Raw genomic sequence first — 71915 nt, forward strand, 5'->3', positions numbered from 1 at the left:
GGCAAGTTTTGAATTCAAGTCTTTTACTTATAATTTCTCTTACCTTATCACCAAATTTAACCCTCTCCCAACTTGCTCGAGATAAATTTGGGCAAGTTAATTCTTTTCATTATCAAAAAATAACATAATAATGAAAAACGTAGTACAAAATCAATTATGGGATAGAAGAATAAAATGATAAAATCAGGTCAGAGTGGACGAATTAATTTAGAGACCACCTTCGAAAGTCCAATTTTGTCAATCTCTTAAGCCTTGAATCAGCTACACGAGGGTTTCTTTGTCCCCGAGCATCGATCAAGCATCAAATCTCTGCCAAGCACAATTCTTATTTTTGTCGACTTGATTGAATGGTCATCATCCACTGTTCTCTCCATTATACATTATTATTATTATTATTATTATTATTATTATTGTAATATCCACCTCTTCAACATGACAAAGACATGCTTTATTCGATATTTCTCTTGAATGTTGATTAATAATTAAAGTATTCTGATACGCATTTCTCTGCTATAGATCATTTTTATTGATTTCTTTGCTTTGTATTTTATAGACAAAACAAAAGATTGGTTAAATTATGTCTTTGAATTGGTAGTTTTTGCAGTTTTGGTTGGAGTTGCTAGTTGTATGACCTTTGTAAGCTCTTTCCTGCTTATCAATAAAAGTTACAGTCAAAATTTTTTTAAAAAAAAAAACAATAGAAGTTTTTGTTGGAAGTCTTTGATAGTGCCCAAACACTACCTTCATGAGTTTTGCCGCAGTCAAATTAACTAAGCCCCATGTCCATTTCGTCCGCCCAAAAGATTTGGAGTCACTAGTCAGTATTACAAACATCCAAAATGGACAAACATCAGCCAACCCAAAGAGAAGCTCAGAGTCGCACAAGTGCCTCAAGCCCCTTACCATCCAATACTTCAAAAGCTATCCATAACACACCTAACTCAGCAGTAGAAAAATTAATAATTTATTTTCTATAAACTAACATTGTACATAGTATTATTGTTAAATGCACGATAACTGATTTAAATTTAGGTTAAAATCTAAATTTTGTATATATGTATGTCATACATTTAACTATGATAATGTATATATACCGTCAATGTAAATAAAATTAATCGTAAGATTTTCTAACTTGTTGCTAAAACCCTTATCTTTTCCTTTTCCATTTGTAAAGGTTGGAATTTCCTTTCAAAAAAAAAAAGGTACAATACTTCAAGAATTAAACGTTATTTCAATGAAATAATACAATTTATTTCCTCTTTTCTTTTTCTATGCTATCATTGTCCATCTGCACTTTTTTTTTTTTTTTTGTCAAACTTCAACTGCATTATATATTGTCCATCTGCACTTGGTTTGCCTCTTTCATTTAAAGGAATATAATCAAAACGTTATTCACTCATCAGATAAATTAATGGCAATGCATCTAACTGAACTTATCATATCCTGAAATTCTATGCTAGACAACTCGCATTTGAAAAGGTGCTAATGACAAACTAGATCCAGTGTCTTACCTTCAATTTGATGACCTAAATGAAGATAGTAAGAAACACGGCACATATGCTGTGAAGCTTGTACATGATATTGAATGGGAAAATGATTTCCCAATATGGCTGACTGAATTAGCTAGGACAAGAGATGAGGGTAGTATCCCCTTTTTGTAACTAATCCTTGTAAGGTCAAGTGTTAATATCTATAACATGATATCGTTTGTTGGAAAAAAAAAAAAAAGAAACACGGCACATAAGACTCCACACCAAGAGCAAAGAAAAAGAAAAAGAAAAAGGAAGAAATCAAGATAGAGTCAAAGAATTTTAATGAAAGAACACTATCAAGAAGTTGATCAATTTGCATTTAAGGAAGTTTTTTTTTTTGTTAGGCAAGGATAGTTTTTTTTTTATAATAATCTTTTGTGATCAAGAGATTGAATTCAAAATTTCTTATTTATCATTTCTTTCATTTTACTATTCAACCAGACCCTCTTCAGAAAGGGGGTGGGGTGGGGTGGTTTGAAAGTTTGATTTCTATGAGAGGTTTTTCAACCACCATATTTTGGAGTGTCGAGCCAGTAGGCCAGATATCGTTCTAGAATGCAATCAATTACTATCCCTCAAAAGAGAATTCTTTTTGCTAGGTTACTGAATTCAAGGCAAGAGAAATGCTTGCTGAAATTAAATGTTCCTCGGTAAAGAGTGTAGGAAGTAGGGATGCAATCACTAATTACAGTCGTCCTCCATGAGTAAAAAGATTTCTTTTCACTGTTTTAAGAAACATTTATATCAAAACAAGAAGCATTAAAATATCTTTAATTTTGGACCAAAAACCAATCGCACATGTGATGCTATTGGAAAAAATATATTTTTTTTGTGTGTGTTTGTGTATATATGTGTGTGTGAGAGAGAGAGAGAGCCTTTGTGGGGAAGAAAGGGTTTTTTTTTTTTTTTAATCTTTTGGGCAGCTGGTAAATGTTATCATATCACCCTTACATGTTAATTTTAATCCAAGGCAAGTGTCATTATAAAGAGATCATTTTTCGCTTGAAATAGAAAAGGGACAAGAGAGAAAATTCATACACAATGCCTTCACAAGATTAGTCAGCTGACTAGCGCTTGATTTGATCTTTTTGACCCATTAATCGCAATTTTCAAAAAAAAAAACTGAACTATAAATTCCATTGAAAGATGGAAAAAACATTGAATATGCTCGGAGAAATTTTTTTTTTAATACCCTACCACACCCAATTGTCACAGCGAAAAAGACCCTAAGAGTTTTCACCTGATCTGACCACTGAACTGACCTAGTGATTTACACTTGAAAGATTATAGTTTGTCTAAACGTGGTGAAAATGTAACTACCAAAAGATTGTAAAGACTTAAATTTTGATAAAGATTATAGGGAAATTTGCCAAATTAGTCCCTAACATTTTCACAAAATACTTTTTTAGTCCGTAACATTTAAAATCAGCCAGAATAGTTCCTAACATATAAATTATGAGCCAGTTTGGTCCTAATGCTCGTATTTGCTCTTTTTTCCGGCTAAAAATAGAACACCGGCATAATTTCAAGGGCAAAATCGGAAAAATTCGTTAATCCATAATTTTGCAGTCCTCAGACTCTTCCACCGCTTCTTCAATTGATTCTCAACCTACTGCTACTAGGATGGAGAATTAACAGGAAAAATTGAATGAAAAGACAGAAATATCAAAGACACCAAAAAGAAATTTCAAGAAATATCAAAGCCACAAAGAAAAAGTTTCAATATCGAACAGAAGATTAATGGGAAATCTACTAGCCTGGCTAGAGGCTATGACAACAGGGTCAATCATGAGTTGTCCAGAAGGTGGAAATTTAAGCAAAAGGCTTTGTGGGTTAGAAAGCTTCAGCTTCAATTCTTTCAAACAAGACAGAGCCTGCATCTGTCACAATCAGCGGCTTCCAATGCATAATCATCTTCTTCCACAATACTCTGTACCAATATCTGCAGTTCCCTCATATTGATTGCTCAAATTTGGTAAGAAAGCTGTTGAAGCATTTTGGCAAGTCCACAGGCTATCTTTGCTTGAACGGAGCCCATATTCCTCCGTCTCTATTCAGCCATTGACCCAATCTCTTCTTCTGCTTCTGATTTCGTAAAATCATCCGTCCTTGCTCCTCTTAACCAAGGAATCAGCAACATGGGTTCTCTCAGGCAGCTATGGTTATTGAGAAGAAGACCCTTTTCAGTTTGGAAATCTCTGAATTCGATATCAATTTCAACAAATAACTCATTTTTATCTTCTTATTTGGCAAATAATTCTCTACACCTTCTTAAACCCACAAAGCCTTTGGAGAGCTTCAACAAAAGGGCGAGAATCAATTGAAGAAGTGGTGGAAGAGTTTGAGGGATGCACAATTATGGATTAACGAATTTTTCCGATTTTGCCCTTGAAATTACGCCGGTGTACTATTTTTAGCCGGAAAAAAGAGCAAATACGAGCATTAGGACCAAACTGGCTCATAATTTATATGTTAGGAACTATTCTGACTGATTTTAAATGTTAGGGACTAAAAAAGTGTTTTGTGAAAATGTTAGGGACCAATTTGGCAAATTCCCAAGATTATATCACAACCATCCAAAAAAAAAAAAATCACAAAAACTAATCTTAGTTGGTTTTTGTCTTCAACATTGACACTTTTTCTGATATTATGAAGTAGCTTAAGCTAAATGCACCAAAAAATGGACAAGTTTTTGACCCACCTGCTTTGATCAATTGGAACATTTTTTTTTTTTTTTGGTTAAAAACACCGATAAAATACACCCAAGGAGAAGATGTGCGATTGAATTAAACCTGCAGCTTGGCAGAAAATTTAAAGCTCTAATAATTCACCAGGTTCATATTGTCAGCATTGCACCTTTCTTCTAAAGATTTAATGGGCAATATTCTAATCCACTACTCCTTTTCAAAAATCTTTTGCATTCTGGAGAAAGTTTAGATGTCCAAATCGACCAGAAAGCTATGCCCAATATTTTAAGGTACCACTTGCCACTAAAAGCACCAAAAACCATTATTCATTTCTGAAAAAATAAACCCAGCCTTCAAAAATTTCCACCTTTTCCAGCAAAGGCACCGTCGGTGGGTCATGTGGCCGTAGGCCTCAATCGCTGGCAACTAACTACTACTATACGTTAAATAACAAAGCACAATATTCACTTAAATTTTAGTATGAAAATGAAAGAATAAAATTGAGCACTCGATTTTAAGCAAGGAGATTTGGTATTAGTATGGACTACAATATACTGCAAACTAATAAATTAGAAACCCTTATTCCTTTAACCAAAGTAATTGCCAAGTTCAATTTAAGACAATACTGACATTTTTGCAACACTTACAATGTCAAAGGTACTGCATTTCCAAAACCATATGTTTGACGTTTAAAAAGGTTAACCATATCATATATTGCAAACAGTAAATAATTAGCATCTAACTTAGGATTCCTTCTGCTCTTCCTTTTTGCTATATTCTTTCTTGCAAATAACTTTGGCCCTTTTCTATCAAGTGGGCATCTTTGCATTGTGCACCAGCCGAAGATGCCCATCTCTGGCTAGGCAAAGTTAGCAATATGATAAAGAATCCTCAACACCCTGCTAGTGAATAATAATAATGATCCTACACTCCCATTATTTTGGTCCGGCCAATATGCTAGAACCAGCACATATTCAACAATTTGGTCACATTCTACAGCCATTCTTTTTTTTTTTTTTTTTTCAACACAGGGGTGTCCGGGTCAATCCTTACGGGGCCCGACTAATTTTCTGCGCCTGAAGTACCCGCCCCCAAGAGCACCCAGACGGTATGTGAGGCCAGACTCGAACCTGTGCCACCATGAGGATTACCCCATGGCCTCACCGGCTGAGCTGACCCCGAGGGGCTTCTACAGCCATTCATTTCCCTTGAAAATGGTAGCATTACAACCAATAGGGCACTGCATTACTTAATTATGTCTTCCTTTGAATACAGAAAATTAGAAGCTTTTACATGGCATTGATTGACTAGTAAACGACTTTTTGGTTTAGCATTTCAGTTTTTCCAGTCGAGTGGGATAAAAGGTAGGATGTGGAAAAAGAGACCAAAACCGATGAATTATTGAAAAGAATAGGAACTCCATTGAATAAAAATTATTTCATGTACACGGGACTCGTCTAGAAATATGAAAGTATCAACACAAGAGTCATGTATCACCCGAATAATCAACACAAATGATCGGGCCTAATAAGTCAAATCCCCGAATGTGAGAACAAATGGAAAAAAATAATAATAACAAGACAAATATATCCCAAAATAACAAAAAAAAAAGGAAAAGAAAAATACTACTCAATGCAACAAAGGTGAAAATAAATAAATCTCAACCGTCCATAAGAATCGAAGTGCAGATCTAAACGTCAATGAGCCTCCACGTGTCCCCCCAGTGGCTCTTACATCAAAGCCACGGCGATGAGTGTTCCAATGACCGCAGTTCCACCAATAACGGCCCTGCTGGCCCAACCCTGAAGGGAGGAGCCACTTGGTGAAGGTGGTGCCTCAGCCGAGGGCCCGGCTGCCCCAGGAGTGCTGGCTTCTGGAGAAGTGCCGGCTTCTGGGGTAGGTGCTGGGGGTGAAACCACAGAGGGTGCAGGGGAGGGGGTTTTAGTGGTAGAAGGGGCAGGTGCTGGGGTTGGTGTGGTGATGGGAGTTGGAGCCGGAGCCGGAGCATGAGGTGCCGGAGCCGGAGCATGAGGCGCCGGAGCTGGTACAGGAGTTTTGGAGGGTGCTGGAGTAGGTGTAGCTGTGGGTGAGACTTTTGGGGTGGCTGCAGGGGCTTGTGCCATGCATGAGGTGGTGAAAAGAGCCAAGAGCAAGAAAAGCTTAAACCCTGATGGAGTATTCATTGTTGGTGCCTAATTATGCTTTGAGAGAACAAAGCAAGCTTCTTTTTTGTGCTGAAAAAGAGAGAGCGAGAGAGAGAAGGTAATAAGAGTCTAAGCTTGAATAGAGAGGACTGTGAAGAGTATATATATACAAAAAGATGCTGGATTGGAGGGGTTTTGGTGTTTTTTTTTGTGGGGAGAGAGAGGGGGGGGGGGGAGTGGTGGTTCGAAGAGAATTGAGAGAGGCTCTTTATCAATAATGCTAAGATTCCTTTTAACTTCTTTTAATTATTTACAGTCAAAAACCAAAATCCTTTACCATATGGGATAAATTTTTTGGAGCGGTGAAAACAATTGATGATATTATAATTTTTGTAATATCAATTGATATTAATATTTGTGTTAGACTATGTATTGGGCTGACACATGTTTTTTGGAGGTCATTATTCATGAAATGGACAAGCTTTTAAAAGGGTTTAAGGAAAGGATAAACCTCAAACACTACTTCTTGAAGCTTCATGGAAATGGAGATTAGATTGAGCACCAAAATGGAGTACAAAATCGTCATTAGACAGCTGTTTCATAGAGCGTGTTTAGATGCTATGATTGGCTTTTGGTAGACTCAGTCAAGTAATCTTTTTTGTCTTGTTCCAATTTCATACGCAGCATGCAATTGTGCACCAGCTCTTAAGCCCTGACCAACTTCAAGAAATTGTGATGTGGATCTGGTCATTTTCTCATGGTAAGTAAAATGTCATTATCTACTTACGGACAAATGCTAAAATAATTGATGTTCGCATTCTATTTTCCTTACAAAGAGAATCGGCTCACGGTCAAATTACTGTATTTATCCAGAATGCTTAATTTCCATATCAATAGAGGCTATCAGTTCCAACTAAACGCTGAGAATTACAGCCAAGATTTCAACTGAATTGAGAAGTATATACACAACCAAGGTTTCAATGATTAGTGCCATTTTAATCTGCAGACAAGTGGCATGGACGTATTTGATCATTTTGAGCCAAAATGATTATTAGGTGTTAATTCGAATAGGGGTCCCATTACACGTGAAGAGATATTGGGATTGGAGGCATGATGAAGCCATGAAGAGAAATACTAATTAACAAAGATTGATCACTATTGTTTATGGTTCTGGTCAGGATTAGCTGTATTGTAGCCGTTTAAGAGATGGATTATTGGGGGGGTAGAGAAATTATTAAACAACCCCATGTGAATCAGAAACAACCAACACGTTCCATCTCAGAAAGTTGTCCAAAATCCTTACCTCTTTGTACTTCATGCATCGTGCTTTGTACATGATGATTTAAAAAAATTGAAAGCCTTAAACTCACCAACTACTGTGAACTTCCCAGTAACATACACCCTTAAACAATCATAAGAAAATTGTCAAGAAGGGTTTTTGTCGGACTATTTGTGTGGTAGACAACCAGGTATCATGGACCTTATAAATCCAGTCAGTCAAGGGGACTTAACTGGCTAGGCCAATCATAGGTTATCTTGATTTCAGTTTATTATTACTGGTGATCCAAAATAGTAGTATGATTTAAGCTAGAAGCTGGCAAAAGCTGTCAGGCACCTAGTAATTATAATACTATCTGATAACAGCAACTCAAACCTTGCTTTATGAGCATCCTAATATATCAAGAAGTGCACTGCCTGATGAGAAGTGTGTTAGGTTCACAGGTACCATTTGATTCCTTACAGCCAGAAATACTGTAATGTGTTGCAAAGGGCATGTATCTCACCAAGAAGATACATCAGACTATAGCATATAATTAAGATGTTTGCTAACTAGGCAAGTGCTCAGCCAAATGTTGTTATATACCCCCATAGGAATTTCAAATAATGTAGCTGGAAATTCTTGATTGCAACTAGAGAATGTTACTAAAAATTGGAGATGCATTTGGGCCATTAGTTGCAGTTTTTGTAATGTGATTTGATTTTGGTAATTCCTCTTTGGAGAATTACGTTTTAGGGGAAAAAGAAAACTAAAAATAAGCTTCTTGTAATAAACCTTGGTTTCGGGTGCAAGAAGTTAAGGTAACCTTAAAGCCTTTCGTTACCCCTTCTGATAAATCAAACTTCTATATGATTAGGGCTTGTGCCCATTCAAAAAGACAAAAAAGCTTTCTTGATCTGGATACAGAAAAGGATGTATTGCAAATTTTGGAAAGTTAAACGATCGAGTATTTTTGTACTTCAGTTTTATTTCATCAACCAACTGGATCCGTGGTGAGTTCCAGTCGACATCAAAGCTCGACCAGATCAATTGAAACTTTAACTCAACCAAGAATTCGGCTCATGATCGCTTCCAATTTACCAATTGAAATACAAAATGGCCCGTGATGCCACCGCAATACAGGATTCCTTACCAATCAATTGGAAAAGTGACCAACTTTTGACTACAATTATATATGTGATTTGCCTGTACCATGAACTTCCGGAATTCTTTTCCCCTTCATTGAAAATTATGGTACCAACACATCAAGTTAGCAAAAATGGAAGTTCAGCACTGATTCAATGTATATGCATCTTTGTCATCTTTCTTGCCGTAAAGGCTGGTAACCGTATTTGGAAAAGAAACTTGTATATTGTTACTCTTTTGCTCTTGCACATAACAAGTAAAATTAAAATTTTTTTTTCTTGCTAAACACGATTTTGGCTTTGTTCTCGGTTGTTTTAAATTTTACAAAATTTGATTATAAAAAATAAATAGAATCGACAAAATCTACTTTTTAGTTAATTATGGATTTTTAACTTTTTTAGTGATTAAAAAATATATATAATCAGCAATCGAAAACATCACAAAAACGAATTATCTAAAATCAAAATTTATAATCAATTAAAATAATCAACTGAAAATAAGCCCTTTGAGTTATATAGCTTAATCTTTACTAAAGTTTAAACCAACATCATTATTTCAATTGTGGTGATTGTTGTGTTGACCTCTACCACTTAATGCAAAATTTTTCAATGAAAATGTTTACATCATATATTAAGTTAACATGGGAGGGTCAGCAATGACATCATGAAAGAAGCTTACAATTTTTTGCTTTCAGTACCGTTAGGATCTCGAGACCAGTACTACTGAGCGCTGATGGCACCCTTCCTAGATTTCTGTGGAAGAAGGTCTTAAAGTAAAGGCACATGTAGCCACGTAAATTGGACAAATATTGTACAATCAGTCAGTCTTCTATTGTCTCACCAGTGAATCTTGAGGTCACAAGTTCGAGTCTCCGCTCCGCTGGATTCCTCCGCACACTTAACGCGTTCGGGCCGGGTTGGGGCGCCGGGTCCAGGCCGCAGGGGATTAGTCGGGCCCCGTAAGGATTGACCCGGACACCCCTGTGTCGAAAGAAAAAAAGAAAAGAAAACAAAAGTCAGTCCTCTATTGCCTAGTTTACCTGGTCCTCCCCAAAAAAAAAAAAAAAAAAAAACAAATCTGCGATTTCACTTCAGCCATGATGACTCAGGATATCCAGACCAACCTTAGAATTCCAGAAACACGTATTACAAAGTCTTTAGATTCAGACTGTCAATTGCTAAAGCTGACGAGTGTAGAACACCTTGACTCAATTTAGTTTAAAACTAGAATTTAAAGTGACAAAGTAGCTAGAAATGAGAACTGTTATAAAAATTGTGCATTTTGAATATGTGAACGTGCGAGAAGTGGGATAAAAGATCCTTTGCGAAATACAACACTATCGTAAAAGTGAATGAGAAAAAAAGTACGAAGCCTCGTGTGTAAGGAATCAAACTGCATTATTTTAAAAATAAAGAGCTAAAAAATTTGCAAAAATCAAATTGAAACTTTTTACATCATGTATGAAGTTAACATGCAAGAATCAGCAATGACATCATAAATGAAGCATCCTTTTTTTTTGTTACTTTCAGTTGGCCGTTAGGATCTCAACACAGTACTACGATTCAGTACTGATAGAACCCTTCCTAGAATTCTGTGGAAGACGATCACAAAGATAAAGGCACACGTAGCAACGTAAATTGGACAATCAATCTTCAAGTTATTGCCTATTTATTTTTACCTGGTCCTCCCCAGTCCCCAAAAACAAGTCCTCAGTTAAAATCCCAGAAACACTTTATTTTCATTGGACAAAGTCTTTAGATTTAGAAGGTCGATTTGCTAAAGCTGACGAGTGAAAAACACCTTACCATAATAACGTCCACCCCACAGGCCTACTCAGCTTGCAGATTTACCTACCCCGGAAAGAATTGGCAAGACTTTCTCAAACACAGAATTAGGGTACGCCTGCATTAAGGTCTACGCAAGAAAACAAGATGGACGGCTTATCTTTTACAATTTTTATCTTTGGATCTCGATTTAATAACCAGAAAAAGAGGATAAGACCAATAATCTGTGGCTAATTAATGGAGTTTTAAAACCAAACATGCTTTGCTTAGTTGCTTCAAATCCAGCTGGGACACCGTGTTTTCCTTTTCCTAACTACACGTCACATGATTACGAGATTAAAATCCCAGTCAACCAAACAGATTTTAACACCCCAGATCCTCACCTCCCATAATAATACCTGAAAAAAGAATGTTTTTGTGCATATTTCCTAAACAACTGCAGTTATGCGTTGAGGAAGTCTTGGTCTAGTGATTAAAATTAAGACCTCTCATATCCTCATGTCCCATAATAATACCTGAAAAAAGAATGTTTTTTAACATATTTCCTAAACAACTGCAGTTATGCGCTGAGGAAGTCTTGGTCTAATGATTAAAATTAAGACCTCATCTAAATTTTAATTCTTCTATATCTCTCTCCACTTTTTAAATCTTACCCTTCTCCTACTCGAAAAAATTTAACAAAAAATCAGATATGATTTTTTTTTTTTGAACAAATGCAGGTATATATGTTTGGAAGGTCAAGTTCTCATGTATTCTATTGAAACTCCCTCCTCCTCCCAACCGCCGCAGCCCTTCAGAAAAGGGAAAAAAAAAACTTTTTTTTCTAGGTTTTTCAGAAAAGTAAACTATTCCCTTGGTTGTAAGCCTTATCTTTAAAGAGATTTTCTAAGTTTTATCTGAGATCAAACGTCACTACTCATCCAAATTAGTGGCTTGGTCATGGACGTGACAACCTGTTGGAATCAGCCGCACTAATCATCAATGTACATCCATCCATTGCAATTATGAGAGGAAGGAAGCAAGTTAGACTATGTCAATGATATTCCTGTTTTTGACTGAATCGCCTGATATTGCAAACAAAAAGTAGAGAATGCTGTAAATAAAGCATTTATTGAGAGATGAAATAAATGCTTAATTCTGTAAATTTCAACAGAGTGTTAACAAATATTGTAATTTAAGACGGTTTTCTTAGGAAAAAGATAGATTTGTTGTCGCATCTTTTATAGCACTGTTTAAAAGTAACTTAAATAGGCAAGAGATAATACGTAAAACTCTCCAAAATGAATAAAAAGGCTTCCTATGGCAACTTAGAAATATATTGTCCTTAGAATTAATTTTTTACACATTAATAATGTATATACTATCATCAATAATAGATGCATAACAACTAATTTAAATTATATATATATGTATTATAAATAATATATACAATATCAATATATACAAGATTAATTCAAATTCTTATTATTGCTTTCGGAGTGTCAAATATGGGTTAAGTGGAGGACCTCGGCTGAAAGCTTTCCTCTCTTTTGGGTCAAGAAGTCCAAAAGAAATTCAGAATTAGATGGCCTAATGATGTAGACGGGCAAGTAGCAATGATTTAAAAAGTCAGATGTTGGGCCATTTTGTTATCTATTACTTATGGGCCTTTTGCCCTGTCATCTATTAACGGAAATAGGAAGAAATTTATTAAAGTCCCCAAAAAGGTTCGAAACATAAGCTTTTTTTTTTTTTTTTTTTTTTTAAATATGATTACAAGAGTCCAAAACAGTGGAATCAATACACCAAAAATGGTGTAATTCAATAACGTTACGACTATTAACCCACATATTGTAGGATGAAGATTAATATCTATAAAAATAATTCCACCTGTAGTCATATTTGAACCTAAAACCTCTAATTGATCATACATGATCAAAATTCATCAGCTAAAACATACTTGGATAGTGGGATTGAAGCAAATAGACAAAATTGACTCTTTTCTTTAGAAAGAAGGCCAATGTTAATCTTGAAATCAATTTCTACATCCTAACAAAAACGGAAAACCTGATTTACTAGTTCAAAGTATGTGCCAAAGAAAAAATAAGTACACATGTGGGGGTTGTTTGGGAAATTAGAAAAAATAAGTACACATGTGGGGGTTGTTTGGGAAATGATTATGAGGAGCAAAAATGGGCATCACCCTATTATTCGGCATGCCACTATCATGAGAGTAATTGTAAGGGAATGGAAGTGTTAGTTTTTATCCATCATCATTCTCTACTTATAATTTAGGATTCAAATTGATTAACTCTTTAATAGAATGAATCTCATCCCGCTTTCAAATCGAATGCGCAAGGGAAAATGATCAATACCCATATGCATGATGGGATTTACGATTCTAATTCCGATTGCAGGATACAAACCAAACACCTACTTAATTTGAGTAGCTCGTTAATTTGCTCTCAAGTCTTAATACTACAATGACAACAAATTATTATTATTTTTTGGTTATTGCACTATTTTCTGTTACAGTCAACGAAAAGTTATTTGCAAGTTGCTTTTCAACCAAAAACTGCTTTAACTCATATTCATACGTTTGTTTTCAAAGGCTGGAAACTTTTTCATCTTCCATTGTTTTGGTCCCACTGTTACAAGTACGGTCAATCTTAAAATAATGTTCCATTTACTGCGAAATATAAGTAGTAGCAGAACAATTACGTTTCTGCTAAGAAAGCAATCTGGGGCGGGGTGCTGTAAATTGCCACATCTTCACTCAGTACTTCGCCGGCCACATTGGAACAAGTCAACGAACTTGTCATGGCCAACATCGAAGACCATGTTGTAGCTGAAGTGAAAAATGATCAAATCCAAAGAAAACCAAGAATTCTCTGCCTTCATGGATTCAGAACAAGTGCTGCAATTCTCAAGAAACTGATCCTGCGATGGCCAGAAAATGTTCTTGATAAACTAGATGTCGACTTCCTCGATGCACCTTATCCAGCTCAAGACAAGTCCGCCGTTGAAGGCATCTTTGATCCTCCATTCTTCGAGTGGTTCCAAAGTGACAAGGTCAAATTTATGTACTTGGAAATATTATTTCTGCATAGTGAAAATATCTATTCATTCGTGCAGTTAAAATTCGTTGTTTTCTTTTATGGTAGAGTTACACAGAATGCTATAACTTTGAAGAATGTCTAGAGTACTTGGAGGATTATATGATTAAACATGGACCTTTTGATGGGGTACTTGGTTTCTCTCAGGTAGGCGATTATGGACTTTTACGAGCTTTTGATTTTCTTTATGGATTTTCGTGGGATTTTATTCAAATAATAAAAAAAAAAACTGCAATTGATTCTTTATTGGTTGGAGTGCAATTTTTAAGTACGTTGATAATTATATGTTTTTTAAATAGGGGGGTGTTTTGGCAGCTGCTTTTCCGGGGATACAAAGGGATGGAGTAGCACTTACCAAAGTTCCCAAGATCAAATTTGTCATAATATTATCAGGTGCAAAATTTGGAGGTGGCATATTAATTGGGATCCCCAAATTGGCTGAGAAGGCATTCTCGATTCCTCTCGAGTGCCCTTCTCTCCATTTCATAGGTACTAATATGATCTTCAGAAAAGAAATATCATCATTTGTATAAGCATTTTGATACTAATCTTAGCACACAATTGATTTGCTTGTAGGAGAGGCGGATTTCTTGAAGGAGGAAGGCATAGCATTGTTGTCTTCCTTCGTTGATCCCATGGTTATTTACTACCCTGAGGGTCACACGGTACCAAAATTAGGTGAGCAACATTTTCTAATCGTTTTTATTGCATTGTTTCTAATTTTATGCATATGTTCCCATCTCCGTGGAAACTGTTATTTTCTCCTTTTTCTTGCCCAAAATTCCCACAAAAACAAAAAAAAAAACAAACCTTCTACGCATCCCTGTAAACTTTGCCGGTAATAAATTATCTGCAGTTTATATTACTTTTGCTCTTCTGCTGTAGTTTTTTAACCACTGCAGTTCAGCTACATCATCACTTTGGCTTCTTCTAATACAAACACAAAATTGACTCGAGTGTTTCTAATACTTCCAGAAAAAGAGGGTGAGGAAACGATGCTTAGTTTCATTGACAAGATTCAAGAGCTATTATAGGGCGGAGTTAGAGAAGATAAAGGGTTTCCATGACAACAATACACTGGAGTGTACCAGCTTGGTTGCAGTTTGAACTTGTCCTTTTTCTAATGGTTTCGAGCCTAAATATGTAATGTAACAAGAAGGTGTTTTTACAGTGTTTCAGTTTCATCTAAAGCTGCTATATATTGTTGTTTCATTTGTTTAAGATGGTTTTCAGTTTCATCTTAACACTTATGTTAATCTTAAAATTGTTGGTTTTTTTTTTAATTTTACGTACCCCAGAAATAATATTTAATTACTTTGCTCAACATTAATCTGTTTGTCAAGGAGTGTAATTCATACCATACGAGCATGATTCCATCAATTGATGATGAACGATCTTCGATCGAATTAGGCCACCTTTTGATGATGGCAAATTAAATCACAGGGATTAGAATTTAAGAAAATGAGAGTAAAATGCTTTAGGATGAATTAAGTTATAAATTGTGCTCTAGAGACAAGGAAAACTTTTAACCTGGCTCATTAGGTGTAGGAAAAATGAGAATATATAGGACTTCTCATTTATCTTGAGTTGTTTTTTCCGTCTCTATGCCATCTTTCTTTCTTTTTTTTTTTTTTTTTTTTTGGTTACTTCACTTCACCATGCCCTTTCCTATTTTAAAAATTCTGTGAACTATCTCCATATTATATATTGCTCTCATTTCCCTACAAAATGTTGCTTTCCTTCTTTAATTTTCCTGCCTAAATTTCGAACAATTGCTTCTATACATCCATATCTGATTAATTTTACTTCTGCGAATATTTGATTATATGCATTTTATACTAGCCACTTTTGTGCTCCTGCATCATCACTTGGTTTCTTCTAAAAAAAAAAAAAAAGACCAAAATTGATTTGGTTATTTGATTTCTTATCCTTCCAGACAAGCAGGGTGAGGAGAAGATGCTTAATTTCATCGACAAGATTCAAGAGCTACTGTTGAGTGCATTAATAAGAAATGATTAGGGAATTCCATGAAAATACACTAGCACAGGAGTGTACGTACCAGCTTGCTTATTTGGACTTGAACTTGTCTTCTTTTTTTTTTTTCTTAATTGTTTCGAGTTTAATTAGCTAATAAAAAAAAAAACTTTGACTGCAGCCTTTCAATTTCATCTAAAGCTGCTGCAACAGTTGTTTCATTTCTTTAAGATGGTTTCCTAGGTACTCCGAACTTCCCATTGTTCGTGATGGAAGATGTTGCATAAACTCCCTCCGTCATGTTTGCTTCTGCAGATTTACATGATTGTGATTAGTTACTTCTCTTCGAAAAGGGTGTGAAAAAAATAATAAAAAAAGCTTCGCTTTGGTTTCTATATTGAGAGTTCTAGGTAGTAAATTCGACTAGGAACAAAGTGTGATGATAATTCAAGAACTGCTTTATCTGCAAGAAATTTGCATCATTTTCTGAGTTCCTTCTTAGCACTCATGCTTCTTTCTCCACTTCCATGTTTTTTTGAATGGAGTCACCTTTTCTTTGGATGCATGTTAAATTTAGAAAAATAATTTTAAATTTTGAGTAAAGAATAAGAATTTTTAGACCGACAGAGTAGGAAGGATTAAACCTGTGGTTAATGGTTTTGAAAAGTGAAAATCATTGGGTGTTTGGGGGAATGGAAGGATCCGCCGAACGGCCCCTAAGCAAGAGAAGAGAAATGGAAAACGATCAAAGAGATTCCGTTTGCTGCCGTTAAACCGAGCGGTTCTTTAACTTGACTCGGTTTCCCGCGTCAATAAAAGGGGGTCCACTCAGTTTCCAACCCCAATGCAGGTCACCGTTTTTGCCGGTAATTAAATCCCTCCAATTACGTGCCTGTGTAAGAGCGGGCTAAATGGAAGTTAGCACCTCAATCTATGATCTTATATCAATTTGCTCCCTTGTATTATCAATTGGTTAAATAACCTTTAGACTATCGAACTAATTCATTTAAGATCCTGTCCTTGATTGTTTTTAATCAGTAATATATAGCTTTATCTTTGAGGCTCTGAAAGATTTATGGGATAGGGTTGCGTACCTCTTATCCTCTATTCTTTGAAATTCTTCCCTTGTGCCAATAAAATCTTAATAAGTTATTATATTATTATATATTTTTTCATTCTAAAATGTTGACTTGTTGAGGTGCCATTAGAGACAAATTTAGACTTTTTTCAACACTTTTAATTTTTAAACATAAATTAAGAAAAATTAAGCTCTTAGTTATTTTTAATTTTTTTTAATCATTGCAATCAACTCAAAAAAGCTTAAACAATCATGTAGAATTGCTATGAAGATTATACCCAAAGTCAGGTAATGCATTCAATACCTTTTTATTACCATTGTAAACTTTTTTTTTTCAAAAGAAAAATTATATTTCAAACCCATATATATTCATGTTAGGTGCTTTTTTATTTCTTCATTAACTTTTGTAAAAGATTTGTATGTAGACTTATTTGATACTCATTTCAAATATTTTTTTTTAACCTATTGAGTTACAAAACTTAATATTGTATTCTATAACATTATTTTCTTTTCTTTTTTGAATCTACAAATGTCCGCCTACCACGTACTATTGTAGGAACAATCTTAACTTTCATCTGATTGTTTTTTCAAAAATATACCAAATAAACATTTACGACCATTTGAATGCAAAATAAATCATTAAAATGAATTTTAATGAAGATGGTGAAACCAACGGGAGGGAGCACGATATTGTGGGGAGGTGAGTGACAAAACTAATAGTTTCGTGGGTCAATACGAAAGAATGTGATAAACTATGGGGGGACAAAGTTTAAATACCCAAAAGTTAAATGATAACGTTGATTATTAGTGCTGTTAAATAATCTTATTTCAGCATCCAAATCGTTAGCGAATACGAGGTAACCCAAAAAAGAGATCCAAATACGAGCGAATTATTGCACGCGCCACCGTCGTTGAAGTTGACAGACGATGGAGCAGCCGAGCAAGGACGGAGTAGGAAAGAAAGAGATAGCGGAGGCAGAGGAGAGGAAGGGTTCGGGTCAGGGAACGGATCCGAGTTCGAATCCGGATGCAAAATCAAGCGAATCGAATGAAGAAGACAGAAATGAAAAACAAAATTTGGAAAATAATGCTAGTAGTAAGAGTAATGGTATAGTAAATGAGAATATTAATAGCAATAAATTCGATAATAATGACAGCGAGAATAATGAGAGTGGTGGCGGAAGTGGAAGCGATAAATCGCCGAGTCCGTTAAATAGCAAGTTGAAGAAATCGGTGCGGTGGAGCGAGGATTTGGTGTCGGAATCGCCGAGGCCGAGGTCCAGTACGCCGTCGTATTCTGAAGAACGTAGCGGATCCAATCCCTACGTCGCTTATTCCGCCGCTCCTTCCGATAGTAATTTGTCCTCCATAGATATCAAAAGTAAGATCTGTTATCTTTATCTTTTTCCTTTTTAATATAATGTATATTACCTTTTATCGTTTTTAGCAATTTGGATAGGAATATTTGTATTTATGTTAAATTGATGTACTTGAATATGCATTTCAGGAACCTGATCCTGGAAATGCAATAACTAGGGTTAATTAGGATGGAGAAGTTATTTTTTTAATGAATTTTTGGTTAAATTAATTGCTCAACAAGCAATTAATTGATTACGTATGGTGTTGATTTTGTTGAATTTGTGTACAGGTAAAATGGAGAGTGCAAAAGATGTGTTGGGGAGATGGGCGAGGAATGTCAAGGAAGCAACAAAGAAGGCGGAAGACCTGGCGGGAAACACTTGGCAACATTGTAAGTAGATTGTCAGCTTTGTTGATCTTGTTCTAGGTTTTATTTTTGTATTGTACCACTAATTGTGTAGTTTAATTATATCTTTTTGTATGGGTTCATGTTGGTTTTTCTCTGGTAAATAAAAATTCATTTTCTATACGACTTATCAAATAGCCCTAGAGCCAGAGGTATTGAGGTTTATGCTAACGCATGTGCCCATGCAAATGCATGATGGGTGCTAATGCAAACATGTTTAAATCTGTGAAGTATGTTAAAAAAGAAAAAAAAAAACTCTGGAAAATTAAAATGATGGTGGACTTTTTTGAGAGAGAAAATAATGCACACAAGGCAACCTGAATGGTCAGACGTGATTCTTGTGCAGGAAAAACATGTTACAATAATTAAAGAAAATGAAAAGAGAGGAGAAAAAATATCTAAGCGTTTTTTTTAGATAATTTACTAAAGTTTTATTAAAATATTAGTTAACGGTTAATTACTTGAGAGATTTATCTACTTTTGTTATGTACTATTATGCTCTCTGCCTTGATAGACATGGCTTTTCATTGGAACTAAGATGCCAAGCTTATCTCATATGGTGAATGTTTTGTTGATTTATTTCTTTTCCACCGATCATGGGAAAGAAGGTAACTTCAGAAAATGGAAAAGATATTCAATTCCATTTTATTGGTCAGATAGTATCTCAATGAAATTATGCATGTTTATCACATTACCTTACTTATTATGTTTCAAATTTTAATGGTCTCTAGGACCATTTTGGGCCAACTATAAGGGTTCTGAGTTGATTTTCTACTGTCTCTGTTTATTTTCTCATACAAGCAAAATTGAAATAACAGGATAGAAGTGCTTCCTCTCATTTCTATGGTATGACTTTTCTTGATTTTTTCACCTTGAAGTGGGTTTCTGGAAAGAAAAGGTAACTAAAAGCACTGCCTTGGAAAAAAATCCAAGTTGCAAAAATGTTAATAAGACGTTCAAGTAGTCCATTAGATAAATCATTGTTTACGCTCATAAAATATTAACAGTGAAACTATTCTAGTTTCAAGTATGTACCCTGAAGTTGTTTTTGACATGGAAGATGATTCTATATATAAGACATTCAACCAGTCCATTAATAAATCATTGTTTATGCTCATAAAATATTAATAGTGAAACTATTCTAGTTTCAAGTATGTGCCCTGAAGTTAGGTTTTTGACATGGAAGATGATTATATATATAAGACATTCAACTAGTCCATTAATAAATCATTGGTTATGCTCATAAAATATTAATAGTGAAACTATTCTACTTTCAAGTACATACCCTGAAGTTGTTAGGTTTTTGACATGGAAGATGATTATATATATACAAGGACAAAGGCCTCTAGGTTTTACCACTGAAACTGCTAAAGTATGTTTTTCTTTTTTAATTAGTGAAAACTGGCCCCAGTCTTGCTGATGCTGCCCTGGGAAGAATTGCACAGGGAACTAAGGTTCTGGCTGAAGGTGGCTATGAGAAGATATTTCGTCAAACTTTTGAGACAGTTCCTGAAGAGCAACTTCAGAATTCATTTGCTTGTTATTTGTCCACATCAGCGGGGCCAGTGATGGGTATTTTATATGTGTCTACTGCAAAGCTTGCATTTTGTAGTGACAATCCTCTATCTTATAAGTCTGATGATAAGACTGAGTGGAGCTATTACAAGGTACAATAAAACCAGTTTTTTAGCAGAAAACAGTTTCTCTATGTAATTCTATATGTAAAATCCGAATGAACCTCATTTAATATGATTTATTAGATCATCTCTGCTTTGCCTTAGTGGATATTCTCCTGCAATCTGACTGTGTTTTACCATGAAGATCAAGTTTATTACCCACTATCTTGGTCAGTTGGTATTTGTAACAGACTAGTATTTCAGATTCTTTTGCATGGTCATAGAAAATATTGGTCATAAAGAGTTTAAATCACAAACTCAACCTAGGATATCCAATATGAGGGGAGAATCTATTAATTTCTGCTGTGCTTCCTGTGTTCCTGTATGGGTAAAAATGCTTAGTAGCATCTTTCAACAGGTGATAAAAGACTTGATGAATAGTAGTATTTTCCTAAAACACTGAGTTTGTTTGGATGATTTATTTGAGATAATTACTGTAGCACTTTTTATGATATGATGTATGTGAGATAAAAAGATGATTGGAAAGATAAAAAGGTGATTGGGATTTGTAAATTATTTTTTTTCAAATCATTTCAATCCAAACACACTCACTATCTCAATGATATATTTTGGTTTAGCCGCTAAAACACCCCAAAAAATTAAAAAAAAAATGTTGAGTATGGTTTATCTCAAGAGTAAGTCAAGCTTTAGATAAAAGTCAAAAGGTATAATGATGTGTTCAGAGTGTATTCGTTGTTACTTTCAGCACCTTTGATACTTATTGAGTTTCACAGTGCATGTCATTGGATCATTTTATAGTTGTTTTCTGTCTTCCTGGCATAGTAATGCATTATGGAGCACAAAGTGGTCACTATTTATCTAAGCCAGTAGAACTTCAGGATAACTCTGAGGCTTGGCACATTACTTTTGGTCTGTGTATGACAGCATCCAATTTGAGATTATTATTGTTATTCGAGGTTTTCTGATCTTGGCAGAACTGTTCGTGTACCATGGATTCTTCGTGTAGCAAAGGGTTTTTCATTAAAAAGCATGACATAGTTGCTGATGTAAATTTTGGCAAGTTATTTGAATTCCGGATATTTTTCAATAGCCTTGCCTTCTCATGACTTTACATAAATTCACTATAAATTAAGATGCTGTTGGATATAGTAGATATGATCTCTCAAGTATCAAGTAAATAACACTTGTATTATAGATTCCCAGATAAAGCAGGCTAATTGAAATAGAAAAATGACTATCTAGGGTGATGTTATAGTTGTTAAGTGGAAATTGGGATTTTGAGTTGCATGTTGTTTTAGATGCGAGTGGAAATGGGAAATGGATATATCAACTCAACAAAAGCTATCTCCTATACCATAAATGGTTGTCTTCTGATTATGCTCATATAGTTCTGTCTAACATGCTGATCATTAGTCACTTGACTATGCTCCATATGACTTGCTCATTAACCTTTGGTCATCCTCTTCCATATTTTGACCACTGATAGCTATCAATTCGATCATGTCATGTCTGCACCAATCTTCAATCCATCTTCCTTTGAAGTCTCCAGTCCATTGCAGCATTGTTGATCTTTAGCCAAAATATTAATGTTGCAAAACATTTTTGCCTATCATTGCCTAGGTAAAGCATATTTTAAGACTCTGAGGGTGCTTCGATGTTCATTTTTGAATTGGTTTTGTATCAGAGTACTTCATGGTGCATGTATTGGATTTTGCATTGACTCATTCGCTTACGTCTTATGCTTTGTCATATGGAAAATTATGAAGATACTGGTCTTCATTGGTTTTTGACCTGAACACAGTTCTTTTTGGAAACATTTTTTTTAGGAATCCTAATATTATGGGAATTCTATTTAAGTGCATAAATCTTTTAAGGTGCCTACTGTTAGTAGGTAGTCTTCTTTATTAGGTATGGTGTTGTTCTACAAAATCTCAGGTGCTTAATCTATTAGATTAGTAAAGAATATTTGCTAATCGTTTCCTGTCTCTTTGATCTTCATGTCTAGGTGGTGATACCATTACATCAACTTAAAGCAGTTAACCCTTCATCAAGCAGAAATAATCCTTCAGAGAAGTATATCCAGATTATATCTGTTGACAACCACGAATTCTGGTTCATGGGCTTTCTAAACTATGATAGAGCTGTGAAGTGTTTGCAGGAGGTATTACAAACGCACCAGTTACAAGTTGTATGATACAAGCTGTATGAATTCTGCTAATTCTGTCAATTTTGAACTACCTTAAAGGATGTAGTCCATATATTCGGTTTCATTCTCAACTTGAAGTGGCTTTAAGAGACAAAAAGCTTAGTGTCTTTCAGAGGATGGACTCGTCTGGTAAATTAGAAGTGAAAAGCAGTAGCTACAGAACTTTTTTCATGGAATATTTTGTGAGGAATGAAACATCTGGGGTACATGAACCATATATTGTTTGCTTCTGGTCTGCATGACTCCAGCTGCATGGAACTACTCGTTTGGCAATCACTTTAATAGTATCAGGAAGAAACAGATATCAACCTCACAATCATTTAAAGGACTTGTAAGTTTTCAGAACTTCGATTTTGCAATTCTTGATGCGGTTTTGAAGCTCGACTGTTTTTTCTTTTCTAAGTTGTTAGATGTCACATGTACCAAAGCGACGTTGTCATCACACAAGAGGTTGGTGCATATATGTGACTGAGAAGTAATGCAGAGCATTGCATCCCATCAATGTTCAGCTGTTGCCATCTCTAAACCCAAACTCGGTGGTGCCTCTTTCGAAGGTAAACGATAATCAAGGATTCGCGGGGTACTTCCATTGCAGTGCAATTGTAGCTTTAGATTGTATTTCAGATGAAATTGTTCCTACTGTGTGAGGCATATAGGATTATCAATTCTGACATCTCGCAGACGGCCCACCAGCGTGTTATCCGTCCTCTGTTCTTTATCACGAGTTTTCACTTGAAGAGATAGCCCACCTAAATTCTGTGCCTCCAGAAATCTGGGATAGGTCCCGTTGGGATTGCTCGGCAAAAAAAAAAAACACAATTCTCTCGGGAAAAAAATAAATGACATGTTGAGTTCTGTCAGGGTTTTGGTGACTCATTTTATCAGTTCTTCATTATTTGTCTCTTTACACTAGTCTTTCTTACCCCCAATAATTAATCTGCAGAATCCTGGCGTGTGGATTCTCAAGTGTTCGTGGTCCATAAATTTAAAGCGTTTTTATCTCATGAACGTTGCACATCTAACTCTTAGCTATCCGTGATAATATATTATATCATTTAGGGAATACATGAAACCAGGGACAGTGGACATTTTAGTCGTTATTTCTTCATCTTTCCATAGAAACCTCCAGACCCAATACTCTTTTTTTCTTTTTTTCGGAGACAATAAATCTAATCTTTCCGGACCCAATACTCAATTGAGATGGTTCGCAAGTTGTCTAATCCTAAAGGATTTAGAATTGAATTTGTTTGCTCTAAAGCATGGTTTGACGTTTTGGATTGTTTATAGGGGCATGAAGTCATGGAGTCCTAAGTAGAACACAAAGCGTGCTTTAGGTGATTTGCCCTTATCTTTTATTTGCACGCCTGATTGTCCATCAAAGCTCTGTGTCTACCTTTGTCTCTACCTACTTTTTAACGTTTCTAAGCGTATCTTTTTTTTTTTTTCTTTTTTTTGTGGGGAGGGTGCTTGAACTTACATGTGAAAAATAGTCTCCTATATATGCCCTTTTGGTGTATGAAGTGACGTCATCCCACTTCCTCCATTTTTTTTGTACTCCACATTAACAAGAAAATTGTAAAGAGGTTAAGACAGAGAAGAAACACTGGAAAAAATTCCACAAAAAAGAAAAAAGAAAAAAAGGGTTTTGGTGTATTTCAGAATTTCTTGTCTTTACAAAATCATTTTCTTATCCTTGGATTGTTAAAAGTTCGTGGTCAAAAATTCAAAACTGATGACCACAGCAAATCAGGTAGTATATTTCTAGACGAATCAATATTTATTTTGTTTTTTGGTAAAAAAATAAAAGGAGACAGGCTGGTATTATAAATATCTAGGTCAAAGTTATGCTAATGAACTACAATAATGATAAAAAGGTGGGATGGGCAAATTATCGTGCGAATTGCAAGCAAAGATTTGTTGTATGTATAGGTCTGTTCGGATGACAAAGACTAGTTTCTGTTCGAGTGAAAGGTGGATGGTAGTGGAGGAAGCATTTGAGACTGTCAGCCCAAACATAGAAGTGTTTGATTCCTTGGCTTTGTGTGTAGCTTCCTCAAAACCCATACACATCACAAAATAATGATGGGGCCATACTATGCTAGACCACTGCAACTAACAAAATCTGATCTGACTGAAGCCTTCCTTGCTGCTATCCCTGCAACACTCACATGCACCAATTATTTAGACTTGCATCAAGTCAAATGTCACCCTCACCTTTGAAAAAGTTCTATTTTTTAGGAGCAAGATTATTGTGATATTGATGCATTATTTTCATTTGTCTAATACTACTAATTGTTTCAGAAATTGCAGGTGCACATAGAGAAGTTATTAACAATTTTGATGTTAACGACCAAGGAATTGGTTCAGTGATCTAAAAGGGCCAAAAAATGAAAAAAGAAAAAAGAAGGGTTTTGTTCAATGGCTAAGAAGAGCTAGGGCTCAAGCTGCTCAGTACGTATGGGCCAAACCTACTGATTCCTATTGCTACTAAAGTCAATTGCTACTAAGGTCATTTCCTTTGGACTACTGATTCCAATTGCTACTAAGGTCAATTCCAGAAGTACTCTTTGCCAGGGGCAAACATTTCCTGCACATGTTTTGTAACCTATCTTGTACCCAGCTACCTAATAATAGGCTAATATTCACTATTTTGGCATTCTTTAAACAACTAGTAGGTGAATTAGTGTAATTTGGACGAACATCTTTTGCTTTGCTCTCGTTAACAAGTTGAAAACCTAGCAGGTTCTCAGAGGCAGTGTTGAATGTCACTATGCCAAGTCTCTTGAGATTGTACCCTCCATTCCATAATCCTCCAGAAAAAATATTTGCCATAGCAGGAGAAACGTTTATATGGAGGGGATGCACTTGTTTGTATTGACGTAGTATCTCAAATGTGCTTAGAGATAAAATAGATAAAGTGCATTCGTCGAACGAGTTCGGCTTGATTGTAACTCAGCTTTCGTGAGATATCAAGTAAATTAATGCTACTTGTTTGTTAGCTTGCTTTGATTCAAACAATCAGAATTACTCTGTTTTTCTAGCTAGCTACCTTAGATATGGAGACCTGAGATCTAAAAATAAAAAGAAAAGAACATACAACACGAGCAATGATGAATAGAAGCTTTCTGGAATAAAGCAATGCAGCTTTGTCCTCGTTACATGCATCGTCAACCAAACCACTGTTATTGGTGGGCCATTAAATCTCTCTCATTTTCCCTGTTATCTCCACCATATGGGATTGCATGCCAAATGCCCCCTGATCTGGTATGAAAAATCAACCATGTAGGGTTATTTATGTTAACATCCATCCCGTTTGAGATTTGTCATGATTGCGGTTATAATCTTTATCACCCTTTGCTGTTTCTATTTGTGCTGTCAATTTTCCCCGTAACACTACTATTGTTACACTGCACCCAAAATTTTATTTCAGACACGTTACATGTTAAAATTGTATTCCAATCTATTAGTATTTTAGATGTTGGCCAGAAAGATCTTTTTAAAGTCCTTATTGTGTACCGGTTTGAGGGTTCAAGCCTCCCCTGATGCATGCATATATGAGAAGGTTTGTTTGGATTGAAATTTTTCAAGAGTTTTTGAAAAGAAATCATTTTAATACTTTTTAGGATGTGATGGTATAAGAGACAAATATGTGATTTAGAAACGTATAAAAAAAAAATATTCATTCAGAATGTAGAATATTTCTGCAGAAAATAGCAATCGAATCAGGATCTTTTCGTTCTCTTAAAAACTCTCTTTTTAAATAATTTAGAGAGAGTTCGATTGGGTTCCCCTTTTCCCATAGTTTGAGAGCTTGTAAGATAAATATATTGATGTTTGAAGAAAAATCTATTATTTTAAAATCACTCATCTTTTAGTTACTAACCGTTTGGAATTGCCTAGAGATACAAACAATAATATGTGCACTTTCAATGCAGGCGTACAATTCTCATCTAATTTTATTGACAGTGTATGCTTATCATTGTAGTAACTTGAGACCTTTTGATAATCCTAGGGCACATAACACGGAAGAAAGAGATAATATTAGGGCGCAAAACTGACAAAAGATATAAAGGTAAAAATAGTAAACTAATTAGGGTGCCTGGAATTTCATATGAGTCGTTTAACAGTTGTTACAAGTCATTTTTGTGGTAATAGTGATCAATAAAAAAAAGTTACATGTAGAAACAAGCAAATGGAGACAAGGACAAGAGCATATGATGGAGATGATGGTGAAAGAGGAGAGAATTGTGGGGACGGAGGCTGTGCCTGGGAATGGAAGAAGGATTGGAAATGGAAATCAGGGTCGCCCCCACTGATTTCTCGTCTTGTCACAATCATATATTGCCCTTTTTCCCCCTTATTCTCTCACTTTCTATCCTTTATCAACTGAGAGAAGGAAGAAAACACAGCACACACTGCTCCGATCTTTGTCTTTCAATTTACTGACTTATACCTGATGAACAACGAAACCCTGAAATCATCAAGAGTATAATTGCCCCAAACAAAAGATTTAAGCCCCTGAAGTATCGAATAAGATGGTTTTTGTGTCATCTTTCTTGTAAGCAAGTATGCATGCATGGAATTTGGTCAAGAACGATAAAGGCAACAAAAGTAACAGAAATGGGAATTGGGTCCTTGCGTGGTGTCCTTTAATATTTATTTTTGTCTCTGTGGACGATATGATGAACAGAATTGTATGCTGCTACATTGGTTTCCCTCCAGCTGACAGAGTAGTGTGTGTCCGTCTGTTGGGGTAGTGTGTGCTGTGATTGCGTGTGTGTGTGTGTGTGTCTGTGTGTTTGGTTGAGGGGCTGTGTATGTATGTCAGCATGTCTAGTCATATGTCTTTCATCCATCTCTCTGGTTGGCAGTCCAAGGAAACACATGAACCCCATTCTTTCTGTCTGAAAACAGGATAAAATTAGCTTCACTTTTAGGACCAAAAAAGATCTGTTTCATTGCTGAATATAATTACCTCTTTTCGATCAGTTTTAACTCCACATATTTTTTGGTTGCTATTTTTTAGAGTTTTTGTAGAAAAAACGTATTATAGCGATTTGATACATGTGAGATAAAATAATTATTGATAAATATATTCATGAAAAATATAAAAAATTTTGAAAAAAAATTGGCTTTCCAAATAAGGTTACGAAAATGAACAATCAAAATTGGCTTTCCAAATAAGTATTTTTGTTAAAAACATACTATTGGATGATAGAGGTGCTTTTGAGATATTTGATGAACATCATTCCATAAATTTATCAGTAAAAATTAAAATACTGAAAGTGCTTTTAACAAAAACTCATATTTGGAACTTTTAATTAGAAGTACTTGTTCAAAAGTTTTGGGTCATTTTATCATAAATTACGAACTGGATAAGGACATAAATGCATCTCAAAAATTAAAAATTACACATTCTCTAAGAATATGAGCACTTGCCTGAGTGGGCATCCAAATAACAATACTTAAGTACTTAATTAGTACCACCATTGAAAGTTCTATGACGTTAGTATTTTTCCATATAAGTCACTGCAACCTCATATTGAGTAAATATTTTGATTGGTCTAAAAGTATTTTTAGTTATAAGGTGCAACAAACTTATATATGTCTGATTTAATGTGCTTGTACTCGAAAGATTTCTATTGGGTATTGGATTTCTATTGTTTTTTTGTTTTTAATGTTTGAGAAGTTTTGGGTATAGGTTATTACAGAGGTCAGAAGTTGTAGTAACTACAAGAAGTCCATCTTTTCTCCTTTGAAGGAGACCTCAAGCATTAATATTCACATAATTTGCTATAATCAACCCATGGCATCTGTAAACCCTAGTGGGTACCCCTCTCATCATATTATTGTCATATTGCAAAACACATAAAACAAAACATGCTGGATATATGATTGAGCATTGGACAACCATTTAATACATAAAGCATATTATTGTACATTCACGATAACAAATCATCAGTGTAATATGTTCAACTTAGGCAATGGAAGTGACAACTTAGCAAATTGTTACTTCCTTTAGACAACGGGTGTCCGGATAAGAGATTATTTGAAATAATTTTTCAAAATAATTAATACTACTGTGATACTTTTTTTTGATGTAATATATATGAAAAAAAATTGTTAAAAATACTTTTATGATTTAAGTAGTAAATAAATTTGTGTGAGAAAATGAAAATTTATTTTCGCACAATTCATCAGGAAACTACGATACAATAATGAGTAGTAATCGATTCTATGCCATTAAACGCTTGTTCCTTGCTTCCTCGTACTAAATTCTCTTTCCAATAATCTGATAAAATCCTTAGCGCGTGAAAAACACCCTGACCAACACAGCGCGTGAAATTTATCAACCAAACCTTGTATCGTACAGTATGTTTGCACCGAACAAACAACCCATTAAATACACATTTTTCAGCAAAAACGCATCTGTTTCTGTTGACGTCTTCTACTCGTCTTCCTCTCATTTTTTTACAGTGCAGAAAATTCCCACTTTTCAACCTTTAGACGCAACCTCCGAACACAAATTCCAGCCACCCATTTTCACCCCATTACTCACAATCACAAAATTGTAGGCTTCATTTTAATTAACATGGGTGATATTAAATATGGTTGGTGACGTTATTGTCACAGTCTGGATTTTAATTTCTCAGTGATTTTTAAATAAATAAAAATAGTTCAAAATGTTATTTATATTTTATCATTTACTTTTAAAATGTTAATGTTACGTTTCTTATAAATTCAAATTAGCAAAATTTCATTTTAATCAAAATTTTCGACCACCTTTAAACTTTAAATCAACTTGTGACCTACATGCAATTATTTTTATGCACAAAAAGTTGTATCCCATTATTTTAGTTGCAAAAATAAATATGGATTGGATTTGATTTGATCCCACATTTTTAAGAGAAAAATATGGATATGGTTCGAGTTGGACGTTACCTTTTTAGAGATAAAAATAAATATAGATTGGGTCATTTATTTAATTATAAATGGAATCTAACTTTTTTGCCTTTAAATACAGATGATCATGTGTACGACACGTAATGGATTCAAGGCAAAAAGTGACAAAAAAAATTTACGTTTGAACCAATTTTTTTTTACTTAATTTTGTAAGATAAGTAAAGTTACCATTTTTTATGTGAATGATGAAATAATTTATTTGGCAAAATATGAGAAACGTTTTGAACTATTTTTCCTTTAAATAAAATGAAAATTTGCCTTTCTTTAGTTCAAATGCAAGCTAGACTTAGGTCCCGTTTGATAACACAGTTCAATACTTAAATGTAATTGATTCAGATCTTAATATATTTAGACATGTTTGATACCAAAAATAAAACATCTGAATTAATTAGGTGGCATTGAATTGTTTATGCAAAATTTATCTCCAAAATTAAGTGATAAACTATTCACTTATTATTGAATGTGATATACACTCAAATGTATCAAATTTAGTATTTAACAATTCAATAATTTAATAGATTCATACTTTAGATTTCAGTTTTCAAGCTTCAGTTTTATCAAACGCATCCTTAGACCTGTTGCACAATTGATTTTGCTTTTTACAACAGTTGATTTTTGAAAATTCAAAATTAATTAAATTTTGAAAAACAAATGTCTTGTGACTTCTAATTTTGATTTTTTTTGAACTTAAAACAAGTCAAAGTTGAAAGGAAAAGCACATCATATAACAAATTTTTTAACATCACATGAAAATTTTGTTGAGAACATGTCCTTAAAAGGAATAATTTTGCCATTTTATCACAAATTGCTGTGCAAAATAGAATGTGGGCAAATACATATTCATTTGCCAATAAATGCATATAAAAACAACTCTTGATTTCTTTACATTATTGTTCTAATTTTTAAATCTATTGTTCCTATGGTTCTAATATTCAAATTTAGTATTATAGTATTTATGCATGACTTAATAGTGCATTTTTTTTGGGTAGTAAATAATGCGTATATTCTCTCGTCTAATTATCTTAGGTAAAAAACAAAAAAAACTCCCTGTGGTAAACCCAATACACAGAAAAGCCCCATATGATTTCAAAATATACAATACGACACCTCATGCTTTGAACTAAATTGTAAAGGTGACGGAATTCGATAAATTTAACGAAAATGACTTTTTGGAATCTAAAAAAAAAAATTATACCTAATTTTTATCAAATATATCTATTCTACCCCTTAACCCTCAATTCTCTTTATTTAGATAATAAAACAAATGATTTGTTTGAGCTGTCTTTTGCTTAATTATATCAGGGCATTTTGGTCATTTCGTCTATTTCCGTTAAGTTTAACGGATTCCGTTACCTTTACAATTTAGTTCAAAACATGAGGGGTCGTGTTGTATATTTTGAAACCATGGGGGGCTTTTCTGTGTATTAGATTTACCACAGGGGATTTTTTTTGTTTTTTACCCAATTATCTTACATCTAAGAATTTATGATACCCATAGTTTAAAAAATAGGAGCAATAAAATTTGACATTTTTATTATTATTGAGAGGTTAATTTAAAACTTAAAATAAATAAAGAATTAAAAGGTAATGATTATATTTTATACTTTCAGAAATTTCTTGGGTAATTTACCCTAACTTTTTTTATAATACAACACCACTCCCTTAAATTCCAACAAAGTTTTACTGGGTAAATCCTGAGTTGGCTTCCTTGGTAACCCACCATGACTAGAGACATAAACTAGGGTGTAAATGATCATAACGAATTTTATTATTTTAACGAAGTTAAAATTTTGTTCAATTTTAATTTTTTTTGGGCTTCCTTGGTAACCCACCACGATGAGAGACACTATCACTAGAGGTGTAAATGACCATAATCAATTTTATTATTTTAACAAAATTGAAATTTTGTTCAATTTTAATTTTTTTGTTGAATCAAATCTAAATGAATTTTTTTATCGAATTTAAATGTTATCGACCATAAAATATTATTGTTCATCTTTGATTTGAGTAATTAACAAACCAAACTCAAAACAAATTCTTATCAAATTCAACTCGGCTTAAGTATTAAGTAATTTGTTTCGTCTTTCAACCCTACTTACCACCCTCTTCTTCCACGGCTTACTATGTATTGTTTTTAACGCGCCGCTATCCACGCGCCTCCTTCTCCTGACTCCTGATTGTAGCAGTGTGGGCCCATGCAGACGTCACTTCAATCGTTTGGTACGGAAATGCGTGCGCATCAGTTATGAACTTTGTGATGAATGATGATGCGAGAATGAGGAAAAGCGCGTGGCTTAAATTTCTTTTGTGAAATTTCTTTTTTTTTTTGGGCTGCTTTTCTCTGCAAAACTGATAGTACTGTACTGCACCACATACTCTGTGTCTGCACTAGGTAGTATTTTACACTTCGCTGGAAAGTGAGAAAAACAAAATGACTGAGATTAAAACAGTGTGGCAATTTTACTCCCTAATTCCTTACCGGCAGTAGCCGGTGACCATGGAATTCTTTCTGGAAGGAAAGACAGAAAGAATTTTAATTTCTAAGTGCTGGTTTGTGAAACAACCAAAAAAAAAAAAAAAGAAGGAAGATTGAAGTAAGCTTATCTATGATCTATTCTCATCTATGATCTATCATAAGGAAATATTAGATATTCCATTTGCATCACTTGATATGAGTAGATGGTACTTCGTAATGTTTAAACGGTTAGATACGCTAAACAATCAAACGGTTATATTGATATGTCAATATGATCTTCCGTAACGGTTGTATATATTAAACCAAAAAATAGTGACCTCATACTAATATTATTGATAATCTTTGTTCAAGTAAAGGTGAGAGCCTATCAGGTGAAAGATGACTTTATCATTTTTATTTGATAATCAATGACTGGTACTGGTACATCGGAGTACTATGTAGTGCACATATGGTATGCACTAATGTCTACTTATGGGTATGTAGCCAAAATTTAGTGTGTTTTCATGCACTAATAGTAGTAGATTTTGTAATTTTTTTGGGTGAAAGTAGAATCTGTAGTTCAATTTTCAATCTTCGATCTCGAATAGCATATTGGTCCGAACTCCTAAGCAAATGTTGAATTAGAGACATTATGGTCAGAAGGCCCATGATTTTGATTGGCCGAATTTTGAAATTTAAAAATGTGATGTACATTATTTTCAACGTCAAATATGAAACTCGCAAATAAGTGTTTATGCTTAAACTATGGCCCCGTTTGGCAAGTGAATTTTTTGGGTGTTTGTCTAAAAATTTACTGTAGAAGTTTTTAAAAAAAATTTTAAATGTGTGTTTTTTTTAAAAAATATTTTGAAGTGTATAGTTCAAAAATTTTGAGAAGTTTTTAAAGATTACTGTAGTTAAAATTTTTAAAAAATTTATAGCAGACAAACTTGGTAAAAAACTTATCTGCCAAATAAGGCCCATGTTTAAGATAATTTATACTATTAATGAAATAGAGTTACAATTTGTTCAAATGAATATAATCGCGCTGTATAGAACGTTTAAAACTGCAAAATATGCTTTTCATCTTACAGTAAATACACTTGAAATAGTAAAAAAAAAAAAAAGAATACTGAATACTTGCATTACTTTTCATTTAAAACTAACTAGTATTATTATATTACAGATCCCAATACATATGTGTGCTTTTCTTTTATATTATATAAAAGGATAAATACAAAGGCATTTAATTTAAAATACATTTAATGTCGGATAAACAGATTAGATAAGTTGAGCCCATGATGAAGAAGATTTTTGTCCACAATTTCTCATTTGTCTTATCATCCTAATTCCATGAGTTAAAAGATAAGGCATTTTCAGGTAGACGGTAACTCTCTCTCCTAGGGTTTAAGTTAGAGTAAGTACTGTCAACTATTTATACAGATACAAAAAAGTAGTGACTTGGGAGATAATTAGGTAGTCAATTTAGCTAAGAAAACATGGAGTTTGAGGATCAAGAAGAGAATGAAGGAGTTGAGATGGAGCTGGGTCCGAGTTACGACTCACTGGGCAACTCGAACTCCACTCGGGTCTCCAACAAAGTACCAAGCCCAGTGGAAATGTCAGCTGAGCCAACCTCCCAGAGAAAGCCCAGGTACCGAGAATGCTTAAAGAACCATGCCGTCGGCATTGGCGGCCACGCCGTCGATGGCTGCGGCGAGTTCTTAGCTGCTGGAGCTGAAGGAACACTCGACGCACTCAAATGCGCCGCCTGCAACTGCCACCGTAACTTCCACCGCAAAGAAGCCCTCCCCGGCCTGCCCCCCCACGACCCTTTTCATTTATACCACCACCACTACCACCAGCAACCACCGCCGCATCCGCCGCAACTTTTAACTTACCGTACCCCATCGGGGTACCTCCACGTGTCACCTCCCCAGCAGAATAGGCCGCTAGCCCTGCCTTCGATTTCCGGTGGAGGGGAGCACGAGGACATGTCAAACATGAACACCAGCGGCGGCGGCGGGAGTGGCGGTGGTGGTGGAGGGTTTGTGGGGTCGTCGAAAAAGCGGTTTCGGACCAAATTTAGCCAGGAGCAGAAGGAGAAGATGTCAGATTTAGCTGAAAAGTTGGGGTGGAAGATTCAAAAGCAAGACGAAGAAGCGGTGCAGCAATTATGCAATGAGCTTGGAATCAAAAGGCAGGTGCTTAAAGTTTGGATGCATAATAACAAGCATACCCTTGGTAAGAAACCCTAGTTAAAGAAAAGGAAAAAAAATGGTAGCTGAAGAGGGGAAGAATCATTATGGTTATCTATTTCTAGTTGGCCACTATATTGGAGGGTTTATTTTGTTACTCATATGTTATATATTACATATTGCTTGTAAGTAGAAGGAGAAGGTTTAAGAAAAGTTGAGATGGGGTTGTGAGGGAAATTTCAGTTCTAGTTTTAGTCTTTAATTAGTTTAACTAAGTCAGGACTTTCTTTAGATTTCATGTTATATTCTAAGACTTGGTATCGTTTTAATTTGCTATTTCAGTTTTTTCTTTTTTGTTGGATTCTTTTTTTTTTTTTTGGTGTGTCTGGATACATATATTACTAGCTATTATTGAGTTAAATGTTGGTGCAATCCTAATGAATCTAGTTGAAGTATTGAGCATTGGAAGACAAGTTTGCTTGTTCCGCCACTGGCAAAATGTGCTTTGATTGAAGCATGGAATGAATATAGTTGAAGTGTTGAGTATTGGAAAAGAAGTTTGCTTGTGCCACCACTGGCACAGTGTGCTTTGATTGTGCCATGGAAGGTGGTTCGGAAGCTTTAAGGTTAGGGAGGACGAGTCCTGAATTCCAAACTGGCAAACTCATGAGATGTTGGCCTGGGGTTTTATGGAATTCAATGTATGCACTTTTTTCTTCCCATCTTCAGACGCCGATCGTATGCTTGCATTCATTGTCGTGCTTCCTCGTTCTCCACTCTCAATCCCTTTCTTTTCTGTGATAATATAATGATTCATGAGAATGGCGTTGGAGCATTGCTTTGCTTGACTAAGTACAATGCCCATAAGGACCAGTAGGAGGTGGTACATCATCTCTAGCTAGTTCAATTCAGTGCACCATTAAATATCAAACCTGCCTTTCTTGACTGTTTCACTTGCAATGCTAGAGTTCTTGTAACATTTTGTCTTTCTTTCTTTTTTCAGTTGAATTGAATTTCCTAGTGCAAGAATGCAAGTACTTATTTTTTCCTTAGTACACATTTTGTCCTAGCTAGCATAATATTAGTTCCGTTTGACAAATAAGTTGTTCTGGGTGTTTGTCTAAAACTTTACTGCAGTTTATTGTAGAAGTTGTAAAATATTTTTTTTAAAGTGTGTAAATTTTTGAATATTTTGAAGTGTATACTTTTAAAAATTTTGATAAGTTTTTTAAAGTTACTGTGACTAAAGTTGTTAAAAAACTTGTAGTAATAGACAAATTTGGTCAAAAATTTACTTGTCAAATAGGCCCATTATTTTTTCCTTAGTAAGCATTCTTTCCTTGCTAGTATAATATATTTTTTTTCCTTAGTACACGTTTTTTCAACTTATTTCTTTATCTTTATAAATAAATGTGCAAGTCAGAAAAAGTCGTTAATGTTTTTGAGGATGAAAATGGTGGTAGCACATGTAATCCGATCCGAAGGATAAAGATATCATGATGATAATTGACTAATATGAAATGGCATTACATGTCTTTCGAGTGTATTTTAAACTGGTATTTTCTTTTGTTTTTGTCGACACAATAATTTTTATTCCACTTCTACTCTTATTTTATACCTAAGAGAAGGGGTGGATCAAAAGAATTAACGGAGAATTCAAGGAAAATTGAACTATCATCGTATCAGACGACGGGTGCTGTACACTTGTTGGTTAAATTTTCAGAAAGTCTAAAAAAAATATAGGTCAAAGTATTTGATCCCTAACTTACTTACGTCAAGGAGAGTTTTTAAATCTGCTCCGTGGTGCCCAACTAGGTTCTTATGATTGAGTAACCTTCGATTCTGAGGAAGAAAGTAGAATCAATTAATTCTACTAGAAAACGTCTGGTGTTGGATCATGGATGGACGTGCATCTCGGGAAGGAAAGAGCTGAACCAGATTTTTTGTACTATTAATTAGTTAGGAGAGCAATTAAAATAATGTTGTTGTCTTCATCTCTGAGATTACCTGTTTTGTTGCATCACTTGATTCTTTTCATCGGGAAAGAGAATAGCGTTGTCTAGTGTCGTGACCAGTGCATGGACATGTAATGTAACAGTAGTGTTTGTGTGTTCATACAGAAAAATCCAGACATTTTTTTTTGGGGGTAAATAATCCAGACATTATTAGTATAGGATAAGCTTCGTGTTCGAGAAAGTCGATAGATCCAAAGCTTGGATCGAAATTCCAATATTTCTTCTTCCTCCTTTGTTTCTTTTCGATGTTCCAAAGGAAACATGCTGTGAAGTTATTTTCCTATTACCTATGCATATTAAAATGGCAAGGATTTGTCTTCACAAGAATTGTTTAAACTCTGGGTCCTAGATTTTTAACATATAATCAGATTTTAAAATAAATTTTCATATAGTTCTTGTGAGATTGAATAAGGCTGTCGGATTGTGCCCCGTGACAATGACAGTATCATAAATTGTTCAGAAAAGAATTGGCATTGAATCCTACTACTTCTTGAGTTTAAGGGGAAGAAATGAACCGTGAAGCCATGCAAAAGCCTTTTAAAAAACCATTCTAACAGAAAAGCCTGCATTGTGAGATTTATGTTGATTTCTGCTCTTGCCAAAAAAAAAAAAATCTGATGGATATGAATTAGATGAACTTGCTAAACAAACACTTGAAGTTTATTATTATTATTTTTTGGTCAAAACACTTGAAGTTTATTAATTGACCCGGAATTGTGCACTTGAAATTTATCTTCCTTCTTCTTGAACGACCCAAGTGTCAAAATCTAAGAAATGCAACTTAAATTTAGATGGAGAGCAAGAACATGACCACCATTAGGCTGGACCAAGTGTCAGAGCTTCAGGGCTGTTAGAGGTGGGGAAAAAGGTTTTATTTATTGTGCCTTCAAAGCTATTCTGGGCCCTGTGTTCAGTAGTATCTGTATGGGCTATTGTAGATTAACAGTAAAATACACTTGTATTTACACACTCTTAGCTAGCTATCCACATTGACTCGGGCAATTTTACAATGCAATTTCAGAGAATTTGGGGTGAAGTAATTTGGGCTTCATTCGGCAAAGCATTGAACGATGTCCATTTGAAGCCCATATCTGAATCAAGAAATTTCTTTGGTAGTCATCATGCTTGAAATGTTTGTATTCTGCAAACATTTCGTGCTTGAAGTTCATTCATTTATTTATAATAACTATAATTCGCATACTAGATCCACCCGAAATTCTCCAAGTCAAGGTAGTTTATAAGCTTTTTCTTTTTGTATGTGGGGAGAGAACCCGAAGGGGCAAAGTTTTACCAGACAATAAGAAAACAGGAGCAATTTTCCGCCCTTGTTCTCTTACAATTGTTGATTGTTACCCTAAAATTAAGAGCTTAAAAATTGAGAGCTTGAAGGAGAAAAGAAATGGCACCGGCCAATATATTCTTGCAATCAAAATCTTTACATAAAGGGCAACGACAAAATCACACTCTTAAGCAAAATATGTCAAGTTTCGACTCTCATTCCTTCCTGAAAATGTAGCACTCCATTCTCCCAGCTGTTTGGATAGTGAAATGATTTTCTTAATACTATATCACGCACACGCACACACACACAAAGTTCCTCCAAACAATTACGTTATTTTCAAGTCAAGAAAATCTCAGAAAAACCAAAATCAGCTCAAAAGACGTCTCATTTTTTCAAATTTTGCTCCAGCATTTTTGTCCTGACACCCATATTCAGCTTACGCTGCTGCTGAGAAGCACTTGTTTTAGCTTTATTACCAAGTACTCTAGATTGATTAGAACAATCAACTCTAGAACCCGGACCAGCTGATCGAAGACTCTTGGCCCAGTCAAATTTCTTGGCAGAATCGGTAGCCGGCCTGATTCCTCCTCGCACAGTACTCTCACTTTTCAGAGTGCTCATGCGATTTCCGCCAGGTTGTTTCTTGATTTCTTTTATCTCAATCTTTGTTCCACCTTCCATTCTGATATTGATGTTAACCTCAGACAGAATCTTGCTACTCGCATTACCTTGTTGATGACCTTTAATACCAAGCTTAGATAATTCTTTGGCATTCCTTTCTTTTTGCTGCTGATATAGCCTCTGCAGCCTAAAAGCAAGATGGCATATTCCTTCTTTGATTTCTTCTTCTAGCTCTCTTTCGACATCCATCTCCAGCTCGCCACGAATCTTGAGCTCCTCAGCAGACATTATCCCCGTCAAGCTTTAATGGTGCAGTTCTATGATCTCTGCAAAAACACTGATCAAAATCTTAAGAAATTTATAGGAAGAGATTGAATTATCTATAATGGACTAACTTTTTGATGCTACCTTTTGGAGATTATTCTGGGATTTGTTTGCATCATATGTCACTGAGCAGCTCCTTTTATATCTCGAAGGATGATGGAGACTTACTGGGGATTTTGGACCCCTCAAATGTTGTCTACTAGGATTGAAGATGACATAAATGGGAATGTTTAAGAAACAACATGACCGTTAGGTCGTTATTTCAGTTGTCTGATTTAAACTTAGGCGCCAAATGTATGTGTCCAGAAAGTGAAATTAAATTGGGAACTGAATAGGGATTAATTGAAGAAAATTAGAGTTGTGTTTATCCGTGCTTTACGTGGAAGGCAGAAAATTTTTGGGTTGCCCTTAAAGCACAATCCACATAAGGCCTATTGGAAAGCATTTTCACATGCTGACGTGATTGTCCATGGCAAATGGACTTTTGAACGAGACTGTAGTGTATATATGATATATCTTGAACAAGACTGTGTTCGGATCATAAATGATCATTTTTGGTATCAAAACCAATAAACTTTGAATCCAAAAAGGATATTCCGTTTCTTTTCTCATCAACAAAATGGATTCCCATTTATCCATTATATAACTCGATTATCAAAGATATAAGATTCTTGATAACCAATTGTTCGAGACTTCACTGTCATTTTTACGATGACTAGAGCGTTTGGATTGCATTTTGTATGATTTTTTATGAAAAATTTACTGTAGCGATTTGATGTATGTGAGGGAAAAAGGTAATAGGGAAATGTGATCACGGAAAATAACGCAATTTTCCGGCAAAAAATGACAATCCAAACAGGGCTACCAGAGGAAAGTTTTAAGTGTTTAGACATCAAATTCCTAACCTGTTGAAAAGATGCTCATTACTAGTATGATCGTACTTTCAAGGGTATGACTCTTTTCATCAAAAGTAAGCAGTAATCACTAATCAACGAATTAGTGGGATTAATTTCTTCCACCAACCCTTGCCCGCTTTTCCTTCCGGCTGTGACCGTTTTCTGGAGGCTAAAACCATGTGTCAATTACAATTCAATTGGTTAAGTAAATTTCTTCTAAGATTTTGCAATTCGAAATTTATACTTTTATACTTGCAAATAATTTGCTTAACATCGTTTTTTTAACCATTTCTTCAATTACCTTTTCTTCTAAATGTTTTCAACAAAAGTCTCATGGGTTTTGAAAAATCTTCAGCTTATAAGATGTGTAATGTGTATTTTTAATTTGTTTTTCTTCTTTTTTATTTTTATTTTTTGTTTTTTTAGAATATAACAATCAAAATTATCATAGTATTCATGTTCCTTGCAAGAATTGCTAATATTTCGGCATTTATATGTAACCCCATTGGAGGTTTTGGCTCTTAATTAAACAGTATACCAAATTTATGCATCATCGGCTGTTCTTTTGGCAGTTTTTCAGTTTCTTTTATAGGATGCATATCTATTATGTTGAAATGATGAAATTATTTATGTAGTAACACCCTTGAAGTACATAGGATCTCTAACTGTATTACCTAACTTGATTGGTTTCATGAATTTATTATTGTTTAAAGATCTTGATGCAGTACAAATTATTAAAAACAACATGCAATGAATTTTTTAAAAATTAGGAAAATAATTGAAAGAATAGTGTTATGGCAAATTGTTTTCATTGTATGAAATAATAATTTTGAAGTGTTAAAAGTTATAAGTGAAAGTCATTAAGTGACAGGGACTTAATTGTCATATTGATTGTTAGGGTGTGGATTTAGGATATAAGGATGTGGATTTAGCCCCTCCCAATCTAGTTATATAACTCATCCAAATTTGCTTATTAATAAGTGAATTTGGCTACGCAATGAATTTTCAATGGGTTTAAATAGATGACTCAACTAAACCTATTTAATTGGTGAGTAATGGGTTGACTTGCATTATCAATTTATATCCATGTAAAATAAATTGCACATTTGGATGTTAAGCTGATAAATTTCAATTTCTTACCAATCCAATAACAATAAAATGCTATTATTTTTTGTCAAATAACATCTGGAAAAACAAAAAAAAAAAAGCAAATAAAATTTCACGTTGGTCATAAATAGGTAGTTGAGTATATTCATATTGACTCATTTTTGATATATTTATTAAATAGGTATAAATGGATTGATAAATTTGAATTTCTCATCAGCCCAATAAGAGTAAAATAATATTATTATTCTTTGTCAAGTAACATTCGAAAAACAAAAAAATGCAAATAGATCATAAATGGATAATTGGATATTCCCATATTCATTTATGTATACATGGGTTGACTCATTTTAATTCATTTATTAAATGGATATAAATAGATTAATTTAATTATACCTATGACGCATTTTATGACCCGCCGAAACCGCGCAACTTACTCTTTGTTTTTTTTTTTTTGGCCGCAACAATAACATTCATATAACATAATCTATCTTATTCTACAAAATAGAGTTAGCAAGTATTCAGATTTGACTAGACCAAATAGGTGTTCTGACACTTCTTTTGAATTTTTTTCATTACAGGTAAGGTTCGAAATCCCGACCAACAATCCAAAGAGGGATTTGGCCCCCTTTTGGGTGGTCACTGAGCTTTGACTCAGTGTTTGCGCGAATCACTCATTTTGACACATTTGGTTTGAGCAATAATAAGCTGGGAGCTTCGAATGGTCAACAGTACTTTTTCGACATGAACCCAAAGTTACAAAAAACCAAAAAAAGCTCGTGAACACTAATGAAACTAGCAAACCATATTCGTTACTAGATTACTATTTACTAACGATCATCACAAAAAGAATAAGATGGGTCATTCCATAATTGGTTTCTTGGCGCTGAATGGTGGGTTGCCTAGTTAATTAGAAGCGCATGCACGTGCCTGTTTGTCAACTTAATTAACAGCTCTACTCGTAAAGCTTTGGTTGACAGTCGACTGAATCTAAACGGCTACATGTATGGTCCACTGTGCATGAAATAAATATATTTTTAGAATGCTTTTAAATCAGAAGAAGTATTTCATTTAATATTTTTATCTTTATTTTATTTGCTATAGTGACATTCATAATTTGTGTGACATAACATGATGCTTTCGTGTGATCAACGGCAGGCAACAGTTCTTTGTAGAAAAATATGAAGAGAATTAGTCAGTTTCAGCCAATACAGGGAAAGGGGTCCTATTTTAATGATGCTATTTGGTCATCTGTTTTTACGTTTAAAGTTCCAATAGACATAAGCCAGATTGATTATAAATTATACTTTTTCGTGTATTCATCAGCTTTATATTTTATTAAGAAACCATAAGAATTGTATATATATATATATAGTCTCTGAAGTCTGAAACACAAACCCTTTGACAAATAAGTGTAAAAAATTTTTAAGAAAAGAAGTTTACTAACTTTTGAGGTGTCATAATCAGAATTCATCCTAGTAATAATTCATTTTTGCGAATGCCGTGTAACTCGATAGACGCAATTGAAGAAGATGCGAATCTTTAGTTTTGTGGTTCCAAATTGTGCTTTTGTAGACATCGCCTTCCAATGCTATGAACAAGTCGGCCACGGCTTTATACTTTGTGAGAAAATTTGGAAACTTCAATCCGCTAAATGTTAAAAGAAGTATCAAACAAAAGGTCAACAACTCTTTTTGAAGGGAAACAAAATGTTGAATGGGGAGAAATCAAATTTGATGATGGCCCGTATCTTGATTTTAAAAGGCTAGAGTAATAATAGCATGGCCCTCCCAATTTGATACGAGAAATTTTTGCATTGTCATAAAAATTGGATTATGTATCAAAACGGTGGTACGAGAGAAAGGGTATTTTCTAATTTTCTCTTATTTATCGGGAGTCCTCTTCAACTTCATAAACCTTTTTGTTAATTCCATTTTCACTCTCAATGTCTCTAACAATTCTCACTTTGTACTATAATTTTTTTTGAAACATTTTTCAATGTAAATTTATCAAATATCAGTTCTGATAAATACTTTTTTTTTAAAACACTTTGCGTACCAAAGTTACCAATTCCTCCCACAATACCATAATCTCATACGTAATTATTGAAAGAGTACGAGCACTATTTACCTATACAACTATGATAGAAATTAGCATCAACACTTAATTTTGGGCAAATTTGTATAGCGTCGAGTCGAGTATTTCCATTCACAATATCAGTGGTTGGACATATAATTTCGAATTTTTTAAAAAACTTTAAGATTTAAATGGAAGATTAATTAATCAGTGAAAGAAAATCCAAATTCTCTTGGGATGTTCCTCTAACACAAATTAATCTTACTTTCCCACCATAAAGATTTTATCCTCTCACTAAATTACTTTTCTTGAATTCTTTATTTTAAATTGGCCGGTATTGTTAATAAATTTTATGATAAACTTGCTCTTGTAATTAAGCATGCAGAGTGTAAGATCATCTGATCATTGTGGCATGTATAGTATGACCAACTTCGAGTTATAAAGACGTTTACCTACCAAAGTACCAATTTACCAGATCATGTAGTCAAAATAGTTTAATATGGCCTAATTTAGAATTTGATGTCTTACTTGGGGTACATATTAGATTTCAAGACACAAGTAATCCTTGACCATATGGCAAAAGAAAAAGAAAAGAAAAGGTTTGATAGATGAAAATTGTTAGGCAAAATGAATAAATGGGGTTGCTGAAAAAAGGAGTTCTTGTTATTTTCTAAAATTTTTTGTAAAAAAATATAATATAACGATTTAATATATGTGAAATAAAAAGATAATTTAAAAAATATATATTAAAAATATAAAAAAAAATTTTTGGAAAAAAATGGCTTTCTAAACAAGGCTGCCAAAGAATGAAAAAGAACAAGAAGAATTTTATAATGGAAACAAATAAGGAGCCTGCACGAGGGCAGGTGAGCGCTACTTTGGTTTCAAAAATCCGCTTTTAGAACTCTGTTTAAACTCAAAAGGGTACTGAAACCGAGAGAGAGAGAGAGAGAGAGGGAGAGGGAGAGGGTGGGGGGGGTATTGATTGGAAACGGTTCCTTAAAATAATGTTTTGATTTCTGGTACGCTGCCTACCTATCAATATTATCACTTACGACCATGTACTATCAATTATACAACTTAACACCCTCTAGCCTCCCTATTTCTTATGCGCTCTTCCCCTTGTGCCAACGAGTATTTTTGCTCTCCTTTCAACCAACCAATCTAGAAGTACACACTACGAATTACAAGGGATTACAAAAAGTTTTATGATAGGGTGAAACACTTCGAGAGAGTTCATCAAAGAGTTTAATATGTAAATCAAAAATCAAACTCAGGTCTCGAACCCTTACTTATATATTAACCGCTCTTTCTCTATCTTTCTTTCGAACCAATGTAGGATATAATCCTTTACTCATGAACCTAACATTTTAAAGTAGTAGTTTCATTGGTATTAGTTAACTTTCATTTTTTTATAGTAAATATGCATGTGCATGTTCTATAATAATACTAATAGTAACAAAAATTTCAAGATATTGGTTTCATAAAATATATGTAGACTTTTTGAACTTTCGAAACTTACCGAATTCAATAAAAAAAACTTTGATTTCACTGGTCATTTACTATGGCCGTTATTTGTATACTATGAAATTTATATATTTTTCTCTTTTAAATTTTTTTTTGTAACATGGATGCCGTCTCAAAAAACTGAAAACCAAATTTAACAATAGAATTCAAATCCAAGCGAAGAGGTGAGTATTAGTTAAGGACTGAAGATTGATCATTTCGATTCCCTTCATTCTGATAGTTTAGGCGCACACATACCATGTGATGATACTTGAAGGATTGTTTTGCAATTAACCTAAAATCAAGTTGAAAATGACAGCTCGGTCAGCTCCCTCTTTTTCCCTCATTTTTCTTTTCTAATTTTTATTTCTTTTCCCTTTTTTTCAATTTGTTTTTTATACACAGTACAAAAATTTCCCCCCTCTCTTTCTCCGTCGCCACTCCGATCTCTCCTCCGACTTCTCTTGTTCCCTTATTATAAGTAACCATTTCGTCTCTTCTGATTATTTTCCCAACGTTAGAGCGCATTTTCCAATGGACTCGCTCTCGCCGGTGATCGGACAGAGGCTGACACTTCCGGCGAGAGCTTCCGCTACTCCTCGTCTCTGTGATCGTTCATTTTTGTTCCGGTCGATCATCATCGGAGGAGCTTCCAGAAAATTCCCAAGAATTCGAGTAAAAGCAGTGACTAATAAATTAAGAAGTTATTCTTCGAGTATTGATTTTAGTGATCCGGATTGGAAGTCAAAGTATCAGAAGGACTTCGAAGCTCGCTTTAACATTCCTCACTTGACCGATGTCTTCCCCAACGCCGTTTCGTATCCTTCAACTTTCTGTCTCAAAATGAGGTGAGCTTTAACAAATTATCATTTAAGAAAATAAATTGGTCTACATTTTTTTGGTGGTTTTGGTATTGAATTTAATCTAAATTTTGTGATCAGTGAAGAATTTTGCTTAGAGAATTCGTTTAGCAGTTTTGTAACTTGTTGCAGTACTATTGACGTTTGATGGAGCAAGTTATTAGAGATTCTATGAAAATCGAAAATAAAGTTGGAATCTTTTGGCATGCTGACATTATTTGTAAAGGGAAGCACATGTGGCCTTGTTTCTGAAGCTTGGGCTGAAAAGACGAACTAAGCAACTCAATGTTGGAATCGAGCTTGGATTCTTTAAGACCTCGTATTAGATTGGTCAATAGTTTAATTATGATTGACTAAGATTCTAAGCTCTACTCAAGCTTAAAAAAAGATGCATACATAAACAAACTTGAAATTTACATGTAATTAAGTTGAGCTACTCGATTCTGAAATTGTATAAAAGCTCAGTATTAATGCATAAATATCAAAGTAGGATTGACTTCTTGGCAGTTGCTCTGACTATGAAGTCAAGCACTTAATTTTATGATAGTGTGCCTCTAACTATGAAGGAGAAAAATGGTCAGAAGGGAAGTTAAGATGGGCTTTTAATCTTTTGAATTTGAATCTTTTGTCACAGGACTCCGGTGACTGAGGAATTTGCAGGAGGTTATCCATCTGATGAGGCATGGCATGGATACATTAATAATAATGATAGGGTGCTTCTTAAGGTATGTGTTGCTATTTCACTGACCTTTCCAAATCAGCTTCCCTCTAATTGTATGGCTTGTGGATGATATTGCATGCAATCAAAGAATAGTTTTTTTTTTTTTAAATTGTTTTCCTCTCATATTAGGGGTAGCGTTCTTAGCAATTAATGATTTTTTCAGACTGGTGTAAGAAGGTGTACAAAACTGCTCAAATAATAAAAGGGTTGTCCTGGAGATCTGGCTTAGCTTGCATTTAGAAGATTAGTTATTTTCATCATTTCTCAGTACTTATTTTGTTAGGTTCTTTACTTAACTAACAGTTATCTGTTGAATATGCTAAAACTGAAAATTGACATATTTGGGTAAGGAACTAATTTTGTCCTGCAATTTCCACACATAGTAGTAAGAATTGGAAAAATGTATCTTTGCAAGACAATGTTTTCCAAACAATTCAATTTCTGCAACATAACTTTGAAAATGCTAGTGCTAGTTTATTACCACCATTAGTTTAGTACTGCTATTGTCATTACATTGCTGCTCGCCAGGGATAAACCTTGAGTCAAATTCAATTAAGAGTATTTCAAAGGTCTTTTTTTTCCCCTTTCTGTTTTCGGGTGCGGATTGTGGTAGAATTGCTGCTAGTGTTATAGACCCATAACAAGTGAGTTGTGTGTTTCAGATAAATTGGTAAGGGATAATGCGCATTAAATGTATTTAATATACTAAGTTGACACAATTTCGTATCAATTAAGTTATTCTTGAGGCCAGATTTCAAAATCTAACATGGTAAATAATGCATATGCAATTGTTTTGTCAGATGCAAACTCATTGTGACAGGAAGCACAAAAAAAAAACATGGAGAGGTTTCTGAACTAGGTGCAAGCTTTCTCACAAGTGCCTTGTTCAGAAGCACGTAGGTGCAACAAGTTTTTTGCTGTGCCTCAGTGCCTATGCATGCACCTTGTTCACCTTTAATAGCTATTGTTGCATACTTTGCCTAATCATGTTAATTTTGATACAAGTGTATTTTTTGGGGGTCTACTTTAATCCTTGGGGGATATAGTAAAATGAAGAAATTAGAATATACATGCATGTACCTGTACTTATACATCTGAGCCAATGGTTTGATTCTGTTAGTAAAAGCACTTAGATATGTTACTGTACAAAATTTTCAGGTGATACATTTTTCCTCTCCCACATCTGCTGGTGCAGAGTGCATTGATCCTGGCTGCACATGGGTGGAGCAATGGTAAATTTCTGGCATTTCCAGATTAAGAGGGCGTATAGTTGTTAAGATCTCTAGATATAAACTTTTACTATCTTTCATCGATGGAGATGTTGTCTACTTATAAATCTTGGTGATTTAAGGATAGATTGCTGACAAACATGAATACTAGGCTCTCAATTTGTATTTCTTGAAACCTGTTTGGTCAGAAGGTGAAGTGGATGGGATTTGTCAGCAAAGATGGTGGTGCTTTTGAGGATAGGAACCCTCCGTTAGCACATCAGCAAGAGGATTCTAATTGTCTTCTTTGTGTGTTCTATGATAGTTGTGTAAAGTCTCAGTCTTGTCAACACAGAACTTCCTTGCATTCCATCTGGTTAGTAGCCATGCATAAAGTGGATGGAATTTGGTACTTCAAGTGAAACCAGTCATTGGTTCTGTCTCACCCAATTCCCAGTGCATTTTTAATTTCTATTTGATGCATGTTAAGTTGAAAATCATCAATGGTCAAAGGGTACAATATTTTTCTGCGCATTAGCAAAAACATTGGTAATGTTCTCCAGTCGAAGAAAGCTAGAAAGAAGCAATAACTTGATTGAAGAATGGATTTATAAAGAAGACACAAGTTTAGTTTTTTCCTTGTTTTTCTTTTTCAGCTTTATATGTATTGGGCTAGTAGTCACAAACAGAAGAAAATTTAAGAGAATTAAGTTTTTTGCATGTAACACTGAAGGTGTTTATCACGTTTATCCATTTTATTAATTTTTCTGGGAAATCAGTTGGGCAGCTTGATTTTCATCCTCTGCTGTCCATCAACCTTAATTTATTCTGGAGCATCATTCAGGATAGATATCTTACACATTTATGATCCTGTTTGACATTTTTTTTTGACATATTTGTGTTTTAAACTGATCTTTATCTCTATATAGTTGTTGGCTCTTGTATACTGGACAGGTGAAATGAGCATTGACCATATTATATGTTATGAATCTGGATTAAGATTCTTTTTGGTTTCTTTTCTCTATATAGTTGTTGGCTCTTGTATATTGGATAGGTGAAATGAGCATTGACCATATTATATGTTATGAATCTGGATTAAGATTCTTTTTGGTTTCTTTTCTTTTTGATCCCAATAAATACCTCTGTCATTTTGATGCAACAGACCATTATTCTACGGTAGAATCTTATCGTGTGGTTGGCACTGACTTATTTTCAGGGTGCACCGTGCTGGTCCTCGAGAGAAAATATACTTTAAGCCAGAAGATGTAAAAGCAGCTATTGTAACTTGTGGGGGACTTTGTCCTGGGCTTAATGATGTCATCCGACAGGTAACAGGATCTTAAGTTCTCATTAAGTTTACTATGTCTGCTGAGATTATAGTGTCTTCATGCACATTAAATTGTACTAGAGCTGTGCAGCTGGCAAGACAACATCAAACCAAGAACATGTCCAATTTTGAAGATCAATTTTTTGGAGAAGTCAAATTCGTTACTTGTGTCCACAGTTAATTTATTCCTTTGAGATGTTTATACAACTTTCCACCTTAATTACGGGACCTTTGAGAAACATTGATTGTAGACAGTTGCCAAAAGCTTTTTGTGAAATCCTTTAAACCGTATAATGCTTCTTTATATGCAGCATAAGAACTTTGGAATTAATGCATGACTTCTTAGCATCTAACCTTTCTTTGCTGTAATGGTCTTAGGTTGTAATCACTCTTGAAATATATGGTGTGAAAAAGATCGTGGGAATCCCTTTTGGTTATCGTGGCTTTTCAGACAAAGATCTAGCTGAAATGCCTGTAAGTTCTTATGTTATTATCTCTCTTTTTTTTGTTGTCTTTATTTTTTTCCCTTCCCAGCAAGTAGCTCTTTCAATATGAGGAGAGATCTCAAAGAATATTTATAAGCAATTATAATTATGCAATGATTTCTTCTTATAACATGGATGTGGTTCATTCTTGTTAATCATTCTATTATTTACAGACATTTGATGTGGCAAGAACCTGGGAAGGGATGTGATGGTTGGGAATAATCCTCAATTTGCATATTTCTGTACCATTCCTAGATTTATTTCACTGGCTACTACATGTTTGCTAGAATGCTAGAAGTTACATGTCAGCCAGAAATGTGATTGCAGTTGTCAGTACAGACTGTGCATGTCCAGATGTGGCCTTGAAGAACCTTAGTACACTGACTCTAGTTTGTAGTCTGTAGAGTATTGTTTTAGGTCCTCAATTAGTGCGTGGTGTCAGATATTGATTGTGCCTGTGCTGTAATTTACTGGGACCTTGAGTTTTTGTTAATATGCTTTTACTGTCTGAGACATTTCTTGGGCTAACAAAATGCTTTTTCAATTGTGATTTAGTCATGTACCCATGCATAATGATGCTTTTATGTTATTATCTCGCTTGCTTTTCTGAATATGCTTCTCTAGTTTGGAATTGTCTTTGATTGTTTATTTACCTGTTTAGATATTTTTGTGAATTGTCAGTTATCCAGGAAAGTCGTTCAAAATGTTCATCTTTCTGGGGGAAGTTTGTTGGGAGTGTCACGTGGTGGACCTACTGTTAGCGAAATTGTGGACAGGATGGAGGTTCTCAATCAGACTTTGTTTTACTCGCATTACTATTTCACTTCATATTGCTTATACCAAATTGAGTTTGTAAGCAACATTTGCTGGTATTATCTCCAAATTAATTTCAGGACAGAGGGATCAACATGCTTTTTGTGCTAGGTGGAAATGGTACTCATGCTGGTGCCAATGCGATACATGACGAGGTTGTTAAACTTGTGACCCTTGTGCTCAGATGGGGTGTCTGCTATTACTTTGGTCTCTGTAAGATAGCAAATACGAGAAAACCTAAAGTTAACTAGCTAATAAGTTTTTGAAAACAAAATTCCAGTATAACTTTTGCTTGCCATTGTATGATAGATTCCCCCTGTTTGGATTCTCCATTTTTTGAAAAGCAAGTTTTCCATGTACAATGCTACAGTAATACATAAATAAAAACAACTCCAAAAACACCACATCCATATAATATATCAAAAAGAACTCCAAATATACAAAAAAATTAAAAAATATACAAAAAATCTACACCATCTTCTTCTTTCATCTATCACCACCGCTGCTGCCACCATTCCCTCCCTTCTCTTTCCTCTCCCTCCCTTTTCCTACTCCCCTCCCCTTCCCCTCCCCTTTCCTGCCACACCCATCGAGGCCATGTACTAGAGGAGGGGAGGGGAGAGAGGGAAGAGGAAGAGGGAGGAGAAAGAAAGAGAGGGAGGGAGGGAGGGGGTGGTGATGGGTGGTAGTGTTAATTTTTAAAAAATATCCTAAAAATTTTTAAACTTTAAAAATATCCCAAAATGTTTTCAAAAACATCACCAAAAATATCTACAGTAAAAGTCTTTCATATACATTGCTACAGTAAAATATTTCAAAAACACCCCCAAAAACAATTAATCCAAACGGATTATATTAAAAACTGAAAGTGAAGTGTCTGCAGATATGCAAACCTATCTCTATTTTACTTTTTCAATCTTCTTAAAACTTGTAACTGTTGAGTAATATAAGTGTAAGCATTGACATATATCCATGTTTACTGTGTTCAGTGTCCTTACTTTTGTTTGGTGGCCTATTTTTTCGGTTACTTTTAGCATGTTAAGATTTAATATTGAGATTTTGTCTTTATCTGTGCTCTAGTGCCGGAGAAGAAAGATGAAGGTGGCTGTAGTTGGTGTGCCTAAAACCATAGACAATGATATCATGCTGATGGATAAAACATTTGGTTTCGATACTGCTGTCGAAGAAGCGCAGCGAGCAATCAATTCTGCTTATATTGAGGTATATATTGTAACTCGTTCTTTATGCATTTTAATTTCTGTTAGATTGCGATTGTGTTAACTTTTACCTTTATTTATTTATGTGGTTCTTAGATGAATTATGTATTTGAACTTGTTTAGTTTACCCTGTCCCAGTTACAATCATCTTCTTGTTCTTCTTGACAGGCTCATAGTGCTTATCGTGGTATTGGAGTTGTGAAGCTGATGGGGCGTAGTAGTGGATTTATAGCTATGCAAGCGTCTCTTGCTAGTGGACAAATTGACATATGTTTGATCCCAGAGGTATTTCTCCCACTGACAGTGCATTAACATATATTTTTGGGCCTTTAAATTGGAACCATATGTTTTTGCATTCGTAAGGTTCCTTTTAATTTGCACGGACCTCATGGTGTCCTGACACATCTGAAGTATCTCCTCGACACCAAAGGATCAGCTGTAGTGTGTGTGGCAGAGGGAGCTGGACAGGTGAGTTTAAGTTCTAGTTTCCTTTTAATACATTGGGACACATATTGCACTAGCATACAATTTTTGTCATAGCCTTTTGGGTATCCTCACTTGATGTTAGTTTAATATCTTGGGGGAATCTCTTCCCAGTAGACTGTCAGGAATTTCTTGCATTTCTGTAGCATCACTGCAGCCTTGGTGTGGCACACAACTAATATACATGACGAAACATATACACTGTTTTCTTCCATTCTATATTTTGGCAAAATAAGGTGTGTTGAGTTGGACCTGACTGATCCAGGAAGCTCATAGTAGCTTTTAGGACGTCAATACCTTTTATTTTGATCTGATACTGACCTTCATATTAATTTTAGACCTTGCTAAAAACAGTTGTATTTATATCCCTGCATCACGAAACATTGCAGAATCATCTGGAGAAAACTAATGCCAAAGATGCATCCGGCAACATTGTTCTTGGTGATATTGGTGTCCATATTCAACAGGAGGTCTGCTGCTTGATTTACTTTTATTTGATTATTGGTTTTTGTATAATGCCTATAGTCCTTATTGACATCAATTAGGTGATTAAATCTAATATTCAAAATTTCCCTTGAATTTTCTCTTCCTGGTATCTGTACGTGGGTATGTCTGTGTTCTCTTATTGCCAATAAAGCAGACGGGAATTAGGTTTAATGCTAACTAGGATATTCAAGAGTAATTAGTACTATGTTAGAATCTTTATTCCATCTGTCTGTACTAATTCCCAGATTAATTCAGTTAATTGTCAGTGGAATATATCCTAAAGGATTCTTATCATGAAATGATATTTGTATATCACAGAAAAGTTTTAAAGATGTGAGGAGCATATTTAAGCCCATGCAAGTTCATTCCTCTTTGGGATGACTGCCTGTTGTCAAATATAGAGTACTTCATCTGGAAGACTTCCTTGCAGATAAAAAAATACTTTAAGGAGATGGGTGCTCCAGCTGACGTGAAGTACATAGATCCTACATATATGATTCGTGCATGTCGTGCAAATGCCTCAGATGGAATCCTCTGCACTGTACTTGGCCAAAATGCTGTAAGCCTATCTTAGCACCTTTTGGATTAGTGAAAGCAACTCCTGGGTAGATAATATTTAGCTTCCTTGTCTACTTTTCGTGCAATGTATTCCTACTAGAACAAGTACAAACAGGAAAATGCCCTTTATGCTGCCACAATGATTTGACAAAAAAGTCTTCCTGAAATGAAAATAATCTAGGGCTCATTTTTGGGCCCTTCCTTTTTCTAACATCTACTTTCCATACGTTACCCAATTAAAAATGTTTATGTCAAATTTGTACACTTGACTCGACCAAAAATGTCAATCATGAAATGTTTACTTGAGCTGTCCTTTCCAAGTGGGCAAATTGTTGTCAAACTTTTGCTCACAAACAAAAGCGAATTTTATTTTTTTCAGCTGTCTCCTGAATAACAGTTTTCCTTTATTTCCTTTCTTGAAGCAAGTACTGTTCTTCCCCTTTTCTGGTTTGTGACTAGTAATGGCTGTCTACCTGCAACTAATAGGAGAATTTATATCAGTCTGATATTTGGGACAATAACCTTATGGTATACACATCCATGGATTACATCCAGGTTCATGGTGCATTTGCTGGATACAGTGGCATCACTGTGGGTATATGCAATACTCACTACGTGTACTTTCCCATTCCTGAAGTCATTTCTCAACCCAGGACTGTCGACCCCAACAGCCGTATGTGGCATCGTTGCTTGACGTCAACAGGCCAACCGGACTTTCTTTGAAAAGAACGAGGCCAATTACATTTTTAGGAGATGTAAGCATTGATTTTTCTCTGTAGCTTAGAGGTACAGAAAGCCAGTTCCAAATTTTCCCTGGCTAAAATCTGTTCACGGCCTTTTATTTATTTAGGTAATAAGAAGAGAAACACTCCAAATTCTTTTTTTAGATATAGAAAATGGCAGTGCCAGTTCTGAAGAGGCATCTCGATATATTACTCCAAATGTACTTAAGCCAAAGCTGATAAACTTTGTTACTGTAGAACCTTGTTTATTTACGCTAACACTTCTACTTGACCCAAGTAAGATCCATCCCTAGATTGGGAGCAGTATATCAATAATACTATTTCTTTGGGTATTTTCTTTATCAATATTGCTTGATTTTGGAGTTAGCATTGGTATCTGTTTCACACTGAATTGTATCCCCCACCTCCCGTCCCCCAGCCAATGGGGTATAGAAACTGTTTTAAACTGAATAGCTGCACGAAACTTCCATATCTAGTGCCAAATGTAAAATTTTCAGAGTGAACAAGGTAAATATTGGCCTCCAAGCAGAGGTTTATCCATTGCAGAGTCTATTATAAACTGTTAAGCTTTAAGGTGCAGGAAACTTATGTTTGTTTTATATACATTATGTAGATTGCTGGTGAATTAAAAAAAAAAAAAAGAAGGATTGAACGCCATAACTACTTGTTAGTTCCTAGGTTTGTGCTCTGGTCAAAGGGATGCACCAATCTCCTTGACAAATTATTATTATTTTGTTTTCTCGATTTTATACTAAACGAGAGAGATTAAATAAGCACCTTTCATCCTAAATCTAAACTTCTCATACATTGATGACTTGTACCATTAGCATAGATAATTTATATTGCTAGTGTTAGAACTTTTAACTTGTACAAAGGGTTGATTTAGGATGCACATAACTCTAGTCTGTCCCTTTAGTTTATGTTCTAAGTGTGATGGACCAGGAAGGGAGTATTCCAGGGGACATATATCATAAATGAGAACATTGGCTTCACTGCTGGGGATCTTATTGTAGGGTAGCAAAAGCTGGAAAGTGGAAACAAACTCTGTCAACAGATTTCTCAATAATTGCATGTCACTGACAAGTTATTGAATTTATAACATTCCTTTGCACTCCAAGCAGAAGAAAACTGGTGCATCATTAAGAAAATTCACCAACTCCAATTATGATTATCTAATATCAACTTGTGAAAAGAAACTGGTTTTACTTGGAATTGAAAAGTGATCAAGTTTTCCTTGCATGAGAAACCGAGGGGGAGGGTTAGGATGTGGGAACACTGCCTTATTCCAAATTTCGATATCCCACTTAGTTATGAATTTTCTGTAGCACTAATCAACTTCAAAGGTAATAAAAATGTATGTATGAACGTATATATTACTTCTTGATTATAATTACCTTATCATCCATTGATATGCTCAGTGAAATGCAAACCATATCTACGTAACCTGATAAAAGTAAACTCACATTTTCCATGGCAATTGGATATGTTGTTATCAGTTCAACTTGTGAAAATAATTCGTGTTTCTCGACTTATCAAACCATTTTTTTTAATTTCATATTTTTATTTGAGTTGTGAGTTGTCTCTTTAGCTGTTAATTTTTCACCAACCAAGACTGGATTGCGATGAAGTGACTACGACTACTATTTCTTTGCTTAGAAATTGTTGAACAATTGAGTGATGGGCAAGAGAAAGACAAAAGGACAACTGAGCTATACAAATATCGCATTACTTGATACGCTGTCCTGGGAATAGACTCTTCATTCTTCACAAAAAGGGTTACGTCCATTCACTGTTTGTCTGTTCCCATGCATAATTGCATGGGGCAAAATGCTTACAATTGCTTTTGATGATCGACATGATATAAGTCAATGCTTAAAGCGGGAGCAGCGGACAACCATTTTGGTAATGTCTAAAACTTCACCAATTCAGTCAAGAGTCCCACCATTGGAATTTTCCAAAAGGGTTAGTTTTAGGTTAGTCTTTGTTATAATTTTTGTTCATACCAAAAGTAAAAAGTTTAGATAAAATTTTTCCAATTATTGATTTACTACTACATGCACATTATTTTAGATGAGTTAAATTACTTCAATCGCAGCTTAGCTAGTAAGGACATTAGTCAAGTGGTGGTAAAATCTATAGAGCAACTCTTAAACTCTATGCTTTGGAGTTTCTCTTAGATGAAAAGGAAAAAGAAAATGTGATTGTTATCATCTTCGGTAACATATGACGTGTGATAATTAGTGAAATTGAACTTTGTTCCCGCAACAAAAGGCCAAAACCGTTAATTCTGAATAAAATTTTATTGTTTTTGTTAACAGGAAATGGCATGAGACTAATTGAAGATCAAAGTATCATTTATAGTAGTCGCAAACAAGGATTACCTAAACGAAAAAAATTAAAGAATAATAAGAAGAAATGTTCTATGATGGAGAATTAGATATAGCAAAGTTGGTAAAGTTTTTTTTTTTTTTTTCTGTGCCTTAAATGAGGATCGAATTCTTATCATCTCCATATTCCCTCCCTTCCCAAGTTTTTCCTTCCAGTACCGTCCCTTCGAATTATTATTGTTAAAGACAACAAATTAAAAGGTTCCATAAGAACCTAATGGTTTTGAATGGGAAAACAGTAAATGTTTGTTTCAAGTCAAGTAACATATTGGCCATTCCCACGCAACAGATGAAGATTACAATCACAAAGGGAGGTTGTACAAGTTTTTCTAAAGGCCTTTCTTGCTATTTCACTGGTGGCTTTGGTCATTGAAATCATTGCTTATTCCGAGAATTGGATTGGAGTTTGGTTCTTCCTTGGGAGGTTCATGGCGCTGTACAATGGCCTTATATAGCCTGGTTGTCCTTAAGAGTTGATTATGCTGCTGCTCCCTTGCTGTTAATACTTTCCAAGTTATGCATTGTACCTTCAAGATTGCGTCATTGGATCAACTGGTGCTTTGTCTTGGATCCTTCTGGATAAAGGTCGAGAAGTTGATACTAATAAAATATAGTATGAGAAACATATGACATTAAGGATGACTCTGGTTTTCCAATGGTTCTTGCACGGAATCCATGTGCAATGGTAAAAGAAACAACCTTAAATCGGAATTAAATAGTTGCAGTAAAGCCTTTGAAAGGTATAATTAAGAACTACCAAATGAATGATTGACTAGTTCAATCTGATGTTTCCTTCTTGCTGTGGGAAAATGTGCTAATCCATTAGGAACCCTAGTAAAGTTTTTGAAAAACACCTCTAAAAATAACTAATCCATATGAAATCCTAGTATTTTCAATCTCTTGACATGATGTAAGCAGGACTTCACATGGGAAGGTAGTGAATTTTTTGTTTATCAGTTAGCAAAAAGGTGCCAGATTCTTTAAAGGTTTAAACAGAACATCTGAACAGACAAGGAATGGGAAATTCAGGAAAAGTCAATTGAATACAAGACCATATGCAGTCGGAACTTTTATTGGCTAATAGACGAAGTATGAACAAATCCGTTGATCCTTGTAATCAAGTTAGTGACCTTAGATCTAGTAGTCACAACTCACATAAACTGACCAAACACATATACCAAGCAAGAATTCAATAGTTGAAACTGACAAACGATGCCTGATTTTCTGGATTAATATTTTCCAGAAATACTCCTGTGCCACCTCTGTTGTTCAACTTGGGGATATTTGGCCAGAACTTTGCGCATGTCAGCCACAATGCTCTGCCAAAAATTCAAAGTTTTGATCCATTCCAAGGTAAGTATAACCAGAATTTGGCCTGACGCTGATTTTGTTCACATCCAAGTGACTGATGGCTAAATGAGTTTTTATCCACCAATGAGTTCTTTTACTTAAATTTCCGACAACATTGACAGTAAACTCGTGGTTTGGAATGTGAACAGTTTCCCAATCTTCACCCATTACAACTGTTGGTGACCACCGCGCTACATGCTGCAACATGCAAAGACATAAATACATATAGTAAGAAAATACTAAAGTCAGCTAAAAGAAAAGCAAGAAAGTTCTGAGAGTACTTTCTCTTCCCAAAAAACAATTTCATAAATCAACTTAGGAAAAATTCAAGGTGCATCTACAACACTCCACAGTCCATACATAAATAGTTCTCAGACCAGAAATATTTTCTCTCTCTCTCTCTCTATTCTCTCCTTCAGCCCTTCTTCACCTAGAAGAAGTAAAATACAGTGGGAGAAGTTGCGGAGAACCAAAATACCAACCTCGACATTACAAGAATAGCCTTCAATCTTTTGTCTGAATCCATTCATTCACACAAATGGCTGTGTTGCATGAATCATTGCACTTAAAAAGAAAATTGGTATAGATCTAAGCATAATAACAGCAGAAACAATTCAAATGAAGTAAAAAACAGGCATAAAATCATGTTTTAAATGTGTAAATCTACCACGATCACTGGACCAAGTAAAGAAATTGCAACTAGAAGAAGGGTAAACACTTCAGCAGAAAAGACATATAAATCATGCCTCACGACCAGCAAGTGTAAGCAAGACAGTACCAAGCCCTCCAGCAGTGAGCCATTTCTGGGTCGAGAAACCCAGCAATTCCATGAACAATGAGGCAGCAGCAACCCACACTGCAGTGTATACAGCTTTTCCCGCAAACTGGAAGCCCATCTGATGTTGGAAATATAGTAAATAACTAATCTAAACTAGACAAATGCAAAGACTTTGAGGCGTGAAAACACTTTCCTTAAGATGTTATTTGCCTTTATGTTAGATAAATTACCTCTAGAATATAACAATATCTAAGAACTATCAATGAAAAAGTGATTTAATTCTGTCAAAGTCCTTCTATTTTAAAGAATGGAAACACCTCTCCAAGACATTATCAAAGGATGCAATCCTTATTGAATAAGTATATACGTAGTTAACCATTTAACAGGTATGTCTGTTAAATGTAACTGTTATTAACCACCTCTAATTAATTATCTAAAATAAATATTTTAGACAATTAATTAACGCCCTACCCTAATCAGAAAGTCCCAAGGTCCAAGGTGCCCTCTTTCAATGTGGGACAATGAACTTCAACTTTTTTATTACAAACTATTACCAACAATCCCCCACTTAGTTTGTAATGAAATTAAATCAGCACTCATATTATCTTGCATAGAGAAAGGTGTTTGTGAACTTAAACCCTTCTCTTAGTGTAAATATTTCACTTGTTCTAACAAGTTAAGGTGGCTACATTGCTTAAACCATAACTTTAAAGTTAAAACAGAAATAGCACACACAAGGTTATATCCTTTTCGGAGGATAGTTCACGAAATGATTTTAGCACTTTTACCGGTTGTGTGCTCCATTTTAGATTCATGATCATTTACAAAAGAAAACCCCCACTTTTCCTAGGAGCGGCACCACTCCCATGATCATATAGGTGAAGTACATTTCAAACCTTTATTACCAAGGCACTATGAAACCATATTTAACTTCATTAAGAGTATGATACTCAGCCTCTTAAGTATCAAACTGCACTAGTACCTTGGAATGGTATAATACAATTTCTAGTGCTCACAACCACTTATTAGTAACTTGTTATTACCCTTTAAACCTTTCATCTAGTGTTAGTGCTAGAAGAGGGGTTGGGTTACCATTACTAGTGGTTCTAGACAAAGGGTTTTAACCCCATCCCTAATGACGTTGTTTTCACTACATCTCTTGAGAGAGCTTTAGTGAATGGATCCGCCAAGTTGTTGAATGATCTAACATACACCACTGTGACTATGCCATCATTCAATACTTGTCTGACATATTCATGTCATAGACTTATATGTCTAGATTTACCGTTATATATATTCTATTTAAAGCTCTAGACATAGTGGTTTCACTATCACAATGCAAAGAAATGGCTGGCATCGGTTTTGGCCACAACTCGATATCTAACAGTAAGTTTCTTAGCCATTCGGCCTTTTTGCATGCAGCTGCTAAGGCTACAAGTTCAGCCTCCATGGTGGAATAAGTTATAACGGTTTGTTTCTTTGATGCCCAATAAACAGCTCCTCTACCCAACGTAAAAATCCATCCAGAAGTAGATACTTTGTCACGTACACTGGTTACCCAACTTGCATCAGTATAACCTTCAAGTACAGCAGGAAATTTGTTATAGGAAAGCTCTAAATCTTTTGTCCTTTTAAGATGTCCAAGCACTCTACTTATAGTTTTCCAATGTTCTATACCAGGACTCTTAGTGTACCTAGCGAGCCTACAAACTGCATATGAAATATCTGACCTAGTACAATGCATAGCATACATTAGACTACCAATTGCACTAGCGTACTCTAATTGAGCAATCGGCTTTCCAGAATTTTCAAACAACTTGAAGTTAGGATCATAAGGAGTGCTTACTTCTTTCACCTTCAAATGTTGATACTTGTTCAAAACTTTCTCAACATAATGAGATTGACTTAAAGAATAGCCCCCACTATGTTTCTTAACTTTAATTTCTAAGATAGTATCTACTTCTCCAAGATCTTTCATATTGAATGTAGAAGATAAATACTTCTTAGTTTCTTCAATGCCTTTGTAATTGGTACCAACAATTAGCATGTCATCGATATATAGACAGATTATCACACCATACTCTCTAGTAAGCTTGGAATAAATGCACTTATCAGCATTATTATATTTAAAACCATTAGAGAGTATAGCAGATTCAAATTTTTGATGCCACTGTTTAGGTACTTGCTTTAAACCATACAGAGATCTTATCAGTTTGCAAACTTTCTTTTCATTTCCTGGTAGAACAAAACCTTTTGGTTGATCCATATACACCTCTTCATTTAAGTCACCATTTAAAAATGCCGTTTTTACATCCATCTAATATACACACAAATCAAACATTGAAGCCAATGTTAATAGTAATCTTATAGATGTAATTCTGGCCACTGGTGCATAAGTATCAAAATAATCGGTTCCCTCTTTTTGCCTAAATCCTTTTGCTACTAATCTTGCCTTAAAAGTTTGTACATATCCATCAGTAGCGTATTTCTTTCGAAATACCCAATTATAGCCAATTGGCTTAGAACCCGGAGGCAAATCGACTAGGATCCAAGTATGATTACTCAATAATGAATCCATTTTATCATTAATTGCCTCTCTCCAAAATGATGCATCTCTTGATTTCATAACTTCATTAAAAGTTTTAGGGTCATCTTCTACATTTAACAAGACAGAAATCTTGTCAAGTAGAAATTGTCTATCGCCTTCAACTAAGAAAACAATAACTTGTGAATCTATAAAATCAGAGGATAAATGTTTTTCCTTTTACTGCCTTTGACTTCTCCTCAATTCACTTGGAACGTCCCCTGCATTCCTTTTATTATTATTAGAGAGTCTAGCATTGGAAATGGGCGGTGGCTCTTGGCTTGAATCCATACTCATTGTCGAATTATAAATAAATTTATTTTCTAAAAATTTGACATCTCTATATTCCATAATGATGTTAGAATCTAAATCTAGCAATCGATATGCTTTTGAATTTTCAGCATAGCCTACAAACACATTTTTAAATACTCGATGTCCCAATTTAGTTCTTTTATGATCAGGGACTCTATAAAAGACTATACAACCCCAAACTCGAAAATACTTCAAGTTTGGTTTTCTACCTTTCCATAATTCATATGGTGATATCTTGGATTAAGCGAAGTTACTCGATTATGTATATGACAAGCAGCCAGTAAAGCCTTTCCCCACAAATTTTTAGGCAGTCCATAACTTATAATCATGGCATTTACCATATTTTCTGAAGTCCTATTTTTCTTTCTACCAAACCATTTTGCTGCGGAGTAAAAGGTGCATTAGTTTGGTGTATAATCCCATTTTCTTCACAAAATTGAGAAAAATCAGTAGAGAAATGTTCTCCACCTCTATCACTTCTCAAAATTTTAATTTTCTTTCCTAGTTGATTTTTCACAAGATTTTTGTAACACTTAAACATATGAAATGACTCATCTTTCATTTTCATCATGTAAACATACACATATTTTGCATAATCATCAATGAATATGATGAAATACCTTTTTTCTCCCCTTGTTAGAAAGCCATTTAATTCACAAACGTCAGAATGAGCAAGATCTAACAAATCATTGTTTATTTTTGCTTTAGAAAAAGGTAATTTGGTTATTTTTACTTGTATGCACGTTTCACATCTTTTTTCAGCATTATCTTTAAATGAAATTAGCCCATGTTTAGACATAAACTGCAAAGTTTTATGATTAACATGTGCTAATCTACCATGCCAAAGAGAATATGAAGCATCTACAACATACACAGAAATATTATCTTTATTGATACATAACTTGAATATTCCATCACAAGAGTATCCCTTGCCTACAAATACACCATTCATAGAGAAGATAATCTTATTAGACTCTAGTACGGCTTTTAACCCCTTTTTGTTTAAGGCATCAGCCGATACAGGATTTTTCCTAATTTCTGGAATATGAAATACATTGACCAATATAAGTTTCTTTCCAGAAGTAAACTGCAAGTCTACACTTCCTTTGCCAAGAACATTTGTTGTATTATGGTTTCCCCTCAATACTTCATGATCATCAGGAACTTCTTCATAAGTCTTGAACTGGGACTTATTATTACAAACGTGCACGGTGGTACCAGAATTATACCACCAGTCACACGATTTGGTTGCAACAGCCATATGCAACTCAAAAATCATGCCAATGTTCCAATGTGAAATCATTGAAACAATCTCAGCAACTTCTTGTTCAACCAGATTTGCATTTTTGGCATTATTTTTCTTTTGTTTTTTGTTGCAATCTGCCTTGCATTCACGCTTGTAATGTCCCTTCTTGCTGTAGACACCAAATTTTTAAATAATTTGTATGTTGCATCTAATTCATGATTTTTGTTTTAGATTGTCTGCATTTTAGTTGTTACCTTTTTTATTTGTCTTTTATTTGCTAATTATTTGTCATATTAATTTTGTTCACGTTTTAGTTTTAGTTTTAGTTTTAAGTTTTAACGTAAAATTTGTGAAAAAAAAAAGAGAGGAAATTGATGAAAAATGGAAAATTGTGCTTTGTTGATTTTAGTTTATTTAGTTTCTATCCAATGTTAATTAAATTATTTTTTATTTTTTGTTTTTGTTGTTATTATCAGTTTTATTTAATTAATTTAAATTAAAAAAAAATCAAAAAATCAAAAAATCAAAAAATCAAAAAATCAAAAAATCACAATTCCATTTCTGCCGGATCACATTTCCTTTCCCCTCTAAAACACTCAACCTCCTCCATCCGCGATTCATCTTCATATCAACCACTAAGCACCCAAACTCCACTACACATTTTTTCAGTTTCTGCTTTGGACCGAGAGCAGGAGGGAGTGAGAGCTGTAGCCTCGGTTCCATCGACAAGAGTGAGCAAGAGGGAGCCGAGCTTCTTGTTTCTTTTCTTCCTATCCGTAACTTAGAGAGGGAAGAGAGTGACTTGCGACCCATTCTGCCTTCCATCCGTGAGCTGGTGAAGAGCTTGAGACCAAATTTCTTTCATCCAGCCGCAAGCCAGAGCAAGGGAAAGAGAGAGAGATAGCGGTCTGTAATTTCTGGGCTGTTGAAGGGAGGAAAACCATTTCTGCTGCCAGCCGTGTGTGTAAACTCCAGGTTGAGGTAATATATAGACTTGAACTAGTTGATTTTGGGTAGTTGAGGCTGTTGGAGGCATGCATGTGAGGGTTGTATGTTTGGATAAAGGATTAAGTTACCAGAAATTTGATTGAAAAAAAATTGGTACTGTCCGAGAGCTTGAGATGGTAATCTCAGTTTTAATTTGCTAAGTTGTGATGATCTGAGCTTAGTTGTATGATTAGCTAATTAGTAGATGGATGATTAAACTTGTATGGGATTTATTAGCTGTGTTTAAGCCAGAATTTGAAGGGAAAACAAAATCTGCTGCATGCAAGTTGTCCGAAAATTAGCTGAACAGGTTCTGGATTTTTTTTTATGAACGTTGCTGGTGTTTGACTCTGTTTTGGACTAGAATGGATAACAATTCCATTTATTAGGTATGCATGTTGGTTTTGAGTGCATAATCTAGTGATTTAGCCGAGTGAAAACTTGATGATTTGAAGAAAAAGAAATCTGTTATGCATAAGAATTTGGAACTGCCGAGAGCTTAACTTGAATAATGCAGCTTTAATTTTGTTTCCCTGAGGCAATCTGAGCTTATAAATGTGATTAACTAACTTAAGACAAGATGATTAAGCTTTGCATGCAGCTCATTAGCTCGGTTAAGCAAGAAATAAAAATGAACAAAAAAAAAATCTGCTGCATGCAAGATCATCCGAGAATAGCCGAATGAATTTCTGGATTTGTGGATGTTTATAGTTGCTGTCCGAACTTGATCTGAACTAGAAATGATAGTAATTTCATTAAGTAGCCTTGCATGTTAGTTTTGGGTACTTAACACAATGATTTAACCGAGGTAAATTCGGATTTAAGACCAACCAAGTACCTGCTGGAAAATGCATATTCATTTTGCTGCACCAGAAATTTACGGTTGTGTCTTGCTATTTTCTTCCATTGCGGTTCCAAACTTTGCTGTTTTTGTTAGATAGTAATTCCAGCCTTGACCGAAAGTTGTAGTTTGTATGCATGAGAAGCTTAACAGGATTTTGAGCATGGGTTTGTGATTCGAAATGCTTGAGTGCAGCTTCCATGCGAACTGCCTAAGCTCAAAAGATTTGTTTGCTGAAGTTTCAAACCTTTGATGTTTTGCTAATTTTTCTGTTTGAATGAAGTTGCTATTTTTTCTGTTTGTCTGAATAAAGTTGCTAAGTTTTCTGTTTGTTGGGTCTGAATGAAATTGGTTGGTTTGGAAAATTTGATCACGGTTGTGATTAAGAAGCTTGAGCTTGAGAAGAAAGTGCAGCAATCTTCGGTTGCTAGAGTATGTGAAGTAATTGCAGAAACTTGTTTCATGGCTATTGCATAGAACTTGCATGTTTTTTCCTTCTAAGTTTTCTGCCTGCTTGGATGATGGTAATGATGTGGTTTGTTGCTCAGTTCATACACCATATGCATGCCCAAGCCAAAATTCTGGTATTCAGCCTATGTTGATGAGATGATAAGAGAGTTTTTGTTTTCTCTTTTTCTGCATTCTTTTTCCAGAATTTGCGTATTATATCTTTCCAAGTTTCTGGTCATTTGATTGTGATCATCATGTAGTTTGTTACTCAGTAAAGTTGTGATATTGAAATGAGGAATATCTAATCAAAGCTGTGAGTTTGAATCAAAAATCTGGTTTGCATGGTAAAAATGAAAAGAAATGCCGTGGCTGGAATCTGCTGAATGCATGAGCTTCCTTGTGTCTTTGCATCAGTTTTCTTCTATATTTGGGTTTGTTTGAATTCTGAATTTGTGTGTTATGATGTTTAGATTAGCTTTGAATGTTTGGTTGAAAGATTTTTGATCAAAATTAGTGTTGGAAAGTGGAACAAAGTGCAGCAGTTTTGTTTGTTGGGTTTGTTGCAGAATGTTATCTCACGTGAGTTTGCATTCGTTGCATGCATGGATAATTGCTAAAAATTGCTCTTTAACCCCCCAAGTCCCCTCTTGACTCACTATGGCCCAAGTAATTGGAACACTTAATCAATTCGATCCCTCAAGTTTCTCCATGTTCCACAAAAGCCCAAGCATGTTCTAGTTTCTTGCAAATGGGTTTTAGAATAATTGCAATTTGAATTGTTACTTGCCTTTTCCTTTGCCCTTGGACCTTTGAAGTTCCTAAAAGTGTTTGATTAGGTTTGAGTGCTTGGTTAGTGTTCACAATTGAGTCCTTGGTAGCCTCAACTTTGCAACTCGATTGCTCATTTGCTTTCATTTGTTTAGGTGGTGCTTAATGCAAGAATTTAAGAACTTTGTGTTCGAATGAGCTTGTGTTCGCCTATTTTCTTGAATTTTCTGAAATAAATAGGCTTTGGCCTTTTTCTTGCTCTTTGACTTTCAAAGTTTCTAAAATGTTTCAATTGGCTTTGAATGGTTGATTAATGCTTGCAATTGGGTCTTTGGTGGATCCCTTTATTGGAAACTATGTATTATTTGATTTCATTTAAATTGCAATTAGGAGAGTTTTGGTGACTTTGTTATACTTTACTATTTGAGGTACCGTGACCTTTTTATTGTTTTGAAGCCATTTTTCTTTCATTTGGACACCCTTCAAAGGGGGCGGTATAATTTCTTTTATCCCTTTTGTGTCTCCTATGTGATCCAATGTGCTAAGTGAGATTTGCATGTCTACTTTGCTTTCCTAGCTTTTCTTTAATTCCTTTTCTTATGTCATTTACTTTTTGTTTTCATTAAGTTATTCTTTTAATGGGGTATGTGTACACCTCTTGGCTTGTAATAGATAGGGCTGTGGCGAGCAATTTGGTCTATTTTCCCTTTCCCCTTTTGTTTTAGTTAGTGAATGTAATAGGTTCATTAGCTTGGTTGCATGCCTACGTGTTAAGTGTTAATTTGCGTTGTTAGGGCCTTGCATCTAGTCGAGCATGCTAAATGTTATGTGCTATGTGTTCATGAGTGTTTGGCATGTCTACTCGCTTTTCATAGCCATGAATGAATGTGATGGATGAATGTACGTTTCCGCTAGTCCAACGCTAGTCGGAATTCATAGAATGGGCTAGTCCAACGCTGGACCCTTAGGGATTTCCTCTCGTTAGTACATGTTTGCATGTTTCACTTCATTTCATGCGTTTTTCTTAGTTTTATCATTTTGCATGCCCCTCGAACCCCTTTTCCCCCCATTTTAGGATTTTTGCATTTCATGCTAGTTATAGGGTTCATTTGCTTAAGAGTCCCCTTAAATATGGGATATAGACGAGTGTGGCTTTTTCTAAGCCTTAGCACGCTTGTATCCTCTCTATAAAAGGGCAAATTGAGTCACGATTTAGGTCCCCCCCTACCCAATGTGCATGAATTCCCTAGGCTCATGCATTTTTAAATCCACTCTACCATTTTTTACCCTCATCACACTTTCATTTTTTCCTCCCATTTTGCACACGAGCACCTTTGTGTTTCTTCACTTGCACACGAACACTTTTATCATCACTTGCACACATGCACTTCATATTATCATTTCACATACCGTACCTTGCCCACTCACGTGCACATTTTCCTTTACATTTTTATTGTTTATTATTACTTTTTCAAACTCGTGTCCTCACATTGCATACATGCATTCCATTCATTTGCATCCCACTCGCATTATTCGTGACTTCTTCAAAGGATCGTTATTGGGCTTCACAATTAATGTGATTGGTACCACTCAACCTTTGAAGAGAAATTTCCCCCAATACCCCTAGGTCTAGGGTTTGCATTCATGTAGTGCATCCAAATGTAATAAATTCTTTGGTTAAAACAAGAAAATCTTTGATTAAATCATGCAACTAGCCTTGGCTAGGTCAAAGGGGTGCCTTGGATTTTATCCTTGCCTTCCCCTTTGTCAAATGTGACTCCCGAACCTTTTTCTTTGGTTTACGTAGACTAGGAGTCGTTTAAAAAGGGTTTCTCACTATTTTTTCCTATTTTTTTAAAAAAAAAATACATTTTTTAGGTGACTTGGTACACCTTAACTCATTACCAAGTGGCGACTCCGTATTTAGTTTTAAAAACCCTTTTTAAACTATAATTTTGGGTCAAATCGTCGCATTCTCAAACCCCCATTTAGACCCATTTTTCTTTTAAATCACAATTCATTTTCCAATCACAAATTGAATCGAAAAATACATTTTAAACCATTTATTCATTTTATCAAAAAATGGGGCGCGACAGTTGGCGACTCCACTGGGGACATTCGAGAGTCCGAGCAAATTTGATTTAATCAACCTTTTTCTTCTTTTAATCTTTTCATATATCACATTTGGGTGTTTAGGATTGCATTTTTTCTTTTATTAGGATTTTTGCATTTCACGCGTATCCAACTACTCCCTCGCTCGTGAATGTATGATTGGTTGATTGGATGTATGTTTACTTACTTACCTCGCGCTCGCATTGCATTTGGGGGGGGGTGTGTGTCACCTTAGAGCCTCACGTTGGTTCTCGATCCCTCCCCTCCAAACGAGCACTGGCATACGTGCATACGCTTTAATTTTTAACCCCTCATTTATTTTTCTTTTAGTGGCTTGTCACGCCACTCCACCCTATTAGGATTTTAGGCGACTCACTTGGACGTGTGACCGTGACACGACGTGTGCGTAGCACGATCCAAGGGGTCACTTAATCTTCCGCTTTAAGCTTTGGGTTAATAGCCTTTAGCTTTTAGTCGAAGATTAAGGATTTTTGATAGATTCACTCAGACATGTGGCCGTGACACGACGTGTGCGTAGCAATGTCTGGGGAATCGTTCGAGCCACCGACAAGGAACCTTGGGAGTGATGACCTTTGGTTTCCAAGTCTGAAGGCTCGGGGACCTATGACCTATCGAGTCTAGATGCATTAGTGAGCCCCAACCTCATGCATCCATTTTAGAATTGCCTAAGGTAGAGTCAACCTTGCCCTAAATTAGGAGACACTATTCACGAGGGGAGGGGTCCAACCCCTTTCTCCTTTTTATTGCTTTACTTCTTTGTGTTGATTTCGTTGCTACAATGTGTTATGTGTATATATCTGGCTGAACTAATTTTTCTTGGTTTTATGACCTCATTGCATTCACAAACCCTAGCAAATAAGAGGTCTGGCATGACCTTCTTTTAGGGCCTACCCGTGTAAACAGGATATTGCACGTTTAAAAGTTTTGGTATATTATGTTCATAAATTAATAATGTCATGCCATTTTAGGCCCACCCTGGCGAACAAAGGGCTCCTTAGGTCAAGTCTCATTTCAAATTGCATGTTTCCCTGCTTTGATAAGAATGACATCATGCATAAGTCTTAGAAAGGGAATGCCACTTAGGGAATCCCACATTAGGGACAAGCCAACCTAAATCCCATGGGTATTTAACCCAATTTTTTGGGATTTGCACGTTTAAATTCCTGTTAACCAGAGAAATGGGACCTGTAGGTAAGGTATCTGACCCCGGTTTTGGTTTCTAGATGGACAATCCTCGCCGAGTGCAACAGATGTTAGTAGTGCCGCCGGAGGTACAAAGATGGCCCACATTACTTTCACCCAATGAGATTAACCAAATAGCCGATCGATTAGGACGCATCGGGGATTTCAAGGACATTAAGTCCGATGGGTATTTGGTAGAGGCTTTGGTGCATCTCTGGGACCCCACTTGTTCTGCTTTTAGACTTGGGAAAAGGGAGATGACCATAACGATTGAGGAAGTTGCCGGATTTCTCAATTTGCCGATCCAAGGAACTGCCGTGATATTTCCGTTAGTATCTAACAAAGATGAATTTTGCCGTTTCACTGGGTTAAAGGAATCAGTACTGCAAGGGGCAGACCAAAATGTAGAGGCGAAGTTCTTATTTGATCGATTCGCATTAAGAGATGGTTTTGAGAGGCATCGAGGGGATTTTTCGTTTACGTCCGAGGAAATATGGGAACGAAAGAGAGTTTGGGTATATGGATTAGTCATGGCTGGAACCTACTTTTTCCCTAGGAAAGACAAAAAGATAGCCTTCAAGTTCACTAAAATCTTGTACGACTTGTTTCTAGGAATAAAAGATAAACAGTGTTCCATTGTTCCAACTATTTTGGCCGACATCTTCATAGCTTGCACTACCTGTCAGAGAGGGGAAAAGTTCTTTTGTGGGTCAAATTTGATTTTACATGTGTGGGGGATGGAGCACTTCATGAGACGACCGTCTATTCCCGAGAGTCTACCAATGGCCGGATATAATTGGGTAATCACACATCACAAGAGGATCAATAGTAGGAGTTCACCGTGTAATGCATCCGAGTTTGTGAACTTTTTAACGAATGTGACCAATCAAAAGGTGAGATGGGTATTGGATTGGACCAATTGTGTCAAGCCTGTCCTTCGCACCAAGGCATCCGAGTTTGTTCCTTTATTGGGTACTCAGGGTATCATGGCATACAATCCAAGAAGGTTCCTCCGACAATTAGGGCGAGTTCAAGATGTGCCGTCTGCAGTTGATCTGACTACATTTACCATCATTTTCGACAAAGGGATATGTCCGAGAGAAATTCCGATGAAGATTCTTCTTGATGAGGCCTGGGAGACGTTGTCCGACGATGAACGCGTCAAGTACGTTCCAGAACTCAAACAAAGGGGATTGACCACTCCGCAATACGAAGACTGGGTAGGAGGATCCGTTGCGCAAGAAATTCAAGATGAGCCATCTGAGGAGGTGAAAAAGTTGAAAGTCATTATCGAAGCAAAGGATAAGGAAATTCTGCAGTTAAGTAAGTCTGTCGAAGCATACAAAGGGATGGCCGAGCAAAGCAAGCAATTGTATGAAAAGGAACGAGGAAGGCGTCAAGAGCTGAAAAGGAAATGTGCAGAATTATATGACCAAACTGAATGTGTTAGAATTCCATATGCTAGGGAAACAAAGGACTCTGTATTAGATAGGTTCAGAAGTTTTGGTAATCTTGTACGAAATCGTCTTTGTGATATGATGTAAATATTGGCAAGTTTATCAATGAAAATGATTTTTCTTTTGCCCTCATTTGGAATTATTGTCAAAAACAGGTTTGTGTTACGGGTCCCATTTCGAAGGTGTTGCATCATGCTAGGCCTACCCTTGGCACAAAAAGGGCCCCCAAAATAGGACATGCATCCGAATTGTTTGAATAATTACTAACTCATGTCTTTTTCTTTTTTTTTCTCTCTCTTTAAATTGCAGAAATTCAGTAATCATTGGTTTATCTAAAGAAGTCTTTTGCATTTTCAGGTAAATTTCAAAATAGCTTTTCGGAAAAGCCCCATTATTACGCGATCCCGAAGTAAAGCCCAAAGGAATCGTGTAGACATGAGTACCCAACCAGAATCATCCGATAAGGCCGTTGCAACTACCCAGCCGGAAGCTGCAAGTCCTGGGGTTCAGTTGACAGAGTTACTCACAAAATTTGGGGAAATGGCATCGGAAATGGCCGCTCAGAAGAAGTTGATCGACGAGCTCGTTAGTAGCGGAGTGCAACCTGAACCTGTGCCCGCCACACAACCACAATCTGAACCATTTGTTATTCCGCCAATTCAAACCACGTTACCATTTGTTATTCCTCCAATTCAAACCACGTTTGAGGGAATTGTCAACCCGCAATATGCTTATACTCAAAATCCTCCGTTCTATCCTCTCTATGGGCAAGGATTTCATCCTCAGGGTGGTCAAGGTGGTCCAAGCATGCCTCCAGATCCACACGCTTTTTATCAGACTACTGCAGAGCCTTTTGTGCCGGAGAACATTGTTCAAACCAAGCCGGAAGTGGGGGAGTATCTGGCTGAACTAATTTTTCTTGGTTTTATGACCTCATTGCATTCACAAACCCTAGCAAATAAGAGGTCTGGCATGACCTTCTTTTAGGGCCTACCCGTGTAAATAGGATATTGCACGTTTAAAAGTTTTGGTATATTATGTTCATAAATTAATAATGTCATGCCATTTTAGGCCCACCCTGGCGAACAAAGGGCTCCTTAGGTCAAGTCTCATTTCAAATTGCACGTTTCCCTGCTTTGATAAGAATGACATCATGCATAAGCCTTAGAAAGGGAATGCCACTTAGGGAATCCCACATTAGGGACAAGCCAACCTAAATCCCATGGGTATTTAACCCAATTTTTTGGGATTTGCACGTTTAAATTCCTGTTAACCAGAGAAATGGGACCTGTAGGTAAGGTATCTGACCCCGGTTTTGGTTTCTAGATGGACAATCCTCGCCGAGTGCAACAGATGTTAGTAGTGCCGCCGGAGATACAAAGATGGCCCACATTACTTTCACCCAATGAGATTAACCAAATAGCCGATCGATTAGGACGCATCGGGGATTTCAAGGACATTAAGTCCGATGGGTATTTGGTAGAGGCTTTGGTGCATCTCTGGGACCCCACTTGTTCTGCTTTTAGACTTGGGAAAAGGGAGATGACCATAACGATTGAGGAAGTTGCCGGATTTCTCAATTTGCCGATCCAAGGAACTGCCGTGATATTTCCGTTAGTATCTAACAAAGATGAATTTTGCCGTTTCACTGGGTTAAAGGAATCAGTACTGCAAGGGGCAGACCAAAATGTAGAGGCGAAGTTCTTATTTGATCGATTCGCATTAAGAGATGGTTTTGAGAGGCATCGAGGGGATTTTTCGTTTACGTCCGAGGAAATATGGGAACGAAAGAGAGTTTGGGTATATGGATTAGTCATGGCTGGAACCTACTTTTTCCCTAGGAAAGACAAAAAGATAGCCTTCAAGTTCACTAAAATCTTGTACGACTTGTTTCTAGGAATAAAAGATAAACAGTGTTCCATTGTTCCAACTATTTTGGCCGACATCTTCATAGCTTGCACTACCTGTCAGAGAGGGGAAAAGTTCTTTTGTGGGTCAAATTTGATTTTACATGTGTGGGGGATGGAGCACTTCATGAGACGACCGTCTATTCCCGAGAGTCTACCAATGGCCGGATATAATTGGGTAATCACACATCACAAGAGGATCAATAGTAGGAGTTCACTGTGTAATGCATCCGAGTTTGTGAACTTTTTAACGAATGTGACCAATCAAAAGGTGAGATGGGTATTGGATTGGACCAATTGTGTCAAGCCTGTCCTTCGCACCAAGGCATCCGAGTTTGTTCCTTTATTGGGTACTCAGGGTATCATGGCATACAATCCAAGAAGGTTCCTCCGACAATTAGGGCGAGTTCAAGATGTGCCGTCTGTAGTTGATCTGACTACATTTACCATCATTTTCGACAAAGGGATATGTCCGAGAGAAATTCCGATGAAGATTCTTCTTGATGAGGCCTGGGAGACGTTGTCCGACGATGAACGCGTGAAGTACGTTCCAGAACTCAAACAAAGGGGATTGACCACTCCGCAATACGAAGACTGGGTAGGAGGATCCGTTGCGCAAGAAATTCAAGATGAGCCATCTGAGGAGGTGAAAAAGTTGAAAGTCATTATCGAAGCAAAGGATAAGGAAATTCTGCAGTTAAGTAAGTCTGTCGAAGCATACAAAGGGATGGCCGAGCAAAGCAAGCAATTGTATGAAAAGGAACGAGGAAGGCGTCAAGAGCTGAAAAGGAAATGTGCAGAATTATATGACCAAACTGAATGTGTTAGAATTCCATATGCTAGGGAAACAAAGGACTCTGTATTAGATAGGTTCAGAAGTTTTGGT

General features: G+C 35.5%; 6 protein-coding genes across 6 annotated transcripts; 4 read left to right on the forward strand and 2 right to left on the reverse strand.

Annotated features, from left to right (window-relative positions):
- Positions 1-5642: 5642 nt before the first annotated feature.
- On the reverse strand, positions 5643-6475 carry LOC113778623 (classical arabinogalactan protein 4-like). Its single transcript, XM_027324085.1, has one exon. It carries the CDS (start codon positions 6400-6402, stop codon positions 5950-5952), a length of 453 nt encoding a protein of 150 aa, XP_027179886.1. The 5' UTR covers positions 6403-6475; the 3' UTR covers positions 5643-5949.
- Positions 6476-13289: 6814 nt separating this feature from the next.
- Positions 13290-14852, forward strand: LOC113778502 (esterase OVCA2-like). Its single transcript, XM_027323934.1, has 5 exons — positions 13290-13602; positions 13695-13793; positions 13946-14135; positions 14223-14324; positions 14622-14852. Exons 1-5 carry the CDS (start codon positions 13351-13353, stop codon positions 14678-14680), a joined length of 702 nt encoding a protein of 233 aa, XP_027179735.1. The 5' UTR covers positions 13290-13350; the 3' UTR covers positions 14681-14852.
- A 2707-nt stretch (positions 14853-17559) lies between these two features.
- LOC113777483 (GLABRA2 expression modulator) lies at positions 17560-23120 on the forward strand. The gene is made up of 4 exons (XM_027322585.1): positions 17560-18079; positions 18347-18448; positions 19859-20130; positions 22106-23120. Exons 1-4 carry the CDS (start codon positions 17626-17628, stop codon positions 22292-22294), a joined length of 1017 nt encoding a protein of 338 aa, XP_027178386.1. The 5' UTR covers positions 17560-17625; the 3' UTR covers positions 22295-23120.
- A 9913-nt stretch (positions 23121-33033) lies between these two features.
- On the forward strand, positions 33034-34276 carry LOC113778132 (zinc-finger homeodomain protein 2-like). Its single transcript, XM_027323417.1, has one exon. It carries the CDS (start codon positions 33224-33226, stop codon positions 33980-33982), a length of 759 nt encoding a protein of 252 aa, XP_027179218.1. The 5' UTR covers positions 33034-33223; the 3' UTR covers positions 33983-34276.
- Positions 34277-37327: 3051 nt separating this feature from the next.
- LOC113778829 lies at positions 37328-38234 on the reverse strand. Its single transcript, XM_027324332.1, has one exon. The coding sequence runs from the start codon at positions 38126-38128 to the stop codon at positions 37604-37606; it is 525 nt and encodes a 174-aa protein (XP_027180133.1). The 5' UTR covers positions 38129-38234; the 3' UTR covers positions 37328-37603.
- Positions 38235-44159: 5925 nt separating this feature from the next.
- LOC113778073 (ATP-dependent 6-phosphofructokinase 5, chloroplastic) lies at positions 44160-52834 on the forward strand. Its single transcript, XM_027323334.1, has 13 exons — positions 44160-44594; positions 45241-45331; positions 46486-46559; positions 47752-47863; positions 48241-48336; positions 49029-49130; positions 49241-49315; positions 50241-50381; positions 50546-50662; positions 50741-50845; positions 51250-51330; positions 51777-51905; positions 52460-52834. The coding sequence occupies exons 1-13, from the start codon at positions 44281-44283 to the stop codon at positions 52625-52627; spliced, it is 1605 nt and encodes a 534-aa protein (XP_027179135.1). The 5' UTR covers positions 44160-44280; the 3' UTR covers positions 52628-52834.
- The last annotated feature ends 19081 nt before the right edge of the window (positions 52835-71915 follow it).

This window comes from Coffea eugenioides, chromosome 7 (genome assembly GCF_003713205.1).
Source record: "Coffea eugenioides isolate CCC68of chromosome 7, Ceug_1.0, whole genome shotgun sequence".
In the NCBI taxonomy this organism is placed as follows: Eukaryota; Viridiplantae; Streptophyta; class Magnoliopsida; order Gentianales; family Rubiaceae; genus Coffea; species Coffea eugenioides.

Bases quoted from the DNA above. Each gene is read 5' to 3' on its own strand.
- LOC113778623 (XM_027324085.1), bottom strand. From the start codon at position 6,402: ATGAATACTCCATCAGGGTTTAAGCTTTTCTTGCTCTTGGCTCTTTTC.
- LOC113778502 (XM_027323934.1), top strand. From the start codon at position 13,351: ATGGCCAACATCGAAGACCATGTTGTAGCTGAAGTGAAAAATGATCAA. The intron at 14,136-14,222 runs GTACTAATATGA...ATTTGCTTGTAG, and splicing joins CCCTTCTCTCCATTTCATAG to GAGAGGCGGATTTCTTGAAG. The intron at 14,325-14,621 runs GTGAGCAACATT...TAATACTTCCAG, and splicing joins TCACACGGTACCAAAATTAG to AAAAAGAGGGTGAGGAAACG.
- LOC113777483 (XM_027322585.1), top strand. From the start codon at position 17,626: ATGGAGCAGCCGAGCAAGGACGGAGTAGGAAAGAAAGAGATAGCGGAG. The intron at 18,080-18,346 runs GTAAGATCTGTT...ATTTGTGTACAG, and splicing joins GTCCTCCATAGATATCAAAA to GTAAAATGGAGAGTGCAAAA. The intron at 18,449-19,858 runs GTAAGTAGATTG...TTTTTTAATTAG, and splicing joins GGGAAACACTTGGCAACATT to TGAAAACTGGCCCCAGTCTT.
- LOC113778132 (XM_027323417.1), top strand. From the start codon at position 33,224: ATGGAGTTTGAGGATCAAGAAGAGAATGAAGGAGTTGAGATGGAGCTG.
- LOC113778829 (XM_027324332.1), bottom strand. From the start codon at position 38,128: ATGTCTGCTGAGGAGCTCAAGATTCGTGGCGAGCTGGAGATGGATGTC.
- LOC113778073 (XM_027323334.1), top strand. From the start codon at position 44,281: ATGGACTCGCTCTCGCCGGTGATCGGACAGAGGCTGACACTTCCGGCG. The intron at 49,131-49,240 runs GTTCTCAATCAG...AATTAATTTCAG, and splicing joins AAATTGTGGACAGGATGGAG to GACAGAGGGATCAACATGCT. The intron at 50,663-50,740 runs GTATTTCTCCCA...TGCATTCGTAAG, and splicing joins ACATATGTTTGATCCCAGAG to GTTCCTTTTAATTTGCACGG.